The 71673-nt window shown below is 46.0% G+C and overlaps 2 protein-coding genes and 1 non-coding gene across 3 annotated transcripts; all 3 read right to left on the bottom strand.

Annotated features, from left to right (window-relative positions):
- Window positions 1-13724: 13724 nt before the first annotated feature.
- LOC121137294 lies at window positions 13725-13827 on the bottom strand. The gene has a single exon (XR_005874556.1). It is a non-coding gene; the product is annotated as a U6 spliceosomal RNA (small nuclear RNA).
- A 6532-nt stretch (window positions 13828-20359) lies between these two features.
- On the bottom strand, window positions 20360-22467 carry Ier5 (immediate early response 5). Its single transcript, XM_005071304.4, has one exon. The coding sequence runs from the start codon at window positions 22247-22249 to the stop codon at window positions 21332-21334; it is 918 nt and encodes a 305-aa protein (XP_005071361.1). The 5' UTR covers window positions 22250-22467; the 3' UTR covers window positions 20360-21331.
- A 28423-nt stretch (window positions 22468-50890) lies between these two features.
- Window positions 50891-58725, bottom strand: LOC101826362 (major histocompatibility complex class I-related gene protein). The gene is given in 9 exon segments (XM_040739205.1): window positions 50891-51631; window positions 52533-52634; window positions 53261-53518; window positions 57701-57753; window positions 57755-57824; window positions 57827-57886; window positions 57889-57949; window positions 58589-58653; window positions 58656-58725. Coding segments are annotated over 9 exon segments (783 nt in total). The 5' UTR covers window positions 58711-58725; the 3' UTR covers window positions 50891-51572.
- Window positions 58726-71673: the final 12948 nt, after the last annotated feature.

Here is a 71673-nt window from a genome sequence, read left to right as displayed (position 1 = left end):
ATTTACACAAACCTACCTGGCCTCTCTGCTATGTTTGCTTTAGACTCTTAAAGACATTGTGACAACGCAGTGGTTGAGAGCCTCTGAGCGCTTGATAAGCTAGGGTAGCTGTGCTGTATCCTGACACTGTCAGATTCTCGGGGTCGGAGCTGAGCCAGGAGAGTTGCATTTCAAGTACCAAGTGAATGCAGATGCAGCTGGCCCAGGTGCCCACTCTGAGAACCACTGTGGGCTGAAGGACATAATTCACCCTCACTGATGACCATACGATGGAGCACGGAGATGGGGGAAGGGTTGGGAAGGGGAAGGATGGATTCGAGGAGTTTGACTAAGCTAGCCCAGCACCTGTGATGACGTGCAAGCCGTAGAGGCATGTGTGACTCCTCATGTGTTCATTGGAAATGCAGCTGAGCAATGACATGCCCTGGCAACTCAGCTCTCAGTTCGCTCTCTGCCTATCCCCCCTCCCATTTTCACTCTCCTTCTCCCCTCCGCTTTCGGTGACTCCCCTGCAGAGAAAGTCCCCATGTGTTTGGCTCACTCCACTAGTGCCTCCATAGCCAGTGCTGTCTAGGGACTAAGGATTTGAGGCCCCTGGGGCCATTGGTGTGAGCTATGAGCTATGAATACAGGGTCTCCAAGGCACCTGAGCACAAGGTCCCTGAAGGCAAGAGTGTGACTGGTGACTCACTGGCCACATGGGAGAAGACCTCAGGCCTCCTGCCTCCAGTTGCATGGAAAAAGACGACAGGAGATGGGGTCAGGGAGGCAGGAGAGCAGACACAGAAGCCGGCTGCGCTGTCAGGATGAACCAACCTCCCTTTTCCCTCTGTAGAGGGCCCAGCCCAGTGAAGTGTCCCCAGGAAGGCAGGAATGGATTCTTTGAGGTAAAGGAAGGTGTCTTTGGGAGGAAGAGCCCACCTGTGTGGAGGGGGTAAGAGAGCCATGTACCTTGGCCCCAATATCCCCTCCCTGTGATTGTCTTGGGGTGATGGAGGCTGCTGAGGAGAGGAAAGACCCCGGCATCTGGGCTCACTGTGGAGCCACTCTGGGTAGTACACAGAGCCTCACAACCCCAAGATGTAATAACTAAAAGCCAGGAAAGCTCACCTACCCCTCTTGAGTGTTTCTCAACTTCCCAGGAGCCTGTGCACCAAAAGCCCCAGAACCCAACCACACCCAGAGCCTAACCATACCCAAAGGCTGAGGAGGTATATAGCTAAGAGAAAGCTGGATAGAGCCTCTGCTCCCGAAATCCTGGTTCCAGTCCCTACAATAAGATCAGAAATTGGACTCTTCGTATTCTTTGAGTTTGAAGCATAAGGTGTTGGGGGGGGCAAAGAACTCTGGGACTGCTCTCTGCAGCAAAAGACTTCTGTGAGGTTGATGGTAAAGAAATGGGGCAGAAAGGGACCCTGAGAACTTGTCAGCACCACAACCTGCTTGTGAAGACGCCTCCTGCCAGTGTGCTGGAGGAGCATCTCAGACTTGTCACCCTTGGCCTCTGTGAGCAACATGTTTGGCCTCCTCCCTGCCTCCACATCCTCCACACCCTTGCTGCTTCCCGCCTCCCACCTGCCAGGCATGTTGCAAGAGTCTATTGACCAATGTTTACAGAATGCTCCAAAGAATGATCCTGTTGCCAAATGCCTGAGTCATCTGGCCTAGTCACCCTTTGCTCCTGGTCTGGCTTTCCCACCAGAGTGGAGCTCGTGTTCAACAACATTGCTCACCAGGCCTCACTAGCCAGGAGGCCAAACCATTCTACAACAACAGGAGGGAGAAAAGCAAGGCACCTTTAGCAAGCGCCCGTGTCTGATACAGGCGGGCACTGAACCCGACCAAACATCACAGAACACAGTTGTGGGGAGCGCTCCCTTTTCATCTGAGGAAAGAGAAGCAGGAGGAGTTAAAGCGCTTGACTCAAGGTTAGCACTAGTGAGAGAGCCAGGCATGGAAACTGGTTACTTTCAACCAAGCTTCTCCCAAAGCAAAACCTGGGCTCCTGGGTAAGGGTGTAATGCCCGGACAGAGAAATAGCCAGGGCAGGCCCTGCTGAGGCTCTAACCAATCCTACAAACCATCAGAGAAAACATTTTTTAAGTTTACTATGGAGAGAGAGAGAGAGAGAGAGAGAGAGAGAGAGAGAGAGAGAGAGAGAGAGAGAGAGAGAGAGAGAGAGAATAGGTGCATGAATGAACCTGCATAGGCCAGGTGTGCCAAACCCTTAGAACTGAAGTTATAGGCATTTTGGAGAATAACCAGCTTGTTACACGGGTGCTAGGATTTGAACTCTGGTTCTCATGATTACACAGCAAGACCTCTTAACTAGGGAAAAAAATGAAGTGTATCACAAAATGATGATCTACCAGGGTAAAGAGGGGATGGATTTATCCATGTGCTCTGGCCCAGGTCGTGCTCACAAGGCCGGAGCCCTTTGTACTTCACGGTTCATCCACAGAGCTGGAACCCCTCCACAGAGCAGGGCACCACAGCACAGCCTGGAAAAGAACCCAGCAGAGAAGATCAGAAGTGTCTCGGTTAGGGCTAAACGCTGGACACATGGCCCACGGCACCATCTGGTATGCTGAGGACCTCACATGAGGTCACTAGAGCACTCCAGGGGAAGTAAAAAGTGAATCATAGCCCATGACTTCTGTGCATTGATTCGACAGATATTTGTCACAGGCTGTACTAAATACTAGGTTTAAGAGAGAATGAGGAAAACAAGTCCTTGGTCACAGGGAGCTTACTGGGGACAGAGGACATAAACAATTAGCAACTAAACAAATCAGCAAACACCAGTTCCATATCAGGCTCTCAGCTAAACATCAAGAAAGCCCAGAAGAAAGTGTTTTCCTCCTGGCGAGACTAAGGATGGAGCGCTCAAAGAGAGTGACAGCGGTGACTGAGGCCTGCACACACTCCTCGGGGGACACAGAAGGGACACCCTCCTCCAGACTGAGAGGCAGAGGGCATCAGAAAAGGACCGCTGCGAAACACGGGACACAGCTCTTTGAAAGGCCTCATGGGATAAGCGAGCAGATGAGAGTGTCCAGGGAGAGAGGACAGCACAAATCAGAGACACTGGTGAGAGCCCAAAATTCTCTGGAAAATGACAACTTCAATATTCCTGTTGACTACAGGTACTATGCTGGATAGTTTTTTTTTTTTTTTAATGCATTGGAAGCCAGGTATGTGGGCACATACCTGTAATCTCAGCTCTTGAAAAGTAGAGGCTGGAGGGTTAGGAGTTTAAGGTCATCTGCAGCTACATAGTGCATTGGAGGCCAGTCTGGGCCATATGAGATGCTGTTTTTTAAAAAAGAAAGGGAAAAGAAACAAAACCAAGAGAAAAGCAGGTGGGGCTGAGACACAATGCTACTAAGGAGCTTGGATGCGGTTTTGAATTTCAAGCTGAGCCTCATTTAAGTCTGACTCCAACTAGCTCTTAAATATCTCAGCCAAGATGAACTGTCAAACTATCCAAGACAAAGGCTGGCGAGCGGGGATGCGTGTGCACAAGGCTCACAAAGAAGGCTCAGAGACCTGGGAATATCCAAGAAGGGCTGGACCAGAGAGCTGCCTGGGTCATGTGTCAGCAACTCTGCTCTCAAAGCTTGATGAGGTGCATGGGACATGAGGCCTCCCCCTTGGTCACACTCTACCTCATGCACTTGACATCAGTTTCTCCATCTATGCCAGCTTCTCCATCTAAGCCAGCTCTTCAGCTACCCGCACAGCCAAGGGGAGGGCTGTGCTCCATGGGCTGCCTCCTAAATGTCAGGGCCCTTGGGGCCCTTGAGTTCAGGTGAGGTGCCTTTGGCCCTCCTTTGGCTTGTGCAAAATACCCACCAGGGTTTTCCAGCTGAACCCCACCAGGAAGAGCTAATACCAGGAAAGCAACTGGCAGCTGGCTGCCTCTCTCACAGAAGCCTGTCACATCCATCATCCAGGCAGGAGAAGAGTTTCCTGCAGCTCACAACTGCATCCTGCAATTCCCCCGCAGAGCCCTTGTCAAACTGAGCCCCTGGCTTCTGCTCGTTCTTCACAGACCCTTGAGATGATCTGCATGCAAACAAGAGTAACCCCTCCCCCCCACACACTCACACCAGCCAATTCTTAAATTCATAGAAAAATAAAATCCTTCTCCGATTCCCCTGTAATGAGATGACCCAGGCCACAGCACAGGTCCACAGGGGTAGCTGGGCACCTTACCCTGTAACAGGTATCCAAAATCAGGACTCACTCAAAGCTTGGTGTTTTAATTTGTCCGTTGAACTATTCCCACCTCATCAAAATCCCCTGGTCCTAGATCTCAGGGATTTTGGGATGCGTCCTTTACATCATTACTATGATCCAAGGGCTCCCAAAATCATGCCTCAAAACTAGACCAGGGACTCTAAGGAAACTGTCGGCTAAAAACAGACACATGGTTAAGAGAGTGTGACACATCCTCTAAGTCCTTCCAATCACACTCAGGTCCTTCTACAGCTAAAAGAATGATACCACGAAGAACATTCTGTGCTAAAGAGTGTCCCAAGCTGGGGGGGGGGCTATTCCAGGACACACACAGACATGAATCAATAAAGCTGACCAGCCCCAGGATACTCTGAAACTGCCTGAACAGGAAAGCCAACCAGAATCCTTCAGAGGAACTCCCAGCATTCACCATCCTGCAGAGTCACCCCACCCTCACACCTCACCATTGTCATTGGTTCAAGTTCTGACAATCCCTACAGACACCTAGGGGAGGGAGGTGCTGAGCACACAGTCCTGGAGGGGAAAACTTGGGGTTCATCAGGACTCCTTTCCTACGTTAAAGAGCAAAGGATCCAGAGCTGATTGCAAACTGCCCGAATGCTTGTGACCTCATCATCTTCCATGGCACCCAGGACAAACACCCACCAACTCCATCCCTGGGCTCCTGCGAGGAGCCTACAAAGCACATCTGTCTTCATAAGTCCAAACCCTTCAACAGACTCATTTCATTTTAAAAAGGAACCAAAACAGGTACCCCTCCCCGTTTCCTCTTGGAGCTCAGTGACAGAATGTCTGATCCACTTCATTGCCTCCTCCTACAGGGGCTCATTCATTTCCACCTCATTTTCATCCGATTCTTTTGTCTTGGCTTTTTAAGACAAGGTGGCATATAGCCCAGATTGACCTCCAAATTGCCACAGAACTGAGAATGACTTTAAATTTGTGACCTACCCGCCTCCATCTTTTGCTACCAGAGTTATAGGTATGAGCCACCACACCCAGAACTCCTCTTGGTTTTCTTTCTTCTATGGCAGCATATGTTGACGGGGTGGGCTTATCTTTAACCCGGGGTTTATTCTGATAAACATAATTTCTCTTACTCTGCAATTCTATCTCAATTTATGGTATCTCTTTTCTACCCCTCCCCTAAAGATCAAAGCATGCAGATGGTTGCTAGTGATCTCTGACTGCCACGTCAAAAGAAGGAATTCATAAGAGCGGTAGAATAAGGCAACCAAGTCTCTGGGCTTTGATTGAGCAGTCAGTGGAATAGTGGACAGGAACCCTCATTTGGTTGGGAATCCTTCCTGCCTCACTTTATTCCATGTGCTAGTGGTCTCTACAAAGATCCTAAAGCTCATTATTCATATCGCCCGCAGTATCTAGCACAACAACAATACTAAGTATACACTCAATAAATATTAGATGTAAGGAATCCTAGGTAAAACCAGAGCTTTTCATTGCATGCTGGATCACTAGTTTGTTTACTTATTTATTTATTTATTTGTTTTTTTTTTTCGAGACAGGGTTTCTCTGTATTGTTTTGGAGGCTGTCCTGGAACTCGCTCTATAGACCAGGCTGGCCTCAAACTCACAGAGATCCTCCTGCCTCTGCCTCCCAAGTGCTGGGATTAAAGGCGTGTGTCACCAACGCCTGACTACTTCTCAAGTTCTTTATGTCTCTGTTGTGTCGATTTATGTCTGTGTGTGTCCTGGAATAGCTTCTCTCCACACCATAGCTTGGGATACTCTTAGGCCCTGAATGTTCTCTGTGGCATCGTTCTATTAGCTGTAGAAGGACCTGAGCATGATTCAAAGAATTCGGAGAACGTGTCACGTTCCCTAACCTTGTCTACTCTTAGTCTATGGTTTCTTAAGAGTCCTAGTCTAGTTTTGAGGCATGATTATGGAAGCCCAGACAGGGGGGGGGGGTTCCTGGCAGATGGCAGCAGAACTTTAGTTCTGGGATGGCCTTGGGCTTGACTTTCCATAACTAAAAAGAAAAGAGGTTAAAACAATAAAAAAAAAAAACCCTCCCAACAGATTCCACCTTCTTTGGTGGCCATTTCCTTCCTTCCCTCCTTTTTCCTTCCCTTCCTGCAGGAGCTACCCTGCCCCACCTTCCTTCCTGGAGAGGGGGACCTGCCCTTTCCTCTTACAGAGAGAGCTAGTGCCAAAGGATGAACTGTGTGTGTGTGTGTGTGTAGCTCAGAAGAGACAGATGGGGTGCAAAACAAAGCAAGAAGTGAGAAACTGGGATGGAGTAAGAAATATTTAGTCCTCAGAGTGTGTTTCGGGAGTCTCTGGCGGGTTTCCAGTAGTTACCTTTACTTGAATTTCCAAGCAAAGAAAGAGACTGGTGACCACAAGAGCCACAGAATCCCATAGTGCCACTCACAGAGCCCAAATAACGTGATTTTAGAGATGCAGGGAGGAAAAAAAAAAAGTGGGCGCTGCAAAGGAAATTCAACCTAGGTGGTCATTTGCAATCTTCTGTCCCACCCGCCCTGAGAAAAGGTAAGGAAAAGTGGGGGGAGACAGCTGGAGAGATGTCAGAGAGTTTCTGGAAGAGTCTCGCAAGGCTGAGGATAGAAAGAAGGTTCGATAAAGGGGGTAGGACCATAGAAAAGGTAGCATGGAGCTGAGAAACATAAAGAGACAGAGCAGTCGTCCTCACAACAAAAGTACAAAGCTACCAAAGAGACAGACTGGAGGAGGGGCCAGATAGAGTCCTGGTTAAGACAGCTTTGGAGGGAAGGCCAAACTTGAGGTGGCTAGCACAAAAGACAGCACCCCAGGAGGCAGCTGAGAGGGGTGGGAAGAAGGGAGCGGTGAGGACGGCAGGAGGCACAGGAATCAAAGGGTCTGCTAGGGAAGGGGGGGGGGTCCCAAGAAAGACGCCCAGGAAGGCCCTCTTTGTCTGGCGAGGGCGGCGGCGGGGGCAGCACGTGCAGCTGGGAGCGCCTGCGAGAGGCTCGCCGCGCGGGGGGCGGCCCCGGCGATCAGCGGGAACCTCTTGCCCGCGGGGCCCGCGCTCCAGAAGGGGCGCATTGTTACGCCCTCGGCCGCAGCAGATTGCCGCTGTCCTGCAATACCCTCGCACCCTGGCAGCGCGCCACTGGCACGGCCCGGGGGTTGGAAATAACTGCGCCGTTCCCATGGCGACCAGGCAGCGACCGCCCCCGCCCCGCCCGCCGCGCACCGCCGGCCCCTCGCCGCGACCGCCTCCCCCTCCGCCCGAGCGCTCCGGTAACCCTGGCAACGGCGGCTGCGGCTCAAACTCCGACCGCGGCCGGCCCCGCCCTCTTCCCCCCCCACCCCCCTGCCCGCCCGCCCGCTCGCCCGCCCGCGGCGCCTGGCCAGCCTGGGCCTGCGCTTCTTCGGCTGGGCTGCACCAGGGCCCGCCGCGGGCGCCGGTGCAGGAAGCCTCCCCTCCCCCCTCTGCCCCGCCAGGAAAGCAGGAGCTGGAGGAAGTCCCACGCAAGGCAGGTCCCTGAGCTGCCTCCTGACCTCCAGGCGCCTTCCGAGCCTCCCGGGGGTCCCCCGCCCTTCCTCCTGGGATGGGAGGAGACCTTGGCCCGGGATCCTGGTCCTGCTTGGCCAGATGAAAGGGACCAGGGGGAAATGCCGCACAAGGCTGGAGCGCAGGGCCAAAGCAAGTATCACCCTCGGGATTTGGGTTCGTCCTGCGTCCTAGGGAACGCGGGCCTCCAGCCCTTGTCCGTGCACTGGGTGGGTGGTCCCAAGTCCCTGCTTCTCCGGCTAAGATGTTCCCATCCTTTTATGACACTCGCGCATTTGGAGTATAGGAGTTTTGTGGACTCCACATTGTCTCCTGCTACCAGGGTATGAGTGAGGATTAAGGTCCGTGTTGGCAGCAGACCCTCGATTCCAAGGAGCAGAATATGCTAATATTTGGAACGTGAGCTCCTGTAGGTCAGAGGCCCTAACTCTTGGAAGCTTCTCAGCTAAGTTAATGTTTACCTTAGCGAATAGGTGTAGCTGAATCTACAGTGAGTGCCTCGTTTGTCCTGATTGCACAGAGCATCCGGAATAAATGCTCTAAGAAAGTGTGCAGGGTACTTTGGAATTGTCCTCAAAATATAATAAAATGTTAATACTCTACATTTTTAATAATCTTCAAAAATTTTATCATTCCATGTATAGTTTTTGTTGTTATTGTTTCATTTTGCCTTTTTGCTTTAGACCATAAAATACCAGGCCAGGAGGAAAGGACCTAGGAAGAGGCAACTCCAAGAGAAACACTTGCGCTGACGTCATAGTGGAAGCACTTGGTCCTTTCCAGGTCTTTGAAGCAGATATGGCAGGGAGACCTTGACGGGGTGGAAAGACTTGGAAAGTACAGTAAGAGGACTCAGGCACAAGCCCTGAGCTTCATTTCCTCATCTGAAATGGTAAAGATAGCATAACACAATGGCTGGAATAGCCTTCACAAGCCATAGGACATACAGTGTGAATACTTTAGTTATTGAGACATCTGCAAATTGTTTACAAGACATGATTCACGGGCTGCAGTTGTGAAATGGATGAGGGAGGGGTTGTTCTGAGGGGCTTTACCTGCCTGCGAATCTCCTTTACAGTTGCCAGGGGCTGAATTGTCTTCTCCCCGACCCCACCCCATTCATATGTTGGAGACCTAAATGTCCCACGTGACTACACCTGAAGTCTGCAGGCTATAAAAGATTAAATGAGGTCATGAGGGTGGAGCCCTAATCTAACAGGACTGTGTTCTTACCAGAGAGAACTCTGCCAAGGGAGAAGAAACCAGCTATATGAGCCATGAAGTGCTCATCAGGGTGCATCCAGCTAGCATCCTAATGTCAAACTTCCAGCATCCAGAACTGTGAGAAATAATTTTCTGTGTACACTACTCCATGATGGCAGACTAAGACAAATATGTCTTCCCTTCGAGCTAAGTGTCCCTCCCTACCACCTCCACCACCTGGCGTGTTGTTCAGAACTTCCACTGTTGTCTCATTTTTAATGCATAACCATGAGAGCTGAAATCGGTGAGATTTATTTTTAAATGAAGAAGTTAAGACTAAGAAAGATTACATGACTGAAAGTCAGCCCGAAGAAGCAAAGCAGGACCTGAGTCTCTCTAAACAACAGCCAGTCAGACCCAAGTCGGTGCCAGTTTCTCAGGGTAGAAAGATGAACGTGGCTGAGATGTAGGGAGGGCACAGCCAGGTCAGGAAAAGAAATACAGGAGCAAATAATTACAGAAGTGTCTTCTGGGGTTAATTGACTCAGCAGGTAGGAAGGGAGGTCAATCTAGGCGGAGGAAGCCGGGAAATGCGTCTCCGGGGGGAGCCAAGGGTACTGCTGGGGTTGAGGGTGCAGTGGAGGGAAGAGAGGGCAGATGTAAGCCAGATACCATTGGAGATAGGCTCTTCATCTCCCTGCCGGAGACTCCGATGGCCTCCCTTGGGCTCCGGTCAAAGGAGAGAATCAAGCACGGAGAGCAAGGCAGAGTCCTAAAGGAACTCGCGTCCCTAAGGAAGCAATAGGAAACTCTTCAATTAGGTTCATATTCACACATCTACAGTAAATTGCCTTTGTTTGTTAGACCTGGGGTCTCACAAGGGTAAGTCTATTACAGCCCTAACCATTTGTAAGTAAGTGAGAATATGCCTTAATTAAAAGGTAAAAAGTGCACACCTTTGGCTTGCAAGGTCTTAACTCTCGGTCAGTGCTTTTCCAGAATCCCTGGCCTCCTGAGGCACAGACTTTCTGAACTGAGTACGTGAGCATCCCTCACAATAGGAATGCAGATAATGACCTTCATTAATGAAGGAACAAGCATCTGTCCCCTTCCGTGAGCAACAGAACGAGCCCTTGCCGTTATAGTCTGGTGGGAAGATTCGCCTATCTTCTGTTTTCTTTGTGGGTGCGATTTGCATGCTTGTGTTTATCACATCTTTAATCCACTCTGCTTTTCAAGGATTTATCACGTTGCAAGACTTGAATACTCTCTCTAGGGGAGGGGACTATAGGTTGGGAGAGAAATGGGCCCAGCAGGGGTGTTTGTACTTTAGAGCCCCTCGCCCAGAAACTGAGTTCCCTGGGCCTGCCCACCTCCCCAGGGGACTCATTCCGAGCACCCGGCCAACAGCCAATTTAAGGTCTGGCTCAGGGATTTGAGCTTCTCCCTGCCTGGCACTGAATGAACACTACCACCTCTACCTCACTGGAGACCTCATTAGGACTTGAACTCTGGTCTTTGTTCCTTCCCAGCGGGTTCTTTTCAGAGGGAAAGGTGGAAAGAGGAGGGGTCAGGTAAGCCCACAGCTCCCAGAGCAGCAGGAGTCCAACAGCCTCTGAGATCCGGAAAGTGAGTAAACAAGCAATTACTGGGGAGAGAGCCTAAAGCTGCAACCAGAGAAGCAGCCTAACTAATTCGATTCTACTCCCCGCAGGAGAGGACCGAGCCGTCCTCAAGCCCTCCTCCTACCCAGCTTCTTGGGGCTAATTCCACCAGCCTCCATCTGCCTTTCAAGTGAAATTCCATCCCTAGTGTGAGCAGGGTCCCAGGAGTAAGAGGAAGACCATTACCAAGACGGAATTCTTGGCTTGGCCGCTGCCACCCCTGCTCTTTGTTGTAAGAAGAAAGAATACAGTGTGCTGTAACGGTCCCTCTTCCCATAGCCTATGTCTTTTGGATCTCTCTGCTAGAGAGGAGCTAAGAAAGAAGGAGGTGACTCAGAACTTGCTTCTCAGAACCTGGAGTGGGAGCCCAGATGGGCTGCAGGAAGTGTGGGGTCGGAGTGAAAGAACCCCCACATTCCTCCCTTTTCGCTCCCAGCAGCCTCCTGCCTACTGCTAGTAGACTAGTCCCCAGTTTGCTCACTTCCTCTGCTTCTGCTGACATCAGTGCAGATCTTGTCACAGAAGGGCCCCTATGTAGATAAGACTGACTTCTTGCTATTACTGCCTTCACAGACTTGATAACTTAGTGGCGGTTTGGAAGGAGAGGTAAAATCTTCCAGACATTAAACATGTCCATGAGGTTGGGCGGTGATGTCACACAACGTTAACCCCAGCAGAGGCAGGAGGGTCTCTGTCAGTTCAAGGCCAGCCTGCTCCACAGAGTGAGTTCCAGGACAGCCACAGCTGTTGTGCCAAGAAACCCTGTCTGGAAAAACAAAACAAAACCATGCCCTGAATAACAATACAAGACAACATACAGTAGATTCCACTGCTGGTTTTGGTCCCAATAATTTCTCACCTGGCCTCGGGACCTTTCTACATGCAACTCTTATCAGTATGAAAAGATTTCTCTCTATACTCCAAACTTAGCTGATTCCATGGAAATCACTATAAAAATACCCCCAGCCTCTTCTAAGCTAAGCATCCCTCATCAAATTCCTGTACCATTATAGTATTCAACCCAGATTGTAATAATCAATTTTTGTACCCTTCCTCCTGTCTAGACTCTAAGTTCCCTACTCATCTTTGTATCTAGTTCCTACATAGGTTAGGCAGTAAGTGATGGCTGAATGAGAGGCTGACCAACAGACAGAAGGATATGGGATTCCAGAGACTGATAATATCACCAAATTACTCTGCAGGATGAGTAACCTCCTAGGTACTGGTTAGAGCCTGGGGAGTAGAGTGTTGGGCAGAAGGGAAAACAGACTGACTTGAGCATTTAAAGTCAAGGGTGGTGACAGTATAAAGCAGGCTTGGGAATGAGCTTCAGCGGGAAGGCTGGGGAGAGAGGAACTTTGTTGGAATCCTGGTACTGAGAGGGGGTGTGAGTAGGAGAACCAGACAAAATCCGGGAGAAGGCCCTGGATGCAGACAGTAGAATCTGGGAGAGTGTTTGTTTTTAGAAATAAATAGTTCCAGCTAATGAAAACAGAAAGCAAACAGACTGGAGGAACTTTGGACTCTAGGTTTCATCTTGTCTCTGGGTGGGCTAAGCATATACAGACCTGTGAGTTAAGACCTCACCCTAGCTTTTTAAAACGCTGGGACAAAAGTCTAGTAGTGATGAGGTTTGTAAATCACATCATAATTTTAACAGGAAATGATCCCACTACCAAGAGGTCCTATTCCTTCTTTGACATTTTGCCCTATGCTCTCTCTGGAGAATTTGGTTATTCTCTCACCCAATCTACAATTCAGTCTGTTACCTTTTCCTGCTTCTCACATCCCTCCTGTTTTCTGACTCTGAGCTTATTTTAGCCTTGTTTCTCTTGAGATCATCACAGACATCTGTCTCTCTTGCCTTCCCCATCCGTCCACGCCACTCTCACCCACTCCTCCTTTCCCTCTCCTTACTCTCCTTACTCTCCCTCCAGTTGCCTTAACTGACCTAAAACCGCTCGGCTCCCCTCCCTCTCCTCTCGGTATCCGCAGCCTCTTGGTTGGACATGTCTCAACCTGTTTCCAGCCTTCCACTAACCCTCCACAACACTGGAAAGATAGATGAGGTCAGACGTGGTGGGGAGGGAAAGGGAGAGAAAATTTCATTCATGACGGGCTTTCCGAATGGGGATAACTACAAGCACACTCACGTGTGGGCATACCAAGTGGACATATGTGTGTCTTCTGCAGGTGAGAAAAGCAAACATTGCCTTCTTCATGGAACATACTAACATTCCAATATCTTAAACTCTTACCATGTTAAGGGGACGGTACATCAGAAACCTCTCTGTTTAGGCATGGTAGCTGGTGGCACTAGGGCTCTGGGAAACCATTCCTTTATTTTCCAGAATCCTATAGCAGTTGTTGCCTTGCCAACTGGTATGTGGAGTGTAAACTGCAAGGGTCTCCATCGATTGGGAGTGAAGAGGAGACTGTAGGTTGAAACTAACAAGGTCCCTGGAGTAATTTATTAGTATCGCTGATATTTTACAGAAGGCAGAATAGAAGGTGCTTATTCCTCCTGATAAGGCACGTATTCAGATATATATATTTATATATGTATGTGATATACACACATACACACATTACACTTACATACATACACACATACACACACATACATACATACATACACACACATATGTGTGCGCGTTCCTTCCTCCATTGGTCTGCTTAAGGCATATGCAAGCCTTTTCAATTGACCTCAGCTCCTTTCTGCCACCTTAGTTCTTGTTTACTTTTATGCCAGTTCAAAGGGAGAAGGAAGTTACAGCCAGAACCTCCACAGCTGTCCCTCCACTCAGTCCCTAACCTCCTTTTTCTCTCTCATCTTCTACCAGAACCCGTTAAATTTCACCCATGACAATCTTTGGCTTTTGTGAAATTTTCTTTGTCCCTTGTTTCCCATGACCTCTCTGTGGCTCCCCTCCGTGGCAGTAAGTAGCCTGGTTCTGCTCACCTGCTCCCTTTGATGGTGGCCTCTTCCTGTGCAAGCCCCTGCTTCTAGGCTCTCTCATCACTAGGTCTTAGCATTCTGCTCTTCCTTCTCCCTGGAGCTCCTTTTCTTTTTAAATGTGTATCACTTCACAGCTTTGCATGTCATCCTTGAGCAGGGACCATGCTAATCTTCTCTGTATTATTGCAGTTTTAGTCTGTGTGCTGCCAAAGCAAGCATGATTCCTTACTCTCATAGCTCTGAGGACTGTAGCTAAACTTGACCACATCCCCATGAGGAAGATATATAGAAAGGTCCAGAAGCCTGCAGGAATGTTTCTCAAACTGTAAATCATTCCATATGGCTGCAGGCAGCATGTGAAGGAAGGAATGGCAAAAGGGAGCTAGGCCTCCAGTAACCTAAAGTTGAGGAATTCATATTTGATTGTGAGATCAGTAGAAATGTCTGCTTATTTTGTTTTAAATTTTTAAACAAATTTCCTTATCTTTTATTTTATATGTTTAGCCTAGTGTCTACTTTGCTTCGTTTTTTTAGTTAGTTTTTGGTTTGGGGGTTCTATTTATTTATTTTTGAGACAGGGTTTCTCTGTGTAGCCCTGGTTGTCCTGGAACTCACTGTAGACCAGGCTGGCCTCAAACTCAGAGATCCACCTGCCTCTGCCTCCCTAGTACTGGGATTAAAGTTGTGTGCCTTCATAAGTATATTTTTAACTTTGCTTCACAAATAATTTATCTTTTAATCACAATTATAAGGCACACACACACACACACACAAATAGAAACCAAGAGAAATGAGTGACTTCCTGAGTTGAGTCACATTTTTCGGTTTCGAGTTCCTAGTCCCTTCTTCAGAAGGGTCTCATGGCACCAGGTGGGGGTGACTTTGAAATCTTCTTTTACTTGAGGTCTCACTAGAATACTCAAGATGTACAACTTGCTTGCTAGTGACCTCATTTATTCTGTCCTGCCTGAGAAGCAACTCTCTCCTCTTTTCTCATGTGGGCATTCAGGAGCCCCAAGAGCAGGAGTAAGGACCACCTTGGGAGGCCAGATGCCTACTGCTGAGGTGACTGGGGGTCTGTGAAGCAGACAGCTGGGCCAGCCCACACCAGAATCGCCCACACGCATATCTTTACAGCTGTTCCCACAGTGTCACTAAGAAAACATCCTTTAGAAGAGTCTGGAGATAAGAGCTGGGGGACACCCACAGAAATCATAGGACAGTAACCCCCCCCCCAGACAATGTCCCAAGTCCCTGGACTTCAGCTTCTTTGCTTTTAGTGATTTCTCCCATGGCCGTAAAAATAAAAGTCACTCTAGTCTCTAAAGTAGGTCACCCTGTGGGGGAAGGGAGCTGCTGAATGCAGATGTCAAGGAATTTTCACCCTTTTCCAAACCAAAAATAAAACTTGGAAACTGTCTGACTAAAGGAGGTACAGCTTAAGAAAAGCCAGGGAGAAGAAGGTGGGCGGGGTGTGCTTGCCCTAAATTCACTTGGCCCACAGCAGACCTCTCGCAAAGAACTTGACTCAGTGGCAATTCCTCAGCATGACTGCCCACTCCCTGTAACCCTGAACTCACAGGCCTCTTCCTGCTGGTAGGACTCTTGCTGCATGATGCAAATAATGGCTCCCTTCTCCCGCTCCTAGCCTGTAAAAAGCCTCTATTGATCCATCAAGGACTAGAGGGGGGTGACGAGGCAGAGAGGCCTTTTGGAGTTCTGAGATTCATTATCTGTTCTATAAAGCAGCACACGCAATCCCAGCAAAGGCTGGAGGAGAGGCTGTGGAGTCCACATGTGGGCTCCCCTGGCTTTGCTTCTCCTTTCCTGGCCACCAGCCAAGCTGGCTTTCAGCTGCTGCTCCTGTTTCCAGTGAGTGGACTCCCCTACCCACCCCTGCTATTATGCAGGGATTGGGATCTGGTGAGGCACAGAAAGGATGACAACTTCCAGCCAGCACAGCTGTGGCTTGATCTCCAGTATCCAGAGTTTTGGGAGACTCTTTGCAAGTTTGATGGTCAGGAAATATTAGTCTTTACTCTTTTTTAGTGGGCTGTTACTTTCCCAATCACAGGTCTTCTTCCCTGAGCAAACTCTTCCTTAAACAAAGCCTGTGAGTTCCCTTACAGTCAGATGGCCTAGAAGACCAGAGAGACAGACAGGAGCAGAGAGACACTTGCAGCGGGGATGCAAGGGTCTGTGCTGGGAAGGTCAGAAGGACAGGACGTTGGCAGTTAGTAGCAACTTGGAGAAGCCCTACTGGATGGTTATCTGGGATGTAAGAAGGGAATGAAAATGAAAAGCAGCCGAGGCATCTTCCACCTTAGTGTCTGGAGTCATGGAACCCAGGTTTGCTGAGTTGAAGAGAAGGTTTAGTTTGGTTTTGCTTTTGTGTTCCCTTTGTTACCTCAGAACAAGCAAGCTCCCTGCTGATGCCCTGCTAGGGATGGATGGAAGAATAATCAGTTGGGAGCAGGACTTTCAGCACACTCCTGACTACTCAAACAACTGAAAGGAGCCTTGCCTTAGGGGCGGGAAAGCTGGCAGAGGTCCAGACGATGGAAAGAAAGCGGAGACCTGGAGCCAGGGTTAAGCTTGATTAAAGGAGTCAGGGACAGCTGATTCTCACCTTCTGTAAGTTGGGGATGTGGCTTATGACATAGGCCTGGTGACCAGGTCTCGAAACATCATAGAAAATGCTTAGCTAAGTCTAGGTTTACCCACAAGCATCAGAGGCCTACCCTGGCCCTGAGCCATCTGCTAGAGATGTTCAGTGGCTATGCTAGTGAAGGCAGTGGTTCTTTCTGCAGCTCCCACAGATGACAGCCAGGACTCGTTCCTAAGTGGGCAGCATCCAGTGGTGCACACTGCTGTGGGTCCACAGAGAGGGGAGAGAGGCCTTTTGAGGAATGCAGTCCCCAGAGGCTTCCCCTTCTCTGACTGTAGGATTCCAAAGGCCTGAAACAAACCCCAGGATGCAGTCCAGCAAAGATGATTTGGGCTACATCCCTCTGGGACAGGGAACTTACTAGAGAGGCCTTTTATTTTTAAAACCTTCATTCCCATTGGAGAAAAACATTCAGCTAGATGTGTATATTTTACACTGTTAGCTTTCATTTTTTTCCCCTATTGTACCCTTATTATTACTACTAGCCAGGTGGTGGTGGCGCCCACCTTCAGTCCCAATACTCCTGAGGCAGAGGCAGGTGGATTTCGGTGAGTTTGAGGCCAGCCTGAACTACACAGAGAAACCCTGTCTCAGAGGGGAAAAAAAGAAAGAAAAGAGAAAGAAATATTACTGAAAAAGTCTAAGGGCTTGAATTAAGACAGAAGTGAGGCCTAACATCAACCTTGTTTCTACTGTTTTTCCTCCCAAAGCTTTCTGTGGTGTAGAACTTTTAATTTGCACAATGGTTCAAAGACTCAGAGACAAACTGCTCATTACTGGACAGAATGCCAGGAATCCTGGGAAGCCAACCTCACTCCCCACTGGAGCACTGCACCTCACAGTAAAGGCTCCTTTCATAGTCATGGAAGGTTGGATCAGCATTTCTTTTCATCTCATCTTCTTTTAGGAACTGCTGGGATAAAAGAGAGTCTAGGAGAATGAAATTTTCACAAACAGGACAAGAATAAAATATTTAGGGCAAAAGACCAGAAGTCCCTTGGATATTCAGTGAACTGAACTAACTCTACTAAAAAAAAAAAAAAGATAACTATAAAGAAATAAATTTCTGTCACACTCTATGCCGCAGTATGAGGCTTTAGAACACCACATACTGTCTCTAAGCAACATTGTTACAGCAAATACATGGAAGAGACTCAGGTTAACCCCAGAATAAAATGGGGGCAGTTCTGTCATTAACTTCATTCCCAATACTAACATGTTTTATTCTGAGTGTTCTGCCAAAGAAGTTAAAAGGTACATTCCCTACATATCCCCCTTCTAACCCTACTCTACCATCAGTAGAAGGAAGGGAAACACTGTTAGCCACAGAGAGAAAGAAGCAAGGCATTTTGGAGCAGCAATTCAAGTTTCCCATCATTAGTGGTCTCCCCCAAATCCTAAGGATGGTTTCTGAACGTGACATAGTTGGGAAACACCAAACTAAATTCTATCACCTTTACTTATTCTCTATTAATGTGATCTTCTTGGAGTACTTGTCTTTTTTTTTTTTTTTTATGAGACCTGTTCTGTGTATCTCTGACAGTCCTGGAACTTATGTAAATCAGACTGTCCTCAGACTGCCTCTGTCCTCCTGAATGCTGGGATTGAATACATGCGCCACCAAGCCTGCCCCCAAATGCCTTTAAACACCTGGCTTTTACATAGCTGTTAAAAGTTTTCAACTTGGGGGCCCAGCTCAGTGTAGAATGACCATCTAATATGTTTGGGGTCCTGGGTTCAGTTTCTATTGCTAGACTGGTTAATTTAATGAAGAGACTGGAGAACCCCTCAAAGTGGTCCCCATCCAAAAAGGCTGGATAACTCTAAACACACTGTATCTTATCCAGTCCTGATAATCCTACCTGGGCATCAAGATGTCCGGGCCTAGCAACAAGCATGGCTTAAGAAACATTCTATGCCCAGCAATTAGAGCTAAACACAGCTCTATGCTCTATTTTTTCATCCCTTTACTCATCACTGAAAGCATTTGTATGTCAACAAGAACTTTGTTCTTTGCGAGTTTTTACTCCTGTTCACTCCTTCCTGAAAATAGAGCTGATAAAATCCAAGAAAGTCACAGGGTTGGTGTGAGACAGACACAGCAACAAACTTCTGGTAGAACAAAGCTTAATGCCTGCCAGGAGCCAGAGGAAAAAAAGAATGAAAAGGACTCTTATTTGCTGATAGATCATTTAAAAATAGAAAACTCCTTTTACTCCTTTCCTACAAATGGACACAATTCTCTCACCCAGCAAGTGATTTATATACACAATTCACTTCTATGGCAATGATAAGAACAGTTGAGTGCTTCCCAAGTAGGAGGTATCTGGTTTGAGTCTGAGACAGGGTCTCAATGTGTAGCCTTGGCTAAGCTTCAAACTGGAGAACCTCCTGACTCAGCTTCCCAAGTGCTGGGGATTACCTGCATGCGTCACCTTGCCCTGCAGGTATGAAGTACTTTCCAAGACCATTAACTCAGTAATTTTTACAACTTTATGAGGTAAGTACAATTATCCTACTTTTACACTTGAAAAACAAAACAAAACAAAAAAACACCAACAGCCTCAGAGAAAAGTGACAGGACCAAGGTATGAAAATCTGGGCATCCTGGCTCCAGAGCCCATGCTGTTACACCATTTAGTTTGTGCAACAAAAAGATGCTGTAGAAACTTTTTTCAATTTACATTCTCTAAATTAAGCACATAGTCCCATGGTTCATCTTCTTGTGAAACCAAGGATGAAAAGGGACCTTAGTCTCATCTAAAACGAACACACAGCTCTCTTCACACCAAATGTTACTCCTTTCAAATATAAAAGCACACCGAGACAGCTGTTCAAGCATAACTGCATTCTAGTAACAGGAAATGTTTGCAGAATTAAGGCCCCAGACACCTTCAGTTTAAGATCCACTTAATGGATCCTTAGTCATTATAATAGAATTTAAGTAGCTAATGTCTAAAAGAAAAACAAGGCAATTTCATAACACCTCACTTTTATTCTATGTATATATAATCGTGGTAGAGCAGAAAGCCAACAGCTCCCCTGCTTCAGAGTCTTACAGAAAGAGCAAAGCAACAGCCTCCTCCAATGCATTCCATCACATGTTCCTTTTGTCTAAACACTATACAGCCTTTGTCTCTTTCCTCAGTTTCTCCTCTCTTAAGCACTCCAGTTAGAAACTGGTGCTTTGTTTTCAAGTACTAGCAATTATGTTTTAAAAGTCTCTAATTGGTTTGCTCCTAAGAGATCACTACCTCTCAAATACTGAAACATTTTGCATTAGACAAAACGGTCTCTTTAAATTGACTTGGCTGTCATCTGTGTATCATGACCAAAACACTTATGTCATCATGTAGGTGACAATAACAAATCAGGAAGTTCTGCTAAATGAGAATTAAATTTACCCAACCCTCCTTGGCCTCCTTCCTCCTCTGGTTTGATACACATAATTTCACTTTCACCAATGCATTTACTTTCTACAACTAAACTAGAAAACTTAAAAAAAAAGTGAAATTTCAATCTTGACATCTAGTGGAACACAGAGATGGGTCTGAACATTTTTATAAGTCAATCTCATTGGTTTCTTCATGCTTGGTCCTAATAGACTTGTGAAGTTGTTATCTATCCCCACCCTACCCCCATTCAAATCCGAAAAATGATCCATATAAATTAACAGGAGACTGAAAGGAAGTTTTGGTGGAAACATCTGAGGATATGGCTTTACAACTTGGCTCTTGAAATTATTTAATATTAAAGATTCCAAGCAGTCTACAGAAAAACAAGCTGGCCTGTGATGATTATAAAAAAGGCAGTTGTAGTGACAGGTTTCAAGAACCTTCCAGACAGTCAATGATACCCGTGTCTATCAGCAGTCCTCTGAGATGGGGATGTGTGTGAAAAACAAAAACAAAACCCTTAAACGTGTCTCTTGATACTTTACTTACTTGACAACCAACAATGTCCCTAGTCTGTCAATGACTGATACTAAGAACCACACCTTCCATTTCCCAGACTGGCTGCCCCTCCCCCCACTTGGTTGAAAACCCAGACAGGTGATTACATATAAGCAGGCAATGGAGTTGCTTCAAAATATTTAATACGTGTTAGACACGTAAAGTTACATTTTTATACAAAAATCAATACAGAGGAGGAGAAAATACTGTACAAAAACCTTATCAGCTCCCCCAACCTTTATACAACAAAGACTGGAGTCACCGTATCTACAAAACCATAAGGTCCTTCCACTTAAGAGCTCGTCTGTAAACTTTGTTTCATTAAACACTTTTTAAAAGCACTGTGTAGTAAGTTCTGAGCTAGAGCTTTTAAAAATATATCTTTTCTCTATAAACTCCGTATTTCCAAGCTTGAACTCTTCTGTGAAGTTCACCAAGCTTTTTTTTTTTTTTTTCCCTTTAGGGAATTGAAGGTCCCTTAATGTTCTGCTGTCCCAGAGTAATCACAGGGTAGAAGCGCTTCTTCTGTGCCAGAGAAAGGTAGGGAGAACAATAATACAAGTCTCTACTCCGGACGAACTCCCTCTAGTCTGAGGAAATCCTGTGAGGAAACACCACTCTGCGCGTCGATGAGGTTCTAGCTTTCATGAGAGTGTGTAAAGTCCCTCTCTCCCCCAAGATCGAACGGGGAACTCCCCTGCCTCGAGCCATCCAGCAGCTTCCTTTCTGTGCTGCTGGCAGAGGAAAGTCCCTGTCTGCGCCCCCAAAAGTCTCAAGCCCCGGGGAAGGGGTGGTGCATTCCAGAACCACAGAACAGTCTCAACACAAGACAAACTTACACACGGACACACACAGACACAAAATTTAACGATCGATCGTCCTCTTCCGATAAGCCTCCAACTCTAGGTCTCTGCGAGACTCGAGAGCCACGGCCCAGCCGGGCTGCCCCGTTCGGGGCCATGTGCTGCCCGGCAGCAACCAGTCTCCCCTACGCGCCCAGCGCCTACGGTCTTGGCTGGTCCTCGAGGCCGGGAAAGGCCACGGCCGCACTTGGGGGACGCCCGCTGCTCAAGCTCCAGCCGCTCGGGCCCCGGGGACTCAGAAGGCCACGATGGCTGTGCTCCAGGGGCTCATGTCTCTCAGCACCGGCTTGTCGCAGCAGATCTGCCCCGGCTCGGCGGCTTCCGGGCCGCTCTCCTCCGCCTCTTCTCCCTCCCGGCCGACCGCAGGGCTTTTTCGTAGGAGTCCCGAGAAGCTAGACCCGAAGATGCTGATGAGGTTTGCCACGTTCCCGGTCTCCATCTCCTCGTCGGTGTCCTCCTCGCCCGTGCTCGGCTGCTCCTCCGAGTTCCGGCGCGGTTTCTTGAGAGGGGTCGAGCCGGGCGCCGCCGGGCAGCCAGCGCGGCCACCACCCACTCCCGCTGCGCCGCGCTTCCTGGGACACGGGGCGGGTGGCGCGGGGGAACCGTCCTCGGCTGGCTGCTCCTCCCGGGCCGGGGGACAGCCGCACGGGCGGCGCACTGCCCGGGGCCCCTCGGGGCACGTGTCCGAGCCTCCTCCAGAAGCCACCGCGCGCGGACGCTCCACGCGGCCCCAGGCAGCTGCCGCCGAGTCTGCCTCTCCGCCCCGGAGAGCGTCCCCCGCTCCGGCCACTGCGGCCACCGGCTCTGAGCTTCCCGCTCCCGGCGTGTGGCACACCGAAGGGCGCTGAGGCTGCGGCTCGGGCTCCGGCAAGGCGGCGCGGGCGGACGGCGGGGGCGGCTCTCCCCAACCGGAGGGTGGCCCGGCCACCGGCTCTCCGGGCTGCTGAGGCGGCGGCACCGTCGGGATACCCGTAGGGCCGGCCAGGTAGAGGCCAGGGCATGGGTCACTCAGGTAGACCTGGCGGGCGCTGCGCAGCACCAACGACACCAAGAGGTTCTTGTGCAGCTTGATGCCGCCGCGCTGGACCCGCGAGTTGTAGATCTTGCCGAGGGAGATGCTGACGATGCGGTGAGCCTCCAGCTTGAACTCCATCCTGCCTCCGCTTCTCGAGAGTGGCGCCTAGGGGATGGGGTAAACGCCGAAGCTGCGAGAGGAGAGGGAGGCGGAAACAGGATCGCTTCTGGGGTGCACCCTCGGCAGCTGAAAGCTCGGTGGAGAAAAGACCCGGTGATGCGTAGTCCCCTCCGCCTCTTCGCCTCAGACAACAATCCCGATCTCGGTCGGACGCTAAACTGAGCGGAGCGAGCCCGCACAGCGCCTTATATAGACTCCTCGAACGCCAATCACAAAGCGCCGCCAACCGTTCTGGGCGGGCCGATGCGCCTCGTGCGCCGTCCCCAGCCAATCGGAGGCGGAGGAGGGGCGCCAGGGCCGGTTCAAACGTTAGTCCCGCGGAGCAAGCTCTTAAAGGGGGCGATCGCCGGCGGCCCAGGAGCCAAGTGCGGTAGGATTTGGGTTCAGAGGTAACAGGTGAAGGTGAGTGAGACCCACAGAACTGTCTGTCATCAGGGATTCCGATTTATGAGCTGTCTTGGCCAAACTCACTAGAACCGAACTATTGGAACTTTCGTTCGCTTAGAGTGCTGGAATCTACTGCATAGTAAAGTTCGATTCCTTTCATGCGCAGTTTCCAGCTGCTCACACCATTTCTTGGCAGGAGTGGAAGCTACGGCAATACATACAAGGCAGGGACAACCCTGAGTGAATAACAGTACGAAGTATTTGCGATATTATTTTGGAGTCAGCTCCTTTCCCATTAGTATCACACTCTAAGCATTTGACCACAAACAAAAGGGGAGGGAGGTTCTAGAAATCCCCAAGCTTCTGGCTTATCAAAGACCGGTGTTCAAGTACAAAGTCTCACCTAAAGCTGGCATCTTCCACTTCGTTCCCTAAATTCTCAGTTGTCACATAGATTAAATGGAATAAATAGAAGATGTTACCTACTTCTTCGTAGTGTTTGCTTGTTTGGTTGTTTTTATTTGTTGTTTGTTTTTTAGCACAGTGACTGACTAATCCACACTTGGGGAAATTTAGTTCCCATAGTGATGTTGTAAATTTGTTTTATGTCAAGCTAACAACATGGAGAAGGGTGTTCGTCCACTGAGTCTTAAAAGTACCTGGCAAAAGGGCCACAAGATTGTATTAGTGCCTGCTGACTTTGTAAATTACCTCAGAGTCTTTTAGTTGCAATTCTAAAAAGGAGAAATCATGTATACACCTACTTTATTATACAGAAGATGAACGACAACTCTTAGACACCATAAAATTAAGTACCTTTTCATGGGGTCTGTGTGCAAAGTTGACCTGATCCCACAATAGGGTTTCTCCCAGCAATGTGTTTATATAGAAAAAAATATAGTGAGAAGTAGACTTGACCACAGGAGAAGCAGCTTGGTGAGGTACTGATAGAGCCTGCTGCATTACAAATGACCTATTCAGGGGGACACGAGAGTGTATCAGGTAATAGTGCATCTCATGTGTACATTTATCAATGCCACATAATAAGTGGTGCTTAAGACAACCGTACAGTGATATACCATGCTCCTGTCTAACACAGCTTGCTTAAACTTACCTGCCAACTGACGACCCATCTTGAGTGGACTCAGTGAATTGGCTAATGACCATGGGCAGGTGCAGGACCTGAGTCTTTCAAAGCTTTCTTTCTTTCTTTTTAACATTTATTTATTTATGTATATGAGTGCTCTGTCTTCCTGTAAGTCTGCAGGACAGAAGAGGGCACCAGATCCCATTCTAGATGATTCTGAGCCACCATGTTGTTGGTGGGAATTGAACTCAGGACCTCTAGAAGAGCAACCAGTGCTCTAAATGACTGAGCCATCTCTCCAGCCCCAAATCTTTATTTGTTTTAATCAGCATTTCTTTTAAATATTTATTTATTTTTGGTTTTCCGAGACAGGATTTCTCTGTGTAGTTCTGGCTGTCCTGGAACTAGCTAGCCTCAAACTCAAGAGATCCACCTGCCTTTGCCTCCCCAGTGCTGGGACTAAAGGTGTGCAACACCACACCCGCCAAACATTATTCTGATTTTATTTTTAAAAGTCAAAGGACATCAACCCCGTTCCTACCCAAATTTTCTGATAAACCTGAAGACAGCAGGGTTTCATGGGGACCCAGGTATTCCTACTAGGGCTTTGAAGCATCTTGGGAGGGCCACATCCGCAGGCCTCACCAGACTCTTGACAGTCAACAGGAACAAGTTCGAGAGCTTTTAAAACACTGTTTCAAAACACAATGCTTACAGGGACAGGCTCCTGGGGTCAGAATCCCAGCTCCACTTCTTACTTGCTAAGTACACTGTGGAAGTTATTTCGCCTCTCTTTGATTCGGTCTTTTTCATTTCATTATAGAGATAGTAATAGTACCTACCTCTTAGAGCTTTGTGAGAACAAAACATTTCCCACGCATATAAAACTCTTCACACAGCACTGGGCACATGTACACTATCAATACACTTTAGTTATTAGGACTTGCTACCCTACACTTGAATTTGGAGCAACAGAAGGGCCTGGAGAGGGACGGAACACAGATGGAAGTTTGAGTAAGGAAAGTGCATTTGAAGAGGTGCTGAGAGCCCTTAGGTAGAACCCACAGACTCTAAACAGCTAAGTAAGGATGGAGTACAGGGAGCATCTCATTTGTCAGGTTGCCAAGGTGATGACAGTAAGTCATGGATGCCTCCACGAAGAGATGGGGCCTCAGGGACCCACTAAAGATTTCCCCATAATAAGAGAACCACAGGATGGATTCTAGAACAATCAGTATGCAGGTGATTGCTCAACTAATAGTACTCAACTATAAAACTTCTGTGAATGTTTGGGCAAAGGATTATTGAGAAGGCCTGAACTAGAAAGAGTGAAGAAAAATAATAAATAAAGGGACAGGGCTGGGGAGGTGACTCGGTGAGTCAAAGGCTTGTTACTTAAGCACAGAGTCTGGCTCCCCAGCAGTGGTGCATGCCTATAACCCTGGGCTGGGGTGCAGAAACAGGCGGCTTCCAGGGACTCACTGGCCAGCCAGTATAGCTGGATTGGCAAGCTCCAGGTTCAGTGAGAGACTCTATCTCAAAAAGTAAGATGGGACTCCAGCATAAATAGCGGAGAAACTCACGAGGTCCCACCCCAAGCTGAGGAACTTCTGGCAAGTGATGGCTTCTAAAAGAGGGAGATGTGACCCCTGGTAGGTTTCCCATTCTCCAGTGGGTATGCAATATGGGCAGCACTCCGTGGACTCAGTGCTGAGAAGAGGGATGTGATGATAAAGTTGGGAGAAGGGTGTGGGGTTCCAGAAGTTGGAATGGGGTAAAGGACACTGAATGTGATCTAAATACTTCATACTTGTGTATGGAATTACCAAAGAAAAGAAGAAGAGATTAAATAGGCGGAGTGTGATTGAGGAAGATACTGGACTCTGGCCTCCATGTAAGAATGCACAGGTGAGCACATGTGCACACATACATGTGAGAGACAAAAACCTCCGTTGATGGAGTGATGATCCAGGATGCTGCCCACCATTGGCAGGTTGCTGATGGGGCCTGAGGTCAGGCTTTCTGACCCATCTGAGCCGAACTATCCCACCATTAACCACTGTATACTTTATAGTCCTTCATTTTCTCCTTTTTTGTCCAATACCCTCCCAGCTTGTGCCCTCATCAAAGACAGGGACAGTGGAAATACAGAATGACTGATGGGACACAGACTCTAACCATCAAAGTAGGTGCTGAAGCACTTTCAACGTCAGGTTACAGAAGGCTCCTGTAGGACAGGCAGGATGGCAGGAAGGGGAAAGAGCTGGAAGTATATCCTGTCAGCTGACAGGGAGCATTCCAGTATTGTAACAGTCAGGGTGGCCATGGTGGCACATCCAGAGGGGTGGCATGTGTGTATAATCTCTAATATAAGGCTCACCAAGCACCATGATGGTTGGTCCCACAGAGAAATTATAGACGAGTAAATTGAGACTCTGAGAGGCCAATTTCTCAAAGTTGTAGAGCTGTATAAATTGGGATGGTAGTATTCAAACTTGAATGTGTGAGGCTCTGGGCTGTAATGCCTGAATCTACGCTCATTTTCTGGGTGAGCTTCAAAAAGTTACTTACTTCACCTCTAACGAGATGGGAAAGCTGCATCCTAGTTTTGGGCCTCAGTCTATCATGTAAAATGGGACAAATAAAGGTACTGGTATTGCTTAGTTCAGGCTGTGGCACATATAGGCACTTAGGAAGCCTGACCTGTTGCTATGGTTACCCTTTTTATTTCACCAGGGCCTAGCACATCACGGGGGCTTGCTTAGCAAATGTCAGCTAACTTGCAACTGTGCTTTCGCCATTCTTGCCAGGATTTCCTCTAACTCCGAGCCAACAGAATGGACTCTTCAGAATCCATCTCTCAAGGGACCAGGCACTTGTGACCAGGAAGCTTCTACACCCAAAGAGGTGGGGACACAGTGACTATGAAATGTGCCAAGATACTAAGCATTTAATTTTATTGACTTAAATCAATTTTAAAATCAGAACATGACGTTTCTCCCTCTCCCCCAGAATCCATTTACTGTGTCATATTTTTGAAGCTTGAAGTGATATGCGTGACAAATACAAAATACACAGCAGGTGTCAGGAACTTACTATCAAAAAGAAAATGTAAAATGCCTCATTAATACTGTGATGGCAGAGCACAGTGGGGCATACCTGTGATCCCAGCACATGTGCTGAGGTACCTTGAAGAAGGAGGATCAGTGAAAGCCAAAAGCTACCCAAGACTACATAGAGAGACCCTGTCCCAAACAAAGCCCCCTCCCAAATCACAACAGAAATCATAATAAAATGTTATGATAGCTATGTATGGAGACAGTAAAATTTTTGCTATATTAAGTTAAATAAAATAATCTAAACCCATTAATATATGTCATATCATTTAACATTGTATTATATATGTATAGGTTAATCATTATATTATTATGTAATTATATTATAATTGTTTTATATATATATATATATATGGCTCTAGTTCTATTTCTATTAGACAAAACTGACCTTGGGACAATAAGGAGGTAGGGAAGCATAGCCATGTAAATATGCCTGAGCGTATTGTGGGTAATTGGGTAATTAACAAACGTCTTTAACTGGAGAAGAGAGAAAGAACAAGGAAGATAAAGTAGAAAGAAAGTGAAACATAAAACAGTTGCAGCGTTAAGGATAAAATCAAGGGAAAATATAAACCCTGCCATATTTGCAGCAATATGGAAATAGTCCATTGGATACAGAAGGTGAGAAGTCAAGGCTGGGAGAGCACAAGCCTTCTTACCTGGACACAGCAGCACACAAACCTCCCGAAACCATTTCGATTTAAAATGCAAATGTGCCAACAAGGTGTTGTTGCACACACCTGTAAGAGAAACATTTTGAAGGTGGAGGTCTGATGGCTGGAGAGATGGCACAGCAGTTAAGAGCACTGACTGCACTTCCTGAGACCTGGGTTCAACTCCCAGTACCGATGTGGCAGCTCGCGATTGTCTGTAGTACCAGTTCCAGGGAATCTGACAGATGCACATGCAGACAAAACACCAATGCACAAAAAGTAAAGATGAAATTATTTAAAAAAAAAAGACTTTAGGGTAATTCTTGGTTACATAGGGAAATTCAGTTTGAGGCCAGCCTGGGCCACGGGAGAATTTGTTTTAAAAGCAAGCAACAACACAAGACAATATGCAAATGTGCAAATAAATTTCTGAGGATGCTCACCCTCCTGGGTTGCTGGAGTGGACATTTTCTTTAGTCTTGATGTCTACCCAAGAGGTATAGGTCCATTTACTTTTTTTTTTTTTTTTTTTTTTTTTTGGTGTTTTTCGAGACAGGGTTTCTCTGTAGCTTTGGAGGCTGTGCTGGAACTCACTTTGCAGACCAGGCTGGCCTCGAACTCACAGAGATCCGCCTGCCTCTGCCTCCCGAGTGCTGGGATTAAAGGCGTGCGCCACCAACGCCTGGCAGGTCCATTTACTTTTAAGGTGCCATATTCTTTCCAGGAGATGGACCCACCACAAATGGCTTGCCATGACTGCTGTAGAAGGGGGCGGGTGTGTGTGTGTGTGTGTGTGTGTGTGTGTGTGTGTGTGTGTCCATCTTTCTGGCCTGTTCCCCAGAATCCTACACAACACAATGTCAAAGACAAACTGCAGGGACTGTGGACAGAGCTGGAGCCCACTGACTACCCTGGCAGTTCTCACAGACTAAGTTTGGGCACAGGGAAATAGGAGGTGCCCAAATTCTTGTGCAAGTGGCTAGTAACCTTCAAAACTTAACTGCACATTAGTATCCCCTACAGAGGCCTTCAGCATCCAGATACCCAGACCCTACCAGATCCCTTAAATCCGAGGCTCTGTGGTGAAAGAGTTTTGTGTCTCAAGTTTTCAGAGCTCTCTAGGTGATCACAAGGAGAAGAGTAGCCACGCTGATTGTTTTTGGATCAGATCTAACAGTTTAGGACCTTCAAATCTACTCCTCTGAGAGCACAAATACTCCATCTGTGTCCCAGCTAAATAGCCCCACTTAAATGTATGACTCTTAACAGAAAGATTGATATGACTTCAAGGTCAGCCTGGGTAACTTGGACTACAGTGTGAGACTCTGTTTCAAAAAAGATTATCTCAAAAAAAAAAAAAGTATATCTTGGGATACAGAAATGGCTCAATGCTTGGTGCACAAGTAAAGGACCTGAGTTCGAATCCCCAGCACCCCCATAAAGTCTGTTTATGGCAGTATGCTTTTATAACTCTAGAGCTGGGGACAGAGATAAGTGGATCCTGAGGACTCCTGACTGGACTGTTTAGCTGAAACAGTAAGCTTCACATCTGGTACCTGTACTCAGTCCAGACCCTGTCTCAAAATATAAAGTAGACAGCAGAAGTCAAGTTCTGGCTTCCAGCTGTGCCCACATGCACACATGCCTAGCTCTAACCATGAAAGTATATCTTTTAGGGCTGGGTATGAATTCAGCTACAGAGTGCATATTTAGCATACCCAAATTCCTAGTATGATCACTAACACCCAAAATAAAAGTGTACATCTCATTTCCTATCCCCTCAACCAAATAACCTCCCTGCGTCTACCCTACTTCTACACATCATTTCTTTCAGGAAGCCTTCAGTACCATGGTGTTTATGGTCTACTGACCTGTCCCTCCCTCCCTCCCCCCTTCCCACCCTCTCTGTTTCTCTATCTCTCTCTCCCCCCAGACAGTTATTTGTTATTTAAAACCACCACCTTGTGGTAATACTTCTATATCTGCTCTGCAGTTTATTTAACTTGCATATCATACATTTAACTGTTTTATAGCCACATTTATTTCCCCTGAACAGTATAAAGTGCTGGAAGATGCTACCATGTACTTGTCTGCACCCCCACTTCCCTGTTTACAGATGTGTGGTTTGATTACTGAAAAAGCAACAGAGTGCCTGCTGGTTTTATTCAACACCGACTGCGGGTCAGAGATGTGCTGAAAGCGCAACTGAGTATCAGCACCTTATTGTTCAGCCAGTAAGAAGGTCTGCCCCCCCACTCCTACTCTAGCTGCTGTAACCAATAGGACTTTCTAATTCACCACTCAGATCCTGTTTAGACCAACACAGCTGATCTCAACTCGAACATGAATGCTCACGCGAAAAACCCCAAGCATCTCGTGCTCATTTTGACTAAGCAAATTCTGAGTATTTATTTATACAGAAATTCCGTTAGTATAAAAGGAAGTTTCAGACCTGCTGTCTAACCCAGAGCAAGTGTGTGGATTAGCATGTAAGACACGCTGAGCTCTTCTGAGGGCAAATGCTTGTTACAGGCAAAGCTCTCATCTCCTTCCCTTTACCACTATCATCTTATAAAAGTCCTCACATTCAGCTTCCCAACTCATGAAAGGAAGGGGAGAGAGAGAGAGAGAGAGAGAGAGAGAGAGAGAGAGAGAGAGAGAGAGAGAGAGAGAGAGAGAGAGAGAGAGAGAGTTAACATGAGAATTAGTCAAGGGAGAAAAGATTGAATCAGTAATGATTAGTGCTTCTCTTTTAAGAAAAATAAAATCCTATTCCACTTGAAATTTGCAGGCAAATGGATGGCTCTAGAAGAAACCATCCTGAGTGAGGTAACCCAGTCACAAAAAGACAAACATGGTATGTACTCACTCATATGTAGTTCCCCAGAGAAGGGGAATGGGATGAGATCTCCTGAGGTGATTGAGAGCATGGGGGAGGGAAGAGGGAGATGGGAGAAAGAGAGGGGGAGAAGAGAAGGGGAGAGGAGGACATAGGGGAGGGGGAAGATTGAGTTAGGATAAGAATAGAGGAGAGCAGGATGAGAGATACCATAATAGAGGGAGTCATTATAGGTTTGAGGAGAGATCTGGCACTAGTGAGATTTTTCAGAGTTCTACAAGAATGACACCAACTGGCATCGAGGCTACCTTAAACGACTTCCCTTGATAATGAGATTGATGACTACCTTATATGCCATCCTAGAACCCTCATCCAGTGACTGATGGAAGCAGAAGCAGACACCCACAGCTAAACACTGAACTGAACTCCTGGAACCCAGTTGCAAAGAGGAGTGATGAGCAAAGGAATCAAGACCTGGCTGGTGAATCCCACAGAGGCAGCTGACCTGAACAAGGGGAACTCATGGACCCCAGACTGGTGACTGAGAGGCCAGCATGGGACTGATCCAGATCCCCTGAAACTGGGTGTCAGAGAGGAGGCCTTGACAATCTATGGGACCTTGAATAGTAGATCAGTATTTATCCCTGGCATACAAATGGACTTTGGGAGCCCATTCCACATGGAAGGATGTTCTCTCAGCCTGGACACATGGGGGAGGGCCTAGGCCCTGCCAGGGATGATATGACAGACTTTGAAAATCCCCCATGGAAGGCCTCACCCTCCCTGGGGAGCAGAGTGGGAGGTTACAGGGGCTGGTGGGGGGCAGGGGAGGAGGGGAGAGAGAGGGAGCTGGGAGTAACATGTGTAAAAAGTTAAATAAAATTAAAAAGAAAAAGAGAAAAAATAAGATCCTATTCCAGTCCTACCCCCTTCACGAGCTGACCTAACACATAAAGAGTTTCAGAGTCCCAAAGGGCTTCTGAGGTCAGAGTCCTGCTGCATGGCTTTTGGTCAGTCTATGTCACTTTCTGTTTGTTTTTGAGTCGGTTCCTGCCCTGATGGAGTAAGTGTGTGTGTGTGTGTGTGAGTGTTCTGATGAGTGGGTCTGATGGAGTAAGTGTGTGTGTGTGAGTGTTCTGATGAGTGGGTCTGATGGAGTAAGTGTGTGTGTGAGAGTGTTCTGATGAGTGGGTCTGATGGAGTAAGTGTGTGTGTGAGAGTGTTCTGATGAGTGGGTCTGATGGAGTAAGTGTGTGTGTGTGAGTGTTCTGATGAGTGGGTCTGATGGAGTAAGTGTGTGTGTGTGAGTGCTCTGATGAGTGGGTCTGATGGAGTAAGTGTGTGTGTGTGAGTGCTCTGATGAGTGGGTCTGATGGAGTAAGTGTGTGTGTGTGAGTGTTCTGATGAGTGGGTCTGATGGAGTAAGTGTGTGTGTGTGAGTGTTCTGATGAGTGGGTCTGATGGAGTAAGTGTGTGTGTGTGAGTGCTCTGATGAGTGGGTCTGATGGAGTAAGTGTGTGTGTGAGTGAATGTTCTGATGAGTGGGTCCGAGTGGGATCATTGTTAAATGTGTCAGAGGTGAGGTGGTGGAGCCTGGGTATGCTTAGTCAGTTTGCCCACAGTATGAACAAATGCGATTTTTCAGAAAGCCCCTGCTAGCTCTTTTTCCATTACCAGGACTATTGGTTTGCTAGGCTTTCCTTTGCTCTGTTGTAGGATTTTTTTCTTGGTTTTTTTGTTTGTTTGTTTTTGTCTTTAAGCGATTTTTGGGGATTTATTTTTTAAGTATGCGTATATGGGGGAGTGGGTGTGTCTGTGACAGATGAGAGCGGGTGCCTGTGGAATCCAGAAGAGGATGTTGGATCTACTGGAGCTGGAGTTATAGGCAGTTATGAGCCACCTGCCATTGGTACTGGGAACCAAACCCAGGTCCTCTTCAAGGGCAGTGCCATCTCCTAGCTGTTGAGCCGTCTCTCCAGCACCATGTGTGATTTTAAAATATTCCGGTTGCTTCCTGGACCAACATTATGTTTGTTGATGTGTTTCTATTAATAAGTGGGTTTTTAAAGTGTGTGTGTGTGTGTATGTATGCATGTATGTATGTATGCATGCATGTATGTGCCTGAAGAACCAAAAGAGCCCCTTTCCCTTTCCGTCCTGTGGACGGGAGGAAGGCAGAATGAAGGAAAGGCTGTGGCTTCTCTCTTTTCTTCATGGGATCTAACTGGAGTGGAAGGATTTGACAAACAATTAACAACGCTCCCTCCTCAGCTGCTGTTTCCCAAAATAGCATCTCCTTTGCTGGCGGGGTAGATGGGCGCCTTCGGGGAGGAAGACACAAAGGTGCCCTCTTTATGAAGCCTGAATGTCTCGAGATCTTGAAGGCAGAGGGGAAACCCAGGGGATTAAATTAGCAGGCAGCTCAGGCTCCACCTGGACGGGAACTAGATAATAGGCTTTAAAGACAGGAAACAGCTTGTGTTCCAAAACAATAATTTTCAAAAGCAACACATGATGGATGCTGGGTTTTCTATACTACCACCTCCCACCCCCGCCACACCCTTAGGTCATCACTTCTAAGGGAAATCGGCCTTTGAGACTTGACTGTGTGGATGAGCAGGGTCTTCTGGCATTCCTGCAATTCTGCTCCACCTCGCCCCCATATTTGGAAAGACTGTCACAGCCAGTCCTTTCAGAAACCCGATTCCTAGTTACAGAAACTGCTCAGCGCCAGGATTTGAAAGAGGGGATTAGGGCTGGAATTGTTCTGCAGCCTCTGCCTAGCTTTCGCTCTCCATTCTCTTTCCTTCCCTCCCCTCCACGCCTGCCAATTGTCCCTCTTGCTCTTCATTTTCCCCGAAAGCCTGCTCTTCACACTCCCACACAGCCGCGTCTTCCGCCAGCCCAGTCTCTCTCTGGGGTCCTGAAACGCTGCCTGTCGTGAGCAGGGATGTGGATGGGAAGGGAAAACTCATGCTGAGCGAAACAAAGGGAACAACCAGCAGCTCACCTTTGAGGAGGTCAGGAGCCTGAAGATGAAGGGGGAAGGTGGGAAAAGGCAAGGACGGAAGCATCACCTCGGCGGATTCAAAGATTAAACAAACCACGCTGCACCCTGGGCTTTGCTGTTTTAAAACTTCCTCCCAAGTGTCCCCAAGAGAAATTAAAGCGGCGAAGCCTGTTCTGTGAATTAACTCGCCACCAGCTTCAGCTCCTGGAAACACAGGATTTGAGCCCCGTGTTTTGCACACATTTTTATGCTACAGTGTCATATTATTTCAAAGTCTGATCACAAGGCTGTGTTCTTTTAGACCAGGACTTCCCTGAGGCCTGAAGGCAGGCCTTGTCCTGATGTGTGTCTTCAGCGCTCAGCACAGGGTCCATGGGAGGCACTCAAGTGCTGAAAGGGCACTTGAAGGTGGGTGGACGGATGGATGGACAAATGGACAGACAGACAGACGGATGGATGGACGGATGGATGGACGGATGGATGGATTGGTGGATGGTAAAGGAAAGGATTGGGATATTTATAAAGCATTTCATTTTCTCCCAACTGTCCAGAAGAGGGAATATACTATAAAACTGTAAATTTTTCTTTTGACAGACAGGCAAAGAAGTGAACTGATGTGATGAAGCTTGACGTTCCAGGAAGACTTGCTCCCCCTACATCCTCTCCACACCTACTGTTTCAGATGGTTTGCATGGAATCACAATCAGCACATGAGGGTTCAATTAATGATTCAAGAGAAAATAAATAAATAAATAAATAAATAAATAAATAAATAAGCTGTTCTCCTTTGCAGGAGCATCTCCAGGAGAGAGAGGAGGAGCAGTAAACAGAGGTGCAAATATAAAACATTTTGTAACATCTTCCCTTGCTGTTGTGTGTTTTGGCTTTGTTGTTTTGAGACAGGGTCTTACTATGTAGACCTGGCTGGCTTAATCTCAGTATGCAGGGCAGGCTGGCCTTGAACTCACAAAGATCCCTCTTCTCTCAGCCTCCCCAGTGCTGAAATTAAAAACATGCACCACCACACACAACTGATCTGTTTTTGTTGTTTTGTTTTTTTGAGACAGGGTTTCTCTGTGTAGCCCTGGCTGTCCTGGAACACAATTTGTAGACCAGGCAGGCCTTGAATTCACAGAGGTTGGACAGCCTCTGTCTCCTCCCGAGTGCTGAAATTAAAGGTGTCTGCCACCACCCAGCCTGATCTGGTTTTTGTAACATCTGACAAAATAGGCAGAAAATCTGACAAAGAAGAGAGACACTTCAGAGACCTTGGAAGGCTCTCAGTGTAAGGAGAGAGGACGGAAGTATCTGTGTGGTGTGAAATTTCCAAAGGCCTTCCTTTGCAGGCTTCTGGGGCTGACTCAACCGTGAGGCGTTCAGATCCAGACAGGCTTATAACCTCTTCAGTTTGGCAAGGACTCGCTTTGCTTGACTGACAGATGTTAATGAGAAGAGAAGATCAGCTCCAGAACAGCAGGCAAAACAGAACACTTACAACCCAGGGGACACAGCCTCTGCTCTGACGAGTGGAGGTGACCTAAACCCACGTATGGTTGTGTGGATAGTCTAATCATAGGGTGGCTCAACCTCGGACTTGTCACACATCAGTCTTTAAGGCCATTCCTTTATTCCACTCCCCTTGTTCATCAGCCCTTGCTAAAAGAACAACAAAAAGCACTGGAGAGCTGAGATTTACATAGGCCAGCAACTTCACCAAGTTCTGAACACAGAAAATGCCTGGGAGGTATGAGGAAGGGCAGTTAATTGGTTGGCTCCTGGATGTGTTAATCCTGAGCAAAGCTGTGTTAGTACCTCATTAGCACATTAATTCTACTGACTATTCTCTTGCAGTCCTGTATAGGTGAGAATCCAGAGCATTTCTGGAGGTTGTATTGACAAGAATTGCAAACGCAGATCCTTGTCTCAAAAGCCCGTATTTAGGAAAATTGAGATTAAGGAGAGATAAACTTGTAAACTGAGATTAAAGAAAGATAACCTTGTAAACGTGTGTGAAATACTGAGTTTGGACCTTCTCTGCTCAAAAAAAACAAAAAACAAAAAACAAAAACAAAAAACAGAACAACTTGCTTCTGGCAAGAACATCATCAGGAATCCTTGCCTCTCAGGTCAGGGAGTCTTGAGAGGAGAGGTGAGCAGCCAGCATTTCAATCCAGCTTCTAGCTCTCTGTTCCAGTGAAGGATGCAATGCTGCTGTCTCCACATGCTCCAGGAGGAGAAGGCAGGAGGCTTGGTATTTAGATACTGCTTTGGGCTGCAGAAATGGCTCCAGGGGTAAGGTGCTTGCTGCGCCAGCTTGAGGATCTGAGTTTGGATACCCAGAATTGACATAAAAGCCAGACTTTGTGACAGGTGCCTGTAACCCCAGCACTGAGGGGGCAGAGACAGGCCGATTGGTGTGTGTGTGTGTGTGTGTGTGTGTGTGTGTGTGTGTGTGTGTTGCTGACCAGCTAGCTAGTCAGCTGACTCAGCAATCTCCAGGTTCAGAGAGAGAAACTCTCTCAGAAAGTTAGATGGAGAGCAATAGAGGAAGACACCCAACGTCGGTCTCTGGCTTAGTGTGCATAGGCACAGATGAGCATGCCCACACATGTATGTACATCATACATGAACACGGCACCACTTTGCTCCCAAGTTGTCTGCCATTCTTTCACATCGGAGCTCATGACCTCATGGGTTTTCTAAGACCTTTTGTCATGTTTTTTTTTTTTTGAAACAGGGTTCACTGTGTTGCTCTGGTTGTCCTGGTACTCACTCTGAAGACCAGGCTGGCCTCAAACTCACAGAGATCTTGCCTGCCTTTGCTTCCCAAATGCTGGGACCTTATTTCTTAACGTATTTTATGTGCACTTTTTTCTTCGTATGTTATATTTTGAGCAGGAAATAGCCCCCATGGCATCAATGAGTAGGAGTTTGATCTGCCAACTGATGTGCCGAAGTGACAGAAGCCTGAAGACTGTGACCTAATCAACAGGAAACCACTGGTGTCTTTGGGAGAAGGTTAAAGGAAAAGGAGTTGGACCTATTCGTGGCATGTTCTAGAATGATGGATTTTGTTGCCTCTTCACTCTCCCTGCTTCCCACCTGCCATGAAATGAGCAGACTGTGCTGTATGTTTCTTCTGCCACCAGCTCTTTCTCACCTCGGGCCCAAAGTAAAGGATCCAGCCAAACACGGAGGGAAGTCCTGAAACTATGAGCCTTTCCTCTTTGTAAAGTATGCTAAGTGGCTGACACGCCTTTAATCCCAGCACTCGGGAGGCAGAGGCAGGCTGATCTCTGTGAATTCAAGGCCAGCCTGGTCTACAGAATGAGTTCCAGGACAGCTAGGGCTACACAAGAAACTCTGGTCTGGAAAACCCAAGAATGAATGAATGATTGAATGAATGCATGAATAAAATGATGATAGATATGTGATGCCAAGTGTTTTGTTACAGACACACATAAATAAATGGACTAAGGATGTGGTAAAAAATGGCAAAGTTACTTTTCTCATTGCTACACCCAAACACCTGCAAAGAAACACCTCAGCAAGCAGAGGTTTGGTTTGCTTCAACTGAGGTCTTGTCTGTTTGTCATGTGGCGGGCTAGCCTGGAGGCCACCAGAGGGTGAGGCTGCTTGCTCACACGTGGACAGAGCAGGAAGGAGAGAAAACAAAATGCAGGAGCTCTGCTGGCTTTCTCTTGTTTTACTCCATCCAGGACAGCAGCCAATGGATTGCGTGCCACTGTCAGGGCTGGGTTTCCCCTTTCAGTTAATCCTCTCAGGAAACAGGCTCTCTAATGCCCTAGGAGTTTGTTAAATCAAAGAAGTTGACAATGAAAATTATCCCTCACAGCTCCTCTTCCTGAGGTACATGCAACAAGGAGAGAACTGAGGTAGAGGCTTATGGTGTGAGAGAAGCTTAAGATATTTCCCCTCTATTGCAGACAGGGAAACCACACAGAAAAGTGGGAGACTTGGGGAGAGGCCTAGTCATGATCCAATCCTTAATGAAGTGAGCTCTGCCATTAAAACACTCTTAGATTGTCATGTTCCTCTGTGTGGTTCAGTAAGGGATCTTAAACACTAACGCCAGCCGCTGTCACTTTATAAGTGCTCAGAAATATCTGATAAATCTGGGCCTGGTGGCACACACCTTTAATCTCAGCACTCAGGAGACAGGCAAGTGAATATCTGTGAGTTCAAGACCAGCCTGGTCTACACAGAAAGTTCATCCAGTGCCACCTCATGACACCCTGACTAACAAAATAAACAACAATAACAAAACACAAGCTGGGGGGGGGATGGGGCTGGAGAGATGGCTCAGTGGTTAAGAGCACTGGCTGCTCTTCCAGAGGACCTGAGTTCAATTCCCAGCAACCACATGGTAATTCCTGGGAAACTGACATCACCACACCAATGCACATAAAATAAAGTTAAAATTAAAAAAAAAACACAAGTACACAAAAATACTTGCCAAATAATTAAAAAAATTAGAACACACAACTTTTATTCTCTCTACTCATAACTGTACTTTGACCATTTCAGAATGCTACAAAATGACATCAAAAGTCAAGGAAGTGATGTCCATTCTTGATATGTCCTGCAGGAGAAATGAGTGCAAATTGGACAGTTGCGAGTTTTCTGGTAACGGCCAAGAACAAGTCCTTAAGCAGAACTTTTAGGTGGTGACAGAATTCTGTCTGCACAGTCTCCAAGAGCAATGGGGGCATGAGGTGGAGAAGGCAGCTAGGGCAACTTGCTGTTAAAATTGTGATGGTGACGATGATGGAAGGTCTTGACTAGAGAGAACTCTTGAGGCTTTCTGAGAGCTGAAAGTGGTGTATCAGAGGGTGAGCCTCCATGCAAAGGAAAGCTCAAAGGTAAAGAGGAAGAACAGCCTAGAACAGCCCACGTCAACTCCCCGTTGTATTCAGTCTTTTCAATAACATGAGAAGGACCCAGGGTTAGAGGAAAATGTCAGTGCTTATAGGAATGCTATGATATAACAGGACTAACGCTGAGGATACAAAGCTAATGAGATAAGCCAGGCATAAAGAGAGGTGGTACTTACTTGGAGAAATACCTAGAGTAGTCAACCTCACAGAGACACAATGTACAGTGGTGGTTGGGAGGGGTCAGGGAAGGAGGGGGATGGTATTTAGTGGACACTATGTTTTATTTTCCAAGGTTAAAAAAAGCCCTGGATATTGGTTCCACAACAGCGTGAGTGTACTTTATATTGTAGAACTACGTAACGCCAAATGGTTAAGATGCTGAATTTTGCTACGTATTCCATGATTAAGAGCAAAACAAAAACCTTAATATGGAGCTTAGTTGGTAACATACCTGTCATGTAAGCGCAAGGGCCTAGGTCTGGACTCCCAACATCCATGTAAAAGCAGAGACTCTTCACTCCAAGTTGGGGGAGCTCATTTGACAGCCAGCATGGCTGAATGAGTGGGCTTCAGACTCAGCGAGAAACGCTGTCTCAAAATGTAAGGTGGAGAACGATCAAGAAAGACACCTGATGTCATTGGCGTCTGGTCTCCACGTGCGTCCACATTAACATGTACATATGCTGCACACACAGCATATCATAGGGATAGCAGATGGAGCCCTGAGTCAAACCCTTGGCCTCCTGTCTGTGGCTCTCTGCCTTTTCTTGACATAGCCATCTTACTCTGGGAGGATGAAGTGCTAGCAGAAAGAAGGGACAAACAGCAGAGGGAAATCCAGGGGGATCCATAAAGAGTGGGATCTGGGGTTTTAGGCAGAGGCTGCTACACTGCTGAGAGTGAAGGGAAACAAATAAATAAAAGGATATAGGATATGGCCCATTTGTGACCGGGAGTGTAAAGGTATTTCTGAGAACCTTCACTGTCTTCATGAACTTGAAAGCAGGTACTGGAAGGAACCAAAGAGGGAAAGAAAAGCATTTAGGATAGACTGACCATGATTAGTTTTTTTTGTTGTTGTTGTTTTGTTTTGTTTTTGGTTTGGTTTTATTTGTTTGTTTTCTCTGTGTAGTCCTGGGTATCCTAGAACTTTCTCTATAGACTAGGCTGGCCTTGAACTCACAGAAGTTCACCTGCCTCTGCCTCCCGAGTGCTGGGACTAAAGGTGTGCCACCCAGCTCCAAGATTAGGTTTATAAATATATGCCCAGCATAGCTCAAATTCTGGCCGTCATGCTTAGCCACATTTGTGACTAAATTCATGAGGAACTGTCCCTAAGCAAGACTGCAGTTAACTAAAGTTGGTTCCTTGAGTTGACCAGCAAGGTCCCATTAAGAAAGAAGCACTATGTAGACCCACCAGATGGGACAAAGGCGGCCTCTGTCTGAGAAAAAAAACAAAGTGCCGATCCCTGGAGCTTCCTTCTACTTAGCACTGAAAGCTTTGGGACTCAAGGGTGACGGTCATCTTAAGTGCCAACATCTTCAAATCATGAAAGGCAGTAGAGTGGCAAGAGCCAGGCACTAGCCGTCCTGGGTTTTTCATCTGTGAGATTTCAAACCAGTGGAAACAGCTGCAAACATTCCCCAAACAAGTGGTCCCCCCACCCTCTTCACTGTTTTTGGAAACAAGGTCTCATGTAGCTCTGACTGGCCCTGAACTCACTATATAGCCAAGACTGCACAGAGTGGCTGTTTTATACTTCTGCATCTCACCAAGGGATGAGGGCAGATACCTCCAATTCTTTCCAGCATTTGTTCTTGTCACTTTTTCTTTTCAGTTTAGTAGATGTGTAGTGGTAGCTACTGTTGTCTTCTTATTTGCATAGATGTGTAGTGATAGCTGCTGTTGTCTTCCTACTTGTTGTATAGATGTGTAGTGATAGCTGCTGTTGTCTTCCTACTTGTTTTGTAGATGTGTAGTGACAGCTGCTGTTTCCCTAGTGACTGGTGATGTTGGAAATATTTATAGCAGGCTATGAAGTTTGCCACTAGTTTCAACTTTTCTTTCCGCAAATGATTTTTTTCTCTTTAAGCCTTAACTTTCTCATCTGTTGAATGAGAGAATTGAACTAGGTGCTATCTGGCAGACTCTGCAGCTTTCCATACCCACATTTTCCTGGACCCTTCTCAGGGGAGCTCCTTTGCAAGGTGACAAGCTTTCCATTTTCCCTTTAGGCATCATTAGCCCTATCTGCCAAGAACTAACAAACAATGAATCTTACCCGTGAGCTTCGTTGACATTTCTGTGAAATGTGCAGGAACTTCATTTGACCCTTTAAGCCTTATTCAGCACTTAAGTCCCATCACCAGAGGCTGAACAAAAAAAGTTCTGACAAATTTGCAAGAAAATTTTATTAATTTTCTGATACACTGAAAAGATGTTTGAATTCCTTTGTTCCAAGATCACTTTAGGTCATAGTTTTGAGTGGGTGGGAAACTCATTATTTTGGTCAAGCATCATTTGAATGCCTACTGGCTTTTCTCTGGATAAGGTGCAATTAGTTGTCTGTGGAGAAAAAGTTGAGTTTGGTTCATGCTCTGCCACTTACTGAGTGTATTAGTCCGTTTGTCATTACTATCATACAGTACCTATTACAGGACACACACACACACACCTACAGGGTCTCATTATCATGCAATACCTAAAGCAAGATGTATGTATGTATGTGTGTCTGTCTGTGTATATATATGTTTATTATGTATGTATTATGCATATATATATATATGGTCTCCCTATGTAGCCCTGGATGGCCTGGAACTCATTATCTTGCCATATAGACCAATCTGGTCTCAAACTCACAGAGATCTGCCTGCCTCTGCCTCCTGAGGGCTGGGATCCAAAGTGTACACCACCTCAGGTGACTGACAAGCTACCGTAGGGGAAAAAAAGTTCTAGATGTTCAAGGTCATGCTGTTGATATGACCTGACTATGTGAGGATCCTATGCTGTCATTATGGGCACAGGTGCAGGAGAAAGAAATTATGTGGCCAGACAGGAAGCCACAGACACTGTAGCCAGGACCCCAGGAGCAAAGCCTAATTTAAACCCTTCTGAGGACATACTCCTGTTAGACCTAAAGCCTCTTGAAACTGCCATCCTGGGGACTGCATTCCTAATACGTGAGTCTTTTAAGAGAGAAGCGCCATCCATCCAAACCATAGAAACATGCAAGCTTGTCAAGAAATGCGACTTCAGCAGAATGTGACAACAGTGTCTGCTGACAAAGTTGTCGTGATGAAGTGACCATATATGTGGGAAGTGCCTCATTCAGAATAAGCACTGGATAACAAGCAGCTATAACTATGTGAGACAACTTGAGCGGTCACCGCAGAAAACATGCTTTCACATACAAATACCCCTTGAGTTCTCCATCAATACCGAGAGGCAGAGAAGCTGTATCACTTAAGACCACCCCGACTTAGAGAAAGAGATGGAATTCAGTCAGCACGCCAGTCAGCGAGCTTGTATTAATAAGCTGTACACAAACATAAATACCAACACAGAGTAGCCAAGGCAACAAAGCCCCAGAGTATTTGGCTCAGCAAGAGAGTTTCTGCTGAGGACCAGGCAAGTAAGGAAAGCAAAAGGAAGCTAAAGAATCAGAACTCACTGCCTCAAGAGGAGCCCACGGCAGCAGCTGCCTGTGGTCCTGGAAGCCCAGTCCAGCTGCTGCAGGGAGGAAGTGACACTCGGCTCCCAATCCCCTCCCTTTCCTAGTTAGTTCACAGTACAGTGAAACACAGACCCCTCCGTTTCATGTTCACTTAAGTCTTACCAGCCTGTGTTTTTCAAACATTACCATTCCTTCTAGTAGCCAAAATCCAGGGGTTACTGTTTAAAATAGAAATGCACCAGCTGGTGGTGGTATACACCTTTAGTCCCAGCACTTGGGAGGCAGAAACAGGGCAGTCTCTGTGAGTTCTAGGACAGCCAGGGCTACAAGAGAAACCCTGTCTTGAAAACAAAACAAATAACAACTGAGCATACTCCTACATGACTTAAGTCTCTTGATACCACAGCCTGGGGACTATGCCCCAAATACTCAAGCCTTTTAGGGGACAAGCAACATCGAACCATAGAAACCTGTGACCTTGTCGAGAAATGTACCCAGCAAAATGGGACAATGGTATCTGCTGACAAATACATGGGTCTCTGGGTATATTTTGCATTCAGACCACCACAGTCCTCTGAGTAGCCAGCTGTTGCCCCCATGGAGCTAACTTAATGCTCTTCTTTTTCTTTGTTTTAGCTATTAGAAAACACCTTTGGATTGTAGTCCTCTAAAAAAAAAAGTTACACTTATTTATTGTTTGTGTGTGTGTGTGTGTGTGTGTGTGTGTGTGTGTGTGTGTGTGTGTACATGCAGGCTACCAGGCATGTGTGGGAGGTTAGAGGACAACTTGCAAGAGTCAGTTTTTGTTTTTTGGTTTTTTTCCCCTTCTACCACATGGGTCCTGGGGATTAGACTCGTGGCATCAGACTTGGTGGGAAGTACCCTATCTTGCTGGCCCTGGAATATATTCTTAGCAGACCAGTAGTTTCCACCAACCCATGGGCAAAGAATATCATCCGTTAACAGAAACCTACAGCTTTCTGGCACCTTCCAGTGTGTTTGATAAGTGTCTTGATTTATGAGTCTTTTATTGAATGACTATAAGAAATTCAAACCACCACTTCAAGAGTGGAGCAGATCCACCTGAATCCTCGTTTCTGAATCATGGTCACCCATATTTTGGCTTTGAATAAACTCTTTGATCCCCTTTGAGGGTTCTTTTGTTGTTGTTTTTTCGAGACAGGGTTTCTCTGTGGCTTTGGAGGCTGTCCTGGAACTAGCTCTTATAGACCAGGCTGGTCTTGAACTCACAGAGATCCACCTGCCTCTGCCTCTGAAGTGCTGGGATTAAAGGTGTGCACCACCACCGCCAGGCTCTTTGATCCCCTTTGAAGTAGCAACTGTGTTTTTGGTCCACACTAAGTTTTCTGGATCCCAGTAGTCTTTACAGCCACTCACTGTCAATATGTGTCTATATGCATGTGTATAGAGTATCTTTCTTGTCCCAGACACTGGACTCTTAGGCTTCATGGAACCTGCATTTTATGAATGGCTGAGAACTAGTCAAGGTAATCATAATATTAATAACTGTGAGAAATTGGAATAAACAAACTGTGACTTACTGAACCAGCCTGCCTCCATCTTAAACTTGAAAATCATCTTATAATAAAGACTAGCTAGGCTCATTCCTGTTTATGACTAAATCTCTGTTTCTCAAGGATTGGGCTATGCCCCATCTATAACCTTAACTACAAATGGTTCTGTACTGCCTGTTCCAGGAAATGACAACCATATCTTTCTTTTAAAAAGTTGTAATGACCATCTTGCAAGCCTACCTTTGTTTCAAAGGGTTGTTCTGACTACCCGCTTGTTGTTATGACCTCCTCACTAGGTTCTGCTTCTGTAACCCCACCCATTTGCCCACTAAACCCCCATTTGGAAACCCCCTACTGGGACCTATGAAAAGCCTGTCTTCCTCATATCCAAGGTTGATCTCTTAAAACCGGCTTTTAGAAAGAGACTTTAATTAATGAATTGCTCACTTTAATGAATTTGGCTATGATGATTTGCGTTGGTGGTCTTTCTCCTCGAATCTTTAGGATTTACAATAGTATGAACAGTGCCAGAGAGAATTAATAATTCCTTGTGGTAGGAACCCATCTTCCTGGAACTCACCAGGCTGGCCTTGAATTCACAGAGATCCACCTGCCTCTGCTTCTCACGTGATGGAATTAAAAGTGCACCACCTTGTCTAGCTAAACAGCTAGTTTACAAATCTTTGATGTTTGATTTCAGTTTCACTTGGAAAGGCCAAATTGGATTAAAGCAGCTTGCTTTCCCCTTTGGGGATCCACAGGGACCAATGACTAATTCCATTAGTTTTTAAGTAGGGCGAAAGGCAACCCATGGACTCAGCCTCTGGGGCTCTGTCTGGTTTGACGACTTCCTGTTGTGGGTAATACAGATTATGCATCCATAGCTGTCTGGTGAGTAATGAGCAGAGCGTGTGCTTAGGTATGTTTCAGCAGCGGATGCGACTCCAAATGATTGCGTTTTATTATTACAACCCCTTAAAATTTCCCAGAATTGTCACCTCTTAGAGCATGTTTCTTCTCAGAGTGTTCCTGGAATTCTCTATTTATTCTACTGTCGTGTTGCTCAGGGGAAAAGGAGAGAAACAAGAAACAACCATGAGTTTTTACTCAGTTCCGGTAACCATAGCTTCCGCCCTGATACCCAAGAAGGAAAAAGGACAAAGACCGCTCCAGCTCCGGTCTGCGTACCTTATTTCCCCTTGGGAAACACTTCTTATGGCATTTTGGTGACTTTTGGTGTCTTCCAGTGGGCCCGGCCCCTTGACTGTATTTTCTGTAGGCAAGCTTGGTCTCAGAAACCGTGCTCCCCCTCCCTTGCTCCCCCCTCGCCTCTTTTGCTTCTCCGAGGTCTGGCTGCTGCCACCGCACTTGCCTCAGACCCAGACTCTCCTTGCCAGGGGCTCCAGCTGCCACTCTGTCACTCAGCCCCTCAGCGCCAACACTCAGAACCTTCTGGCCCCAAACATTCTTTCACACCCAGCCCCCACAAGGGACACACGCAGAGGCCCCTGCTGGGTTCAGTTAGCTCTGAGTGGGAGGAAGGAGGAGAGGAAACAGCACCGCCTCCGAAGGAGCAGTTTCCCAGACTTCCTCCCAGACGGGCATGGATGAGAATCGAAATGTTCTGCTTGGGCATGTAGCCTGCTTGAGGTCCTAACTCCAGTCCCCAGGAACTCACGGGGTAGTGGGGAAGGGAGAGGGAACACTGATGAAAGGTTCTGCTGGGGCAGATAGCTCAAGATAGAGTCCTCGCAGTTCCCCGGCTGGAGTAACTCACAGATGTAGGTTCTGGTAGAAGAGAACCAAGGGATTGTCTGTCTTTCTTCCTCCCCATTACCCTCTCTTGCTGCCCCTCTTTCCCTCCTTCCTTTGGATCTCCTCCTCTCCCTCAGCCTCCCTTCTACTTTCCTGTCCTTTATATATGTGCTTATACCCAGATTTTGCATATGAAAGAAAGTTTGTGATATTTGTCCTTCTGAGTCTGGTCAAGCGCCTCTTTTGGCTTTCAAGAAGGGCAGTGCCTTGGGAAGACTGGGAGGTCAGCTCTGCTACAGATTGAGTTTGAGGCTAGCCTGGGTTACGTGGGACCCTGTGTCAGAGAAAATGAGAGTGCAAACCTTATTCCTTATTGGGCATGGTAACACATACCTAAGGATAGTGCAAGTTTGAGGCAGCCTGCACTAACCAGTCTCAGAAAAACAGAAAGGGGGAGGGGGAGTTCTGGCCTTGTCTTTAATATGTTTACAGTGGGGGAGGGTAGAAGTTGGTAGAATCTTTGGAATCTAATCTCACAGACAGGGCACAATCTAGATAAGATCCTGACTGAAGTGATGCCTGCAAGACCAGCCAAGAAGCTGAGGCAAGAGGAGCAAACCTGGGCTACATTGTATAATCTGGAGGTGGGGGTGTGTGTCATATGAAAGTTTATTAAACAAAGAATGTTGAACTGGCAAGACGATTCACCAGGCAAAGGCACTTGCTACCAAGGGTAACAACCTGAGTCTGATCTAGATGGTGAAGAGGACCAAACCAAGTTGGCTTTAGCCTTCCACCGTGGCGTGCATGTGCTCTGCCCCCACCCCCACTCATATACAAACCAATGGATGTCATTTTTAAACAAGTTAGTGCTGTTGAAACCCATCAAGAATTCAGATGAAGCCATGGCCTGTCAACCCTCAGGCCCTGAAGTGGCTCAGGCTATTTCTCCTCTCTGACCTCAGCTGTAAGATGACACTGTTCTTTTGATCCAGTACATGAAGACTAGCTAATCAAAATACTGTACTGACTCATTCAAGAAGCATTTACTGAGTTTCTACTACATACAAGGCATCATGGAAGCAGACCGTGAAGTGTTATATAAAGAGTTTAAAAATAGATTGTTACAGATAAACACTGTGATTATGTAAAATGGTTGGAATAATTTTGACTGGATGAAATAAGGAAGGCATTCACTTCTATCCTGTTGGGTGAACTGACCTTTTTATTCCCACCAGCACTCCTCCCTTCCAAATGAATCTGATTACTTCCATGTTGGGTCTGTTTGGTTTCTAATGGTTTCTAATGAGTTGCTGGATAAAGTGCAGCCTACACAGGGATCCCCTACCCAAAGGGCAAGTGAGGTCAATGCCCACTTTGTGTTTGAGAGGTCAAGCCACGTGATCTGGTCTGGCTAGTTTTTTGTTTTGTTTTGTTTTGTTTTTCAAGACAGGGTTTCTCTGTATTGTCTTGGAGGCTGTCCAGGAATTCGCTGTGTAGACCAGGCTGGCCTCGAACTCACAGAGATCTACCTGCCTCTGCCTCCCGAGTGCTGGGATTAAAGGCATGTGTCACCAACACCCGGCTGGTCTGGCTAGAATCATCTGAAGAGAGGGACCCTCAAGAGAGAAAAATGTCTCCATGAGATCCAGCTGCAGGGCGTTTTCTTAATTGTGATTGGTGGGGGATGGCTCAGCCCATGGTTGGTGGTGGTCCTGGGTCCTACAAGAAAGCAGGCTAATAGCCCGGTGGTGGTAGAACACACCTTTAATCCCAGCATGCAGGAGACAGAGGCAGGCAGATTCCTGAGAGTTTGAGGCCAGCCTGGTCTTCAGAGAGAGTTCCAGGACAACTAGGACTACACAGAGAAACCATGTCTCAAGAAAAAGGAAGAAAGGAAGGAAGGAAGGGAGGAAGGAAGGAAAAGAAACCAGGCTGAGCAAGCTATGAGGAGCAAGCCCAGTAAGCAGCATCCCTCCGTGGCCTCTGCATCAGCTCCTGCCTCCAGGTTCCTGCCCTGACTTCCTGTCCTGACTTCCTCCAGTGATCGACTATGATGTGGAAGTATAACTCCAGCAAATCCTTTCCTCCCTGAGTTGCTTTTAGTCACGGCATTTCATCACACCAATACTAACCCTAACTAAGACATTTCGACAGGCTTCTTGACCACAACTGTCCTCTATGGGTTAGCTGTGGCTCTGCTGGTTCACAGGACAGAAACGGAAAAACTGGGCAAAGTTTTGTGTTTTAATCCAACAAGATCTACAACAAACTTTTCGTGGCGAGTACAGACAGCTTCTCTTTCTACATGAGAAGCTACTCGAGCATGTGTTGCATTTTCCCTAAGCCCTGCCAGCTGTGGGAAGAAGAGGGGACCTGGACAAAGGAGGCCACAATGAAAGCCTCAGAATGCTTCCTTGGTTCAGAAAGCCTACACTCTTTCTGGGGTCCTAGCTTTTTTAACCCACTGGCAGGCATCACCATTCCCCCTCCGGGAGAACTCGACCTTCACGCTAAGAGGCAAAGATGGAGGCACTAGAAATCTCTGGCTTTCTAGTAAAGCCTGTTAGGCAAACAGCGACCCCTGTCTAAATATGCTCTTCAAACTGTTCTTTTGACAGTCTTACCATTGAGTGTCTGGCTCTGCGCCTCTTCACCTTGAAACCGAGCAGGCTTCAGTGACTTTCTTGGCCAACTAAGAGTATGGCAAAAGTGATAACCAGGTGAGGGGGGTTACTACCACCTTCAGAACGACTGCTCCAAGGCCACCATGTTGTGGGGAAGCTCAAACTATCCCCCATAGAGAGCCAACATAGAGTCCCTGTAGCACAAATTTTAATTGTTACTAATAATAAAAGCTCAGGGACTGGAGAGATGGATCAGCGGTTAAGAGCACTGACTGTTCTTCCAGAGGGCCCGGGTTCAATTCCCAGCACCCACATGGCAGCTCACAACTGTCTGTAACTTCAGTTCACACCAATACACATAAAATAAAGTTAAATTATTAAAAAAAACAACTCAGAGTTAGATATTGGGGTTAATGCTGAAGATCAGAGAAGTAAATCGGTCAGTCACTAGAGAGTCCTTAACCTCTACCAGTGCTCAGACCAAAGGGCCCATCCTGTCCTCAGACTGCGTCCTCAGATTGCACTGTTCCTCAGACTACATCTCCTGTCTCCTCCCGCCTTAGATTCCTCTCTCTGCCCAGCCATATCACCCCTGTTTCCACCTACTTAGTGCTGGGATTAAAGGCATGGGATCCCAAGCACTGGGATCACCTTTGTGTGAGCTCTGATTCTCTTTTATACTGGATCAATGTCATATAGCTCAGGGTAGCCTCAACTAACAGAGATCCATCTGCCTCTGTCTCTCAAATGCAGGGATTAAAGGCATATGCCACCACTGCCTGGCCTCTATGGCTAACTAGTGTGGCTAACTTTGCATTCTGATCTTCAGCAAGCTTTATTTGTTAGATCATAAACAAAATGTCACCACAAGTACACACACACACCTGGCAGCGAAGCTTAGCTTAGAAAGAGGCAATCTTCTTGTACCCACAGCTTCCGTAGTCCTTCGCTGGTTTACTTCTGGCCACCGATTGTCTACAGTTCCACAAAAGGCTACAAGCTAGCATTGTCTGCCCACGTCCTACCCAAATCCCTCACCTATAGAAGCCATGAAAGATCCTGGAATGACTGCTGTTTTAAGCAACTAGGTTTGGGGGTTTGTTACACAGCCTGTGGGTTTAGAAGCTAGAAGGACTGTGAAAAAAGGCAGCCCATGGTGAAAGGAAGATGCAGAGATTTTACAGGGAGATAAAGGTTAAATAAGTGACGTGCTTGTTCTCATGTGAACTCTCCCACTAGAAGATGTGTTGCTTGGTTGAAACTAGTCCCTGACCCATTTGGCAGTTCGGCTCCTGACAGCAAGTGGGTGCATTGACATTTGGCATTCCTCCTAATGCAGCCATCTGATTCCCTCATGGGGACACTTGACCTGCACACATGAGGACAAAGCCTCAGACTGAGGTGACCAAAATATGACTTCCTCATGGGACCCTGCCAGAAAATGATCAGCTAATGGACTTTATGACACAAAACAAAAATACTCTTCTCCCCATCCAAAAACATCGAGGACAGGAAAAAGCCAGCAATTCCTCAGAGATAAGGGAGGGGTCAGAACATGGAAATTGTTGGAACAGGAAGATATAAAGGAGGACATCAAGAATCCTGTCACCACACTGCTTTTATTTTATTATTATTTTTACAGGGTCTCACGGATCTCAGTCTGGCCTCAAATTCCCTATGTAGCTGAGGATGACTTTGAACCCCTGGTCCTTCTGCCTCCATCTCTCAGGTGTGGGGATTACAGGTATGTGTTGTCATGCCCAGTTCTATGTTGCCCTGGAACTGAACCTAGGGCTTCTGAATGCTAATCCAGCAGTCTAGCAACTGAGCAATGTGCCCAGTGCCCATACTGCTTGTCAACTGGTTCCTTCTTACCTGCTCTGTTTGCTGTTTTCTGGACAAAACCTTGGTCTGTACATGCTAAAAAGAAAGCAGGTAGTAAATGTTGTGGAGTTTAAAACAAAGCCAGTCAAACAGGTTCTTCATGTAGTGTTCTTGACGTAAAATATTCTGCACAGATGACTCAAAGCCAAAGCATAATTGAAGTGGTAGCGAAATTCTCTGTCACACTTAGATTATGGTGTCACATTTTTCATAAGCCTCAGTTACTGAACATCTATAGTCAGTAAACATGAATTAATTAAGTGACAAGTCTACTGGTATTCAGAAACAATATAATTTTAAACCACAGAAAAAGAAAGATCTAAAGTTTTAGTTTTTGTTTGTTGTTGTTGTGGTGGTGGTGGTGGTGGTGATGGTGTGTGTGTGTGTGTGTGTGTGTGTGTGTGTGTGTGTGTGTGTATGTGTGTGTGTGTGTATTTGCAGAGCTGAGGAATGATCCCAGGGCCTCACACATGCTAAGCAAGCTCTCTACCACTGAGCTACACCCCCAGCTCCCAAAAGTTCAATTCTAATTTTTGTCTTTTCTGTTCTGATTCAATCTCCAACACCAGAGTAGGGGTGGGGGTAGGGGTGGGAGACAGGGATGATTCTTTTTGACATATAAGCATGCTATCATATTTTAAGATTTGTTTACATTTACTTATTTATCGTATGTTGTGCCAGAATACTCATGTGAGGCCAGAGGACAACTTTCAGGAGTCAGTTCTCTTTGTCACACTGTGAGTCTTCATGACTGACCTCAGGTGGTCAGGCTAGGCAGTAGGCATCTTTACCCACTGAGCCATCCCCAGTAATGTTGCAAGTTAGTCTAGGTCTCTGTAGCTGCACGGGAGGTGATAATATGTCTGGTTATTACTGGTTTTGTTCTGTTAAGGGTTGTTTTTGTTTTTATTTTAGATAGGGTTTCATTGTGTAGCACAAACCAGTAGCAAACTTATCTGCCTCAGCTTCCTGTGGCCCATCACATTCAGCTTGACAAATTATTGTTCTTTTTTTTTTTTTTTTTTTTTTTTTTTTTTGGTTTTTCGAGACAGGGTTTCTCTGTGGCTTTGGAGGCTGACCTGGAACTAGCTCTTGTAGACCAGGCTGGTCTCAAACTCACAGAGATCCGCCTGCCTCTGCCTCCCGAGTGCTGGGATTAAAGGCATGCGCCACCAACGCCCGGCTGACAAATTACTGTTCTAATTTCTCACAGAAGTGGTAAAAGTGAAGCCATTGCCATAGATCTAGTCAGACCCACTTCCAATATTCCAAGCTGCATGATAGAGTCGTCAGGAACAGGATGCTTCTTTTTCCTGTTGGGCCACGATATGCATTTAACGATTAGTCCATTCGCAGGCTGCTGTAGAAACTTGCTGGCTGTTCTCGTAGGCCGCTCCAACCCTCCTTAGAGATTCACATGATAGTCAAAGTTCTTACATGGTAAACACTCTCACGAGAGAAGATGAACTAGAAAGTCTGTTGGGGTGGAATGGCATCTCCGCACATGGTGTCACGGGAAGGCAGGATGCTCAAGCCTACAGCATTATAGGAAGACATCTCCTGCTAGGATGAAAAAGTTCCTTGCAGCTCTAAGATTCTGTAATCTCCTTGTAATCACCATGGAGAAATAAGATGCTGGGAGGTGCTCGGTCATGAGACAGACTGTATTTAGAGCTGATGGCGATAACGGAGTCCACCAAGAACCTGAACAATTTGTAGCTCCTGTCTTCTTATCACATATGCTCACTTCTCTAATCCCCCATTGTGTCAGGAGTATGGCCGAGACTTCTGACAACAGACATCTGGGTGCCCTCCTAAGAGGGAGAGCTGTGCTCCCTGATTTGAGTGGGATGGTAGATGACTTCTTTTTACTCTGAAAGGAAAAGAAGTTTTCAGTCAGTTAGATGTGTTTTTCCTCACAGCTCAAAAATTACACAATATTCAGCAAAATCTAGAAGCAGCCACTGACAGTTTTAGCCTTTCTCAAGATTCTCTTAGAACGTGACAAAACTTAATTTAAAAACTTCAGAAGATAAACAGCAGGAATTTTCTTCTTAAGATGCATGTATTAATTGGTTTAGGATTCATATTGTACTCTGTTTATAATGGAAACATTACTCACCCGCCCACTATCCAAGTTGATTTTCTAGCAAATAGATTGGTCCTACTAGTACCTAGTACCACACATGTACATTATCACTTAGATTGGGTTCAAGCCCATGGCTGTCAGGAAAAGGCAAGCTCCTGCCCACCCAGCTGCTGAGCCTGATCCAGTTTCACTGATATTTGCTGTGACAGCTTGAGTAACTAGTAAACCAGAGATAGAAAATGACCTTTCAAGACTATGCCATCAGCTGTATGTCATGGGGTCATATCTGTCTTTTCCATGGCTGTCTCCCTTGAGGCAGTATGGTATTAAAGCGCAAGAGACATTTGGGACATGGTTAATGAGTGGATTTATTGTCTATGCCATCATAGCTCCTGCTTCTCCTCCCCCCTTTCCTTATCTCAAGTCCTTTTTTCCAAAGGCACCTACTTTTAAACATTTCATATTCCGAGAAAGGTATTTTTGAGGAGGACTTTCATATAATTGGGATAGAAAAACGACTGTGAAAATGGTAAAATTAACAGACATTTTCTCTACAGAGGGGGAAAATTGTCCCAGGTCCTCCAATGATCCCAACATGAGACTCAATCCATTTCTAATGGAACTCACACGGCAGGTACAGTAAGGAGACCACAGGGAGCCCCCTAGAGTCCTTCACGCCTCTCACCTCGCAGCCTTTTCCAGGTGAGAACACCAACGCCAGCCAGGACAATGGTGAGGACTATGGTCCCAGAGATCATGTTCACCATTAGAAGAATGCTTTCTGATTCTGTAAGCAAAGGGGAAATACATCCAAGGTGCTTCTCCCACCTGCATTAACCGTGTCACTGTGATCATCAGGAGGTGCCACCATCATCTCAGCTCCCTCACCTCTGATGGCAAGTGGAACATGTGCCTGCACTATCTCCTACTCATTTGCTTATTTAGTCCCAAGACAGGCTTCCTCTGTGTAGCCCTAGCTGTCCTGGGACTCGCTCTGTCGACCAGGCTGGCCTCGAACACAGAGATCCGCCTGCCTCTGCCTCCCAAGTGTTGGGATTAAAGGTGTGCGCCACCATCACCCGGCCCTGCCCAGCTATTTTTAAAAATGCAATTTGTAATATAGTAAACAGCAACGGGATCACCCATACAAACGATAGCTGCTTGAGGTCCTCAGTAATTCATAAGAGTATGGAAGAGAGTGAGAACTAAACACTGAGAAACACTGATTGAAAAGAACTATGTTTGATCTTGAGAAATAGCTCAGCTTAGTTAAGAATAATTTTCTTTTTAATCTTAAAAAAAAAAGCTGTCCCACCACCTGGTGAGGCAGTGATCTAGCCTCAGTTCCTGGCAGGGTTCACAGCCTCCTATCTCGTTCCCCAGTCTCACTTCCCAGACAACCCACACGCTTACCCTGAGGGGCCTCAAGAACCATTTGGAGACCAGAATAAATGTCTTTGCTCTGAGGATCTAGATCAACCGACACCCACATTTGATAGGTTCCATCCCCACTGGGAAACACGCCTCCATAACCCACTCTTTTGGGCAATTCTTCCCCGTTTTCCATCCACGTCATGGAACTTTCTGGTGGGTAGAAGCCATGAGCTCTGCAGAAGAGAGTTGTAGTCCCTGGAAAAGTTTCCTTTCGACTTGTTCTGACCACTGGAGGCTCTAGAGAGAAGTAGGCACAGATAAGTGGTGGTGGGGGGAGTCTTGAGTACTGAAGATACAGTGTTCAAACACAGAACCAAGTGTGGGAGTTAATTTTCTTTGTTGCAAGAAATATCTAAAGCTGAGAGTGAACCAGAATCCAGATTCAACAGTAAATTTGGATTTTGCAGACTTCCTGCTAGGGAAGAGGTAAGGGAACCCATGGAGCTGGGCCACATTTTGTCTTCTAAGAGGAGAAAAGACATATAGCATCAAATATTTGAAGAGTGTTTTGGAGTTGTTAACTGTTTACTTGTGAAATATCCTTATGTGTTAAGGAAAAGTAAGCCACATCATGTGTAAATGATTGTCTTGATAAGTAATTCGCCAAGGGGTTGGGAGATTAGAAGGCAGTAGATCCCAATTCTTCTTTAAGTGACTATAAAAAAACACAGCTAACTCGTGTCATTGGGGGCTTTGAATAGCACCATGCTATCAGATTGGTATTCTGGTAGTTGTAATCAGATAAAAGCACATGCCATAGTTCATGTGCCCTCAGAGAAGCTATAGAGATGAATATTATATCTAACAACGATGAGAAAGGAAGAGAGGGAGGGGATATCATCTCTATGTCCAAAGATGGCCTTGAGCTCGAAGTCTTCCTGCCTCAGCCTCCTGAATGTTGGGATGACAGGTGTGCACCACCATGACCACCTCAGGGTGATCCATTGGTGAGCTTGCTTCCTCATGACTGACTACGTTCATTTTCTGTATGGTATTGTCTTAACGTTCCCAGCTCAGACTGGTCATGGAGCCATGTCAAAACCAACCGCACTTTCTGGAGGGCTTTCCTACTCATCTGTGAGATCTCCTCCTTATCTCCACCTCATTGTTTGACATTGTGGACACAGGGAAGAGTCTTTTCCCTGAGGCATGTAGGAAAGACTTTCCAACATTCAAGATAAATATACTGCTAAAAGAATTTTTAATTTCATTTTTTAAATTTATGCATTATTTATTTTTTTACTGTGCTTGCAAGAAATGACTCTACCTCCCAAGACATGGGTTTTGACCAAAGGCTGAGACACCACTATGACACTCAAGATAGGAAATGGGGACCACGTAAACGTAAGTCAAACTTTCCACATTCTTCCCACACAACCCAGGTTCCTCCTAGTTGATCCAAAGAGCTTTTGAGCCAGGACGAATCAACAGAATTAGTGACTTCTAAACCTCAATACTTAGTGACTTTGGTTGTGTCTTCCTACCCTTTGCCCAGCACTGTACTCAGGACAAGCAACTGGCCAGGTGACTTGCGGTAAATGCTACTGGTGTGCTTTGAATATAAAAATGTTCCTCACAGGCCTCATGTTCTAAATCCATGCTTCTAGATGTTGGTGTTATTTTGGGAGGTTCTGGAAGCTCTAGGAGGCAGGGCCCAGCTGAAGGAAGTAGGACCGTGTGAGGAATCCCTGGGGGCTGAATCTTGCCTTTGCCCTTCTCCCCACCTCTGCTTCCTGTGCACTGTGATGTAAACTGCTTCACCACACCCTTCCCACCAGGATGGGCCCAAACCTCTGAAATTGTGAGCCATCTTTCCCACTTTTAAGTTATTTGTTTCACTCATTCCGTTATAATAATGAAAAATTAGCCAACACAGCTAGGTATGTGGCAGACATACCCTAATCAGAAAGTAAATTCGTATTTCCCCTTTTCCTATCTGAAGAGATCCAGACTAAAATATCTTAGTGGTTAATGGTGGCCCTGATTGACCGTAGATTTCAACCATATCTAGGCTATCAGACATTTTCAGTCAGGCAGCAGTAATATTTAATATGTAAGAAGAACCCAAAAACTTAGCAAGCGTTTTCATCTATAATATTTTCACTAATTTCTATGAAGTGGGCACTATTACCCTATTTTACTCAAGACTGTGGCTTTGCTGGTCTACCTCCTAGAAGCTTCACTTTTTGCTGACAGGAGAGACTCCTGCCAAATAACAGCACCCTTTGAGACATAACTGTAACCCTCTATAGCATGGGCTCCTATGAAGTATTCATCTTAATTCCTCTTCTTCAGCCATCACTCAAACAGTGTGTAACAGCCAGTGTTTCTTTGTGGGCCCCCAGATCTAGCCCCTGACCCACTGTGGTCTGACTAGGCCTTTACACTATATCTCTAGAGCTGCTCTGTCCCTGGTTTGCAGCTGGACTGCCTCAGGCAAAGGGCAGCGAGCTACTTAGGTACCAACTTACCCCACTGCCGTCCTTCCCTGAGTCACATTCCTCCACAGTCACATCTTTCATGGTAAAGATCCCCTTTCCACACGCCAACTCCTACTGGGCTCTGACAGCGATGTCTTCTCCTCTCCCTGCCCCTCAGATCATGCTGCTGCAGTGGTGTTCCCATACTGGACCTCTTATGACTCCTCACCACCCCTTCCTGGGATCCCCACTAGGCCCCTTGTAAAGGATCCCTGGTTAGACCATGTTGGCTGTGCCATTAGTTCTTGCCAGAACTTTGTTGCCCAGTGAAAACCTTTGAAGCTTGTTCTGATGGTTAGCTAAAGAGGCCACATACAATCCGACTCAGACCAGTCACAGTTCTTTCGTGGTTTATCTATTTAGGCAGCAAGTGCTCAGAGACAGAAGCCTGACTTGTGGAATGGAGAAGCCATGAAAGTGTGACGTTTGTGCTGGTAGTTTCAACCCCCCTCTTCCACCCCCATGAAGAAAGGCATTCAAATATTGGTTTTGGTTTCTTAGGTCCCCATGCTGCTCTGATTCCTGTTTTCAAGTAGGATCCGCCCAAGCCTGTTAGAAATGGGCTTGTTTGGGCAGTGGTGGCACACACCATTAATCCCAGCAGAGGCAGGCGAATCTCTTTGAGTTCAAGGTCAGTCAGATCTACAGAGTGAGTTCCAGGACAGCCAGGATTACACAGAGAAACCCTGTCTCTAAAAAATAAAATCAGTTATTAAGGGGTGGAGAGATGGCTCAGAGGTTAAGAGTACTGGTTGCCTTAGTGGAGCCCAATCTATATGGAGAGATACCTTGTCCAGACTAGACACAGGGGTGCTGGGTGTGGAAAGTGGCCTTGGTCTTGCCTCAACTAGATGATGGGACAGACTTAGTAGACTTCCTAGGGGAGGTCTTATGCTCTCCATAGAGCAGATGGGAGGAGAGGGGGAGTGGGGTGAGTGGGAGGAGAGGAAGGAGGGGGAACTGGGATTGGAATGTAAAAAATAGATTAATAAAAAATGTTATTAGAAAAAAAAATTTTTAAAGAGTATTGGTTGCTCTTCCAGAGGTCCTGAGTTCAATTCTCAGCAACCACATGGTGGCTCACAACCATCTATAATGAGATCTGATGCCCTCTTCTGTTGTGCTACACAACAGAACACTGTATACATAATAAATAAATAAGCCTTTAAAAAAAAAAAGAAAGAAAAGAAATGGAGTTGTTAAGTGCAACCACTGAACCTATGATAGGTATTCTGCAAGTAGGGAGGAAAGCAATCGTGAGACTCTAATCATCTGCCTGCAAAGCTTGTACATTTTGATGGACAACACACACTTACAACCATGGTCCAGACCCCTCCTCTCTACCCGGGTTGGCCCCGGCTCTGAAAAGTCCCTCCAGCTGGACATTACTCTCATGGGAAAAGGTCTATAATGTCCAGGGATTGCCTGAAACATTTGAATCATCCCATCAAACACGAAACATTCTGGATTCTGCTGAAGTTGACCAGTAGGACCATGTATTTATGGCAGAAGACGAGCTGTGTATCCAGAAGATGAGCTGTTAATCCCCAAGTAAGGGAAAGCCAGTCTTTGTAAGCTCCTCTTCACACCCTTTTCCCTCACACCAGGATTGTGTGAACCCTTACTTCTTAAATAATTTGCAACAACTGTCCCACTCTCAAAAGCTTTGCCCATCCTCTCCCTGACAGGAGACGGAGGACTTTTCTTGATAGAGGTGCCCTTGGAGGCACCACATTCTGTCAAGAAAAGTGGAACTGCTAAGGCTTGTCACGATGCTGCTAAAAATATAACTGATGAGAGTTCTCTTGGGGGTTCACAGGTCAGAACAGTCCAACCAAGAGATGGATTTCAGCACAGGATGAGTATCACCTGCAGAAGAAGTTAGACACGAAGTCGGTTTTTCTAGGGATGTGAGAACACAGTTCTCTCTTCTCTTTACCTATTCCTTCTAGGGTGTCTTTTCCATACTCCAAGAACCTCTATAGCCAGGCAGTTCTTTTAGCATTGCAACTCCTGCAGATTGGCCTCCCACGTCCACTTGGTGATGTGAGCCACAATATCTACAGCCAGGAGAGGGTGTCTTTATTGAAGACGATGAAATCTTGTCCATCATATGCATATTGGAGAAACCTGTGGCATTACCATTTTTCAACAACTCGCAGCCCATCGTTTTCTGATAAGTGTGAAGCTGTGGAAGAATGGGTGAAAGCAGAGACGGGGCTTCACGGATGATGCAACTGGAGCATGGTGGGAAGCATTCTTTGCTCTGGAAGACATCACCACACAGGCCCGTATATTTGGGTTCTGGAAGGTTCCTGTTTTGCAGACCCATCTACTAGCAGACATTGATGGGGTACTTACTGCATACCAAAGGGTCACGATGATGCCTGCCTTGGGGAATTATCCAATCTTTGGAATGATTCATTGACAAACTCCCTAGCTTTTCTGAATGCAGTATAGGAGCAAGAGATATGCAGAAGCCAGAAACATCTCTGGGACAATTTATATAGTATGTTTCCGTGCAGAAATAAGCAAATTAGGAAGTCTAACCGTCAGAGAATGAGACCCAAGATGGGAAAATTTAAAATGATAAAGGAGAAAATTGTTGAATGCCAATGGGATAGGAATATGGGGTCAAGGGACAATGGGTTTTCATAGAAGGATAGTGTAGAAGAGCCACAGAGAAGATGGTGGGGTCTGAATTCCACCCACCTGATTTTCTGGGTTTTGCCAAGGACTACAGAGAATATGAGCAACTGGTCACATTAGCCATTGGCGGCCTACAATCCTTCTTCTGGGGAGTAAGCTAGAAGCTCTCATCTGCTGCAATCATGCCTGAGTGGCTGTAGTGCCTCTGTAGGTGACTCAGCTCCATCTTGAACGTCTGCGGCAGCTCCTCAGCAGCTGAGTGTACCTCTCCCAGTGATCAGGTCCCAGGTTCTCCGCCATCCATGGAGCCCTTGGCTCCTTCTGTCGAGTGACGCCATCCTATGTAGTGATAGGATATGAGTCTACGTGCCCAACAGAGATAAAATCAGGGACTCCAGGGCCAGGATCCGAAACAACCAAACAAAAATATCTCAGAGAGTGAGTTCCTGAGGGGGAGGCAAAGAAAGGTGATGGGAGTCACAGGTGACAGAAAATATTAACTGCATTCTTCTGAATCCCTATACTAATGTCCTCGAACGGTACTTACTGGCATCCATCCATCCCATTGTTTTCACCCATACGAGAATAGAATTCTAGGAGTTATGACCTGGAAAATCCTTCAGCCCTGTGACCAAGGATGAAATTTACAGGTAACTTCAACTGTGAGCAATATGCAGTGTGATACCCTGGTCTTGGGTGAAGGACCAAAGACCATTCACCAGGCTGGAGAAGGGGGATAATGCCTGAAGCCCGAAGAACCTCTGAGGAAAAGAAGACCCTGCCAACCCAACCCTCTTGCATTACCACTAAAGTCTCTGGGTTGATAACGAGAACTCTCATCCTATCCCCTTCTCTCTACACACTCAGGGGTGCACACCCCTTTTCTCGGATTAGACAGAGCTAGAACAGCAATTAAGACTTAGGCTTCCCGGGGAAAATCCTTCCCAAAGCACATTGCGTTCCTTGCTGTACTGAACCACTCCTCTTATTATTTTTCTACTTTTTTTTTCTGTCATGAGAAAATTGTGATCATCACCAAGGGTTAAAAGTAAATTGAAATGAAGCCATCCTCTCCACCCACCATGAACTCTCAGGTTGTCTAAGAAGTTCCGGGCATGGTGGAGATAAGCAAGACGGTTTCAAAGTAGCATGATAGGGGCCATCATGTCTATGTGGCCTTGGGTAATCCTTTGCAGAGAAGGCAACATCTTGGAGGGGATCTCAGGTTCAGCAAGAGGTGAATAGGCCAAGGGGAGAGAAGGCAGTGGGAGTTGGCAGAAGCATGCATGCTGGCTCAGAGTCTTGTTCTCATTCTCCCTGGGACCCATCTGGTGCCTCTACAGGTACAAGTCATGACTTGCACTTAGCTGCCCTTCTAAAATGACACTTCACTATATAGGGATGTTGCTGACAGATGTAAAGTCAGTAATTCAGAACAGGGAAGACAGGGAGAGTCCACTCCCCTTCATAGAATGTCAGGCCTTGTGACAAGTTGTTCCTTATCAGAATATGTTGCCCAGATGTTCAAAGATTTAATATAACTACTAAGGTCGAATCATTTGGGAAGACTAACGTTCTACACACATGGCAATTTCATACCATTTGCTCTGGTCCCTTTCTTGCTCCAATAATTATGAAATCTGGTTTGGTTCTTCCCTTTCCATGAATCATCAGATTAGTCACTTGAGCTGAAATCTATGGTCTAGAATTTGGCCCTTTGTCCAGATGGGCCAGTCAAGCTGCTTCTCAAGGGGCATTTGCTGTTTATTCACATCTTCTAGGCGTTGCTGAAGAGCCAATCCAAACCAACAGGCAGCTCTCACACCAGTGCTGGCTGCTTCACTGTCCTGAGCTTTGTCCCTTAAGATCGGTACAGTAGCTCTTTGAGAAACATCTAAGGAAAGTTACTGTGTTATAAAACAATTGAACACGTGTTTTCAGGCATTCATCCATGGAGAAGATTTATGCTTATTGACTATCTACCACAGGCAAGATATAAGGCAAAGTAAGAAAGAGAAAAATGAATCAAATACCAATTCTTCCCTCCAGGAATTAACAGTGTAACTGGGAAACAAAGTTTGCAATATAAAAAAGCACTAGCGTTGAAAGAGGGGCACCATTGGAGTTCAGTCAGAACAGGAACCCTGCACTCACAGAAGTGATCCATTGAGAAATCCCCCAAAGGCCAGGTAGTAGTGGTGTACGCTTTTAATACCAGCACTTAGGAGGCAGAGGAAGGTGGATCTTTGAGTTTGAGGCCAGTCTGGTTTACAGAGTGAGTTCCAGGACAGTCAGGGTTACACAGAGAAACTACCTCAAAAAAGAAAAACAAAAGAAAAACCAAACAAACAAAACCAGAAATCTCCAAGGAGGTGAAGACAATTTATCTGGGCCTTCAATGAGTCCTAAAGGACAGCAGGTACCTCTATCATAACTCTTAGAATTGCATTAATTTATTGAGCAAGTACCCTGTGTTTGGTATCATACTAATGAGAAACATAGTTTTGTTCATTCCTCACAATAATTAAATAAAACAAAACATAACATGGTCTCATGTACCCCAGACTGGCTCAAACTCTCTATGTAGGCAAGAACGACCTTGAACTTCAGATTCTCCTACCTCTGTTTCCCAACTGTTGGGGTCGCAGACATGCATCACCAAATCTGGTTTTATGTGACAGTGGGGATTGAACCCAGGACTTTGCACAAGCTAGACAAGTATCTTTTGGGCTACCTATCAGCCCTCCTGATAACCCTTTAAAGTAGATCCCATACTTCCAATTCCGCAGATGAAAAGCGTGGAGAGATTAAGTAAATACATTGTTCAAAACTCTGAGGTTGTCCCAGTCTAAATTAAGTAAGGACAACCTCAGAAGCCGTGATGAAAGAACCAGGAATCAAAATCTGATCCCTCATAGAGGGATCTTCTCTGCCTACCACTACCCAGCTCTGCTTAAGAGAGAGGCACTTCCCCAGTAGAAGACAGCACAGCCTTCTAGACCCTGGATTATCAGTGCTCTCTCCTGCCCCCTTGTGTCAAACATGTTTCAGTCTCTGATTTTCCAGTCCGAAGGCCCACACTCCACATCTTCCTCAGGTTCTGGTCTGATAGTCATGTAACAAAGACTGCTTTATTGTTGCCCTGTTCAAGCAACCCAATGCCTTAGTAAGGTAAAAATGATTCCTGATGACTACTTTTTTGGTTTCCGGGTGTTATGGGAGTGAAGAGAGAAGTAGATGGTTGTAATTTTAGTTAAAAGTGCCTGTGGACTCTCCTCAAAGCATACAATGATGTTGAGGGATCTACATTTAGCTGGGATCATTGGTCCTCTCTCCAGGCAACTGTCAAGTGACAGGGTGTTATGGTGAGCCTAAAAAGTGACAAATGTGACAGTCTGACTTCTTAGCCACTGTTTTAATTACTTTTCTTGTCTCTGTGGGAAAATACATGATAGAAACATAAGGAAGAAGGACTTAAGTTGGCTCACGGTATAAAGGGGTACAGTCCACAATTGTGGGAAGGCAGGGTGGCGGGGCTCACTCTGGTCTGCGTTTGACAAACCTTGTGGTACAGTTCCCTCCGTCTCTCAGGGTCAGGGAGCAGAGGGCTCAGGCTAGAAGTGCCCTGTACTATAACCCTTAAGCCCTGTGAGATGACATGTGTTATCTAGGCTCTCTCCAAAGGCTGAAATCTTCTTGAGAGACACCGCCAACTGAGCAGCTAATGCTTAAATAGACGAGTTTGGGGGTACATTTCACATTTAAACACAGCATTCCACCCTGGCCCCACAGGCTCATGGTCATTTCATAATGCAAGATGCATTTTACTACTGTAAAAGTTCCCAAAGTCCTAAGAGTTCCAACACTGATCAGAAGTCCAAAATCTTGGATCTGAAGAGATGGATCAGTAGTTAAGAGCACTTGCTGCTCTTGCCGAGGACCCAAGTTTGGTCCCCAGTGACACAAAACAGTTCAAGACTGTAATTGCAATTCAAGGGGATTCAGTGCCCCTTTCTGGTCTCCCATGCGCACAGCACACATGTGATACATACACATACATGAAGACAAACATTCACCTATAAAATACAAATAAATATGTCTTTTAAGAAAAATCCAAAGTCCAAAAGAATTTCCCCAAGGATCAGGAAATCCTATAACTGTGAACCTCTACGAAACAAAAGCCAAATGCATTCTCAAAATACCCTGGCATAGAGTAAATCTGGTCATTCTGAAGGGGAGGAACAAAAGGACAAAACAGGACTGAAGCAAGGCTAGCTAGCAGTTTTAGCCAGGTCAACAAAGTTCATCTGTTGTGCGGTCCAAGCAACCCAACGCCTTAATAAGATAAATATGTTTGTGATTCCTGGTAACCAGCCTTGAGATTTCAGGCATTGTGGGAAGAAGGGACAGAAGTAGATAGTTGTTAGTTTTCAGTTCCGTGTCTAGTACCTAGGGATTGTAGTATCATCATTTGTGTTCCAGTAGATTTGGGGAGTCGAACCTATACAGCTCTTCCAACAGTGGTATGCTTGGTCTTACTCTTGCTTACAACTTTCTAAAGTGAATGTCCCATAGTCCTTCAACATCCTGGGATCTTTATTGTATCTTATGCTTCACCCTCACTGGTCCATGCATAGTCCACTCAGGAGCTCCATGCAGGAATCCTCCCCTTCTATGCAATGCCTAGCATCAGTGGCTTTCTAGGACCTTGATGCAAGCCTCTTTAACCTGATAACTATTGTATTGTGTGTGGTTGCAAAGCCAGCACCATATGGATGCTGTTGTTAAGTTCTGCTGCTAGCTTGAGATGTCTCCCTTTCAACATAGCTCTGGTGATGTCTAAGCACTTGCGTAGCTGAACCTGAGAAAACATTTCCCTAAGTGGTCCTGTTGGAATGGGGTGGGTAGAACCTTTGATGAGTGAGATCTTGCCTTCAAGAAATCTTACCATTTCTATTCACCTTATGCAGAATGTGAGATTTTTTTCTTTAATTGTACTAATGCCTTTATTAACTATCCTAGCTTTTCCACAGTTGCTTTGACCACAACTATACTCATGTTCCTTTCCTTCTCAAAGCAGACACTTTTCAAATATTTCTTCTCTACTTTCTGTTGTCTATCATGTAATATGGCTAAAAGCATGGGATAGTAATGGCCATAGTCTGAATGCTGTGTTGACTGGAAATTTTCTTCACCAAACAAATTGGTATGTTACTTCTAAATTCAGCCTCATTTCGACTTTCAGGACACAGGAAGAACATAGATTCTTTGCCTGAATGTAACACAAATGTCCGCTAGTACAATTCCTGATAAAGTCCTGTTTCCATCTGAAACTCATGAGCAAATATTCCCTGTCCTTGCTTGTATCAACATTTGGTCTTCCACACTTCTGCCGGAACATCCCACGAAGTTATATTTACAGTAGTCTAAGGTTCCGCTAGCCCATAGCTCTAAACCTTTTCATATTACTCTTTCACATCACTCTGCAAGTCCTACAAACTACACAGCTAGGTCTGCCATCATAATGACTCCACCTCTGGTACCCATATTCTGTATGAGTTCCTTTTCTCATTGCTGTGGCATGATACTTGATCGGCAGAAACAACTTAAGGCAGGAAGGATTTATTTGCATAATTTTAAGGGATTATAGTGGAGGAGGCATAGAAGCTGGGATTAGTCTGGTTAGGGAGGGAGGACACAGAACACTATCCACACATTACACAGTCAGGAAGTATTGGGCTTGGGATAGAAGCAGGGTCAACTCTTATACCTATACCTCTCAACTGTTGCCCCCACAGCCTTAAGCCTGCAAGCTAAGTCCCATGTCGAAAAGCTCTACAATATCCCAACAGTGCCACCATCTGGAAACCAAATGTTCAAACATATAAGCCTGTGAGGAATACCTATTGAAACCATAACAGCTACTCTCTCATGGTTACTTGTCTTAGTTAGGGTTTTTATTGCTTCCATGAAATACCATGACCAAAAAGCATATTAGGGAGGAAAGGGCTTCTTTGACTTATACTTCAGCATTTCTGTTTACCACTGAAGGAAGTCAGGACAGGGACTCAAGCAGGGCTAGATCTCGGAGACAGGAGCTGATGCAGAGGCCATGGAGGAGTGCTGCTTACTAACTTGTTCCCCATGACTTGTTTAGCTTGCTTTCTTACAGAACCCAGGACCACCTGCCCAGGGATGGCACCACCCACCATGGCTGGCTACTCCCCATTGATCACTAAATGAGAAATGCCTTATAGCTGGATCTCATGGAGGCATTTCTTCAACTGAGGCTCCTTTCTCTCTGATGACTCTAGATTGTATCAAGTTGACACACAAAACCAGGCAGTACACTACCCTTTCAAAGGTTACCAAGATCTCATTTCACATAAGTATTATCCTTTTCTGAATTTCCAGTAAACATAGTCCTAGATGCTATGGATACAATAATGAACAAATCAAAGTCCCAGTTCTCTGAGATAATTTCTAGAAGGGATATTGCCAATCAACACATATATGCAAGGTCAAGTGGTAATAAATTATATAATGAAAGCTAAAGCCAATATGTTAAAGGGACTGGAAAAGGCTTCTATGGCCAGATAATACTGAACAGAGTTACGTCTTTAGTGAAGGAGGAGTCCCCAGGCAAAGACCCTTCCAGACAGCTAAGCCCAAATCCTTGAGGGTGCATGCTTTCCATACTGGAGGAATATCAAGGAGATTGCTGTCATGCTCTACGGAGGGAAGGAATGAGTGAGCTGATATGCTTTTTCCCCCTTCCATACACCCTGGAATAAAAATAACCACATGTATTGTATTTCCCAGAAGAATCCCAATTTTATTAATATTATTATTGTTGTTGTTGTTGGTTTTCATTATTTATTTATTTGGTTTTTCAAGATAGAGTTTCTCTGTGTAGCTGTTCTGGAACTTCCTCCAGAGATCAGGCTGACATCGGCCTCACAGAGATCTGCTTCCTGAGTCCTGGGATTCAGGGCATGTACCCAGTGAATCATACTCTTTAAATGATACATTGAAGTTGTAACAAAATGTGATTTGACATATACACTCTTAAAAGATTGTCTCTAATGTAAACTTAGATGTCAGAAATAATGCCCTTTGTCATCTGTCTCAATTTGGACTTCATAAAATAAAAGCATTTAAAGAGTCATGTGTTTGATCCTTAATCTAGACCTCTTCCCTCCAATTTTCAGCAATCCTCTGGGGCAAGAGGATTGTAGTCAAGCAAGAATAGGCAGCTGTTCTGCCTAGTTAAAAGAAAAATCTATAAATTAGCTGAATTTATCAGATTTAGATACATTCAATGTCACCTATGAAGAAGGGGTCCTTAAGGCAGTGAAATATTGTCTTGGAAAAATTTCTCCTGCATGAACCTGGGCAAGAGCTCCATGGAAACAGACTGAAGTCAATAAGGTGTTTTTGTTGTGTTTTATTTTTTAGCAAATGTCTATATTTTCTCATGTTAACTCTTGGAACTCAAGATCATTTCTAAGCAGATAGTCTACAAGCATATCTTCTAACACTAGCACAACTGGCTTATCTGTGACCAGTCCTTGTCTCGGAAGCCTCATTCATAAAGTAGATTGCTGTAGCGGGCTGACACATCTATTAAATTATTAATAACACCAAGTGACTCACTGTGATCTTAACAAGATGAAACACACATACTATATATGGCTGTACAATGGAAATCTCATGTACCATGTCCCAAGTTTGATTACAGCAACACACATCATCAGTTCAGCTGAAGAGAAGAGCAAGAAGAGTTGTGAACGCACCCAATACTCACTTTTACATAAATTCTGTCCCTACAGTAGACCAAGGTGTCAAACTCGAACTCATTATCATTGTCCAAACTTACTGTAACTCAGGCAGGTGATTTCAATGCTTTAGGAGTGTGACTTTGAAACATGAGGCCTTGCAGGAAGCATTTACGTGCCAGCTGGGAACTTGATAGGGTCACAGAAACAAAAGGAAAACAGAGCTGTCTCTTCCTGCCTTTAAGGGGAGCAGCTAGCTGGGCGTTGGTGGCGCACGCCTTTAATCCCAGCACTTGGGAGGCAGAAGCAGGCGGATCCCTGTGAGTTCAAGGCCAGCCTGGTCTACAGAGTGAGTTCCAGGACAGCCTCCAAAACAATACAGAGAAACCCTGTCTCAAAAAACCAAAAAAAACAAAAAAAAAAAAAAGGAGGGGGGAGCAGCTCAGGGAAGATTTTGGGGGAAGAGAGTTAGAGGACTGAGTACAGGAGCTATGGGAGCATAATGAAGGAGCAGGAGTGAGAGATCACTCATGGCCTATGCAGCTTAACAGAGAGGCATGCTGAAAGTCAGAAGGGAAGTATCTAACATTTCTGGGAATTATGTCTCAAACATTCTGGTTTTTCTTCCCCATATCCTCCATCCCTCTATGGAGTAGAAGTATCTATTTATGGGTAACTTTGGGTGCAAATACCAAGTAGACCTTAAGCCATTTTCCATAAATCCACCATCCCTTTCCCATCGTTGTCCTCAAAGCTCGTTTAGTGAGAGTCACAGCAGGAAACAGCCTTCACCAGATAGATCCCATGGAGAGACATAATGAAGGAACTATTTAAAAAAAACACTTTCACCCCTAAAGTCGAAGGGAAACGAACAGCAAATAAGAGTTACTGAAGCCCATAAAACTGTAAAGAAGGATTTTCAGGAAAAGGAAAACAAAACAACCTCCATTGCAGGGAGTTATAGCTACTGCCAGAGACTCATAGAAAGAAGGGAGGCGCCAGCAAGGTGCACTCCAGTCTCTTTTCTCTGTGTTCTGGCCGCTCTTCTTCTAGGCCTGGACTGAAGGTGGAAGGCCTGGATTGCTATGTGAGCTCTGCCACTCTCCCTTAAGCCAGAGAAAATTCTAACCTCGTCCGCCCCCCCCGTGTGTGTGTGTGTGTGTGTGTGTGTGTGTGTGTGTGTGTGTGTGTCTGTGTGTGTGTGTGTGTCTGTGTCTGTCTGTCTCTCTCTCTTCCTTTCTTTCTTTTAGGTGGGGTCTCATTATGCCGCCCAAACCGGCCTCAAACTCACCGTTTCCCTCTCCAAGCCTCTAGAGTAGCTAGGCTCACAAGCGTGCATCACCACACCCAGCTGGTGTAGGCTTCAGATCATCTGGCATACGCCGAGCTATCAATCACAATTTGTAGAGTTATTACACAGATGATGTGAAAGAGCTCCTTCCTGGCATGCACATCAGTCAGTGGCTGAGGTGGTCTGGTCTGAGTTCTGGAACTCTCCTCCGAACCTTTAGAAGCACCAGTACCAACTAGAAAGCAGATGCTCAGGCAGAGAAAACAGGCAACTGCTGGCAACGAAAGGTCTTTAAACTGCGAAGAACTTTAGGGGTTTTGTTTGTTTTTGCTTTTCTATTTTAATTTTTATTTATTTTTATCCACATTGGTATTTTCTGTGGTGATACCTTGCATAAATAAAGCCTGTTTGGGGGTCGGAGAATGGAGCTTGCTACTAGCTAACCACAGAGGTCTGGAGTTCAGTTCAGATAGGCAGGAAGTGACATAGCTGGGTATTAACAGTATATAAGTAAGGACAAACAGGAAATCACTCTCTTCTCTGTAGCGACGCTGAGTAGATGCAATGTAGACCCTAGTGGAATAAGAAGCCCGGACTTTTTCTCCGGTAAGATAAGGCCACAAGGAAATACAGGGATTATTAGAAAATGGGTGAATAATTAAGACTGAGCAAGCCAATAAGAAGCCCAAGTTGCCAGTCAACAGCTTATATAACTAATATAGTGTCAGCGTGTTTCTTTGGGGCAGAGAAGGGCAGTGGGACCTAGCCGGGGCAAAAGAAACATTCATGTTACAGTTTTCCCTACGTGTATGTCTATGAGGGTGTAGGATCCCCTGGACCTGGAGTTACAGACACTTGTGAGCTGCTGCCATGGGGGTGCTGGGAATTGAACCCGTGTCCTCTGGAAGAGCAGCCAGTGCACTTAGCCACTGAACCATCTCCCCAGCCCCAGAACTTTTTTTTTAATTAATGAATATTTCCTATGCCCAGCAAACAAGTTCAGAGCCATGGCTTTATCTTTCTTGTATTCTTTGTCACAGGTAGTGTAAGGATTCAAGCATTATGCTGGTCTACCCCTGATACCTGACAGAATGCACTCAGGCAGTACTCTGGTCAGCCCAGGCTTCCAGGTACAAAGGACCCTTTTAAAAGACAGACTCCCTGGCTTGGCGATGGTAGTGAACACCTTTAATCCCAGCACTCGGGAGGCAGAGGCAGGCAGATCTCTGGGAGTTTGAGACCAGTCTGGTCTATAAGAGCTAGTTCCAGGACAGCCTCCAAAGCCACAGAGAAACCCTGACTCGAAAAAAAAAAAAAAAAAAAAAAAAAAGACCGACTCCCTACCCACTTACACTGTCTTGCTCTCTTGCTCTCGTTTGTCCCCTCCTCTCTCCCCTTCGTCTCGTTCTATCTCTCTTTGCCCCCTCTCACCCCCTTCTTTAATAAACTCCATAGTTAATGAATCTCTTGGTTTGTGTTCCATCGAGAGTTGGATATTTAAGCAAAAGAGCAACATTTTGGTGTACGAGACTCAGTAGGTTTTCCTGGCAATTCCTCCTGCCTGTGGCAGTCTGAGATGCTGGGACCCTGTAACCTTCAACTCCGTCACTTTCCCAACCAAGGATCTCTGGATTCTTCCATCTACCACTGACAAGTCTGGTAAGCCCACCCCTTCCTACCTCTGCCCATGCTCCCATGAGTTAGGACTCGTGCACGTACTGAGACTGTGGTCTCTCGCCTTTTTGACCCAGTCAAAAATCCCAGTACTGGGTGGCCGCATGTCTCTCGGGCTCCTGGATCCCTGGTCCCTGATTTGTGCTTGAGGGATCACAAAGTCAGTTAGTGCCTTTGGCATCTGATCCTCTCTTACTGTCTGGGACGCTGGAGATTATAGGCTTTGGATCTTCTGTACCTCTCTCATGGAAGCGCCCCCCCCCCCATATCAAACCATGTGCCCGCTATTGGCACCCTACATTGTACCAGTGATCCATGGTTGGGAGTGTGGCCTCTATTCTTTCTCACTTGTCTGTTTCCCTCCTCTTCCCGGCATGCTAAAATTCTCCTGCCTGCCACAGAGGAGTCCTGCCGCTTCCCATCATGGCTAAGCCTGTCTCAGGACGGGAACCCCCTTCCACCTGGGAATATCCTGCTTCGCTAGAACTCTTATGCTCCTGTTCGAAATGTCTGTCACTCTCCTGTCTGTCCTGTCTCTGCTTCCTTCTACCGCCGTTTCTTTTCCATGCAGATGCCAGTGGCTCACGGTGGCCCGGCCTGAGGCAGCGTCTGCTCAGGATGCTCTGAGGATTTTTTATTTTTCATTTTTTTCCCCCATGAATGAGGTTTTCAGGTTTTGTAGCCCAGCACTGTCCACAGACTGGTGCATTCGTTCCTCAGACCTATGGTGGTCTTGGATGTTGTGCCCCTTGGACTCCAGTGTCTTTTTGTTTTGTAGTGACCAGTCCCCCATTTTAGCAGCCATTACAGGCTAACATGTGCTTGTATGACCTTGCAGCTCCTGTCCTGGTCACTAAGGTCAGATGCCTCCTGACAAGGAACCAATCAGAAGTTAGCTGGCGGGGCTGTGGACAACAGTGACCTGCAGAGCATAGCAACCGCCCTGGGAGGGCCTATGGGCCATAACAACCAGATGACCAATCAACACAGGGCAGGTGGTCCAAAGTTGGAAGCGCACCAACCCTAAGACTGTTTCATACCCCTAGACACTCCCCTCACACTGCCCTTTAAGATCCCTGCCTCGAATTTACTTGAAGTCTTTCTCTAGCCATCCACCATGGTGGTGGGATGAGGGGCCCAAGCTTATGGGTTTAGCTTGTTAAGTAACTTCAATAAAAGACGCTTTGCTTTTGCATCGAAATGGAACTCTTGGTGATTTTGGGGTTCAGAATTTGGGCACGACAGTTTCACACATCTTTCTGCCTTACTCATGGAGAAAAAAGTCAACAAAGTTGTATCTTAAAACTTTCTAACTTCTGCCAGCAGATGGGAACGTGATTATGGAAGCAGCCATCTTGATTGACCATATGGACTAGCTATAGGCCGGCGCACTGTATGGGTTATTCCCTTCCCTTGGCCTATGCAAAGGGACAGTCTAGCCCACTTCTGCCGACTTTTTGCCTTTTTGTTTTGTTTTGTTTTGGTCTCTAATTTCTTATTTCTTTCACTGGCTTTGCATGGCTTGTTTATGGAATAGTGTAGCTTTCAGGGCCCAGTCGGGGACACATATCATACAAATCCTTGCCTGCTCCATCTGCTTTCCTGCCACTGGCAGTTTTAAGTCTACTCTGTATCTTTAAATGTTCTGTCTGTTTGCTGCAACATGAGAAGCAGAGATCACACTCTGGTTCTTCTTACTTTCACTCAGTCCTACTTGATTTATCTGCTTGTCTCTGTACATGTGACTTAAATTTAACTTTATATGTAAATGTAAACTAACACTATATGCAACTTAAATTCAACTGTGTTAAGTCTCAAATATTTCTAAATTGTTATATATCTTTACATGATGGCAAATATTTAAGGTTATAACGGTCTATTTCAAATTAACAAAATATTTGCGCCACCCAGTCCTTCCTATAAGTTGTTTACAAAGGTTAAGCTTCTATTACAAAAGGCAATTTTTCTCTACTTCGTAGCCATACTAACCTATAGCCATAAAAATTAATTACAGGTTCGTGTTCCATCGTGCATCAGAAATTTAAACAAAAGAACAACAGGTAGTCCTTGGAGGAGGAGGAAAAATATCTATTAACCTGAACAACAGACCCATTGCACTGTTCTACACTCTCTGAAACTCACTACAGTCCTATGAGAGTCACTGCTAGAAAAGAGGAGAAACAAGGAAAAGAAGGGTATAGTAGAAAAGTAAGGAGGCAGCTCTCAGAGGGAAAGTAAGGAAGTTTTCCAGAATGGTTTGCACACACACACACACACACACACACACACACACACACACACATACGCACGCACGCACACACGCACATCTGGACAACAGGTCAGCTGGTCCATCACCCTTCAAGTCTTGGGTATAATGGATCTGCTGATTTGCCCCTGGCCTTTTGTAGTTTGCACAAGTTTAGGAATTAGCCATTGTGCTTCAGTTTTGAATTTGGGAGTAAAGGGAGCTGGGATACTTACAGGCATGGCTGTTCTGAACCAAGAGTACTGTGAGGAGAG

Source organism: Mesocricetus auratus, unplaced genomic scaffold (assembly GCF_017639785.1).
Source record: "Mesocricetus auratus isolate SY011 unplaced genomic scaffold, BCM_Maur_2.0 Super-Scaffold_100676, whole genome shotgun sequence".
Lineage (NCBI taxonomy): Eukaryota > Metazoa > Chordata > Mammalia > Rodentia > Cricetidae > Mesocricetus > Mesocricetus auratus.
This window is presented reverse-complemented; position numbering and strand designations above follow the sequence as displayed.

Coding starts and splice junctions, on each gene's coding strand:
- Ier5 (XM_005071304.4), bottom strand. CDS start 22,249: ATGGAGTTCAAGCTGGAGGCTCACCGCATCGTCAGCATCTCCCTCGGC.